Source organism: Mesocricetus auratus, unplaced genomic scaffold (genome assembly GCF_017639785.1).
Source record: "Mesocricetus auratus isolate SY011 unplaced genomic scaffold, BCM_Maur_2.0 Super-Scaffold_100676, whole genome shotgun sequence".
NCBI lineage: Eukaryota > Metazoa > Chordata > Mammalia > Rodentia > Cricetidae > Mesocricetus > Mesocricetus auratus.
The window spans coordinates 99,189,288-99,261,376 of NW_024429266.1; the positions used below are offsets into that span (position 1 = coordinate 99,189,288).

A 72,089-nucleotide genomic window follows, 5' to 3' on the forward strand; every position below is an offset into this window, starting at 1 on the left:
TGTATTAAATGACTAAATGCTTACATTTTAATGGGAGACAATGTTTTACTGATGTAATGTTTCCACTAATCCTATATGAACACATTTGTTTACATTCACAATACCTCTGACCATGAGTTTGAGGGATGAAGAGGGGCTCCATAGTGCTTGAATAGATTGTTGACACTTGTCACATTTTTCTCCACAATAATCTTGTATAATAATATATAAGTGTGTTGGCCAAAGATGTTAACAAATCCATTATGGTCATGGGTTCCCCTAACTATAACTTCTTTAATATCCTCATTCTCCATACAAATTCCTTACTGACTTGGAGGATAACAGTGACATGCATAGGTTTTTATCACATTGCTTACATTCACAGAGTTTACAGCATGAAGTCTTTTTAAAAATATAATTTCTTTATTGAATCCATGGGAATTGATCATCATGAACCCCCATTCCACTCACCTTCCTGTCCAAGACAGCCTGCGGCACCCACAAAAAGAAAATTATTTTAAAAATCAAGCCAAAACAAGCAAGCAAACAAAAACAAAAAAAAATAGCCTCTTCGCTCCTCCATCTTTCCCAGTTTCCCTCACCCTTTCACTGTTCCTGGTGGCACTGGGAGATGGTATTTCACAGTGCACGTTTTTTTCCAATCAGCTGTACTTGCAGGTGTTCATTCCACTGAGTCATTGCTTTTGTTCAAGGCTCTGGTTTCTGGTATGACATCATCACTGGATTCACTGAAACTCCTCTTGGTTATTGTGCATCTGCCCAAGTCATGGAGACACTGAAGGTATTTATTGCTCTACAGGACCAGTCCCTTCTCGAGCTCCAGCAGATCCTAAATTGTGCAAATGCTAGGATGTGCCAACTCTGGGTATACCAGTGGTCTGAGTGGGACTTGAGTTGGTCAATCTAGGCAACTGGGGATTCCTCCCTTAAGTACAGGGTGGGTGGAGCCCGCTCTTTGATGCCCAAGTCTTCCGAGTAAATCCACGCTCACCCATGCTGAGAAGTAGCTCTCCCATGAGGGCTGCAGCCAGATCTCAAAGTGTCAAGTGAGAGGCAGGAGCAGCTATCCTGTGGCCAGGGTGGGGAGGGCTCAGCATGGCCCTGATTTCATGACACATATGACTATGGTCTCCTGAGGTGACATGGAACACAGCCATCAATACAGAGCTCTGCTGTAGCACCACCACAGACCCAGAAGTGGCCAAAACAGGAGCGCGGGCCCAAATGTCACCTTGGCTCCAGGCAGAGGCACAGACCACTCAGAATAGTAGGATTCTGGTGGCGGCATGGCTCCCAGTCACTGACAAGTCTACAGATTGCAGCCCTGATACCTGGCTTCCATGTGACTTTGCTGGCAACACAGGCCTTGAACTTCAACACAGATCTCTTCTAGGGTAGGAGCACAGACATAGAATATGGTCCCCAGCAGGAGCCAGGTCTCAATGTCACTACTGCCCCAGGTGGCAGTGCAGGACACTCAGATTGACAGTCTGTACAGCAGTGTGGCCCTCTTCCCTAACATATGAAAAAATCTTGGGCATTCATATGGCCTTCCATTGTAACAGGAACCTGAGACATCAACACAGACTGTTGCTGCAGCAGGGCCAGGGACACAGACATGGCCCTCAGCTGTAACTTTGGCCCAGACATCACCATGACATGAAGCAGCAGCACAGGCAGCTCAGATCTGCACAGTTCCAGCCTCCACTTGGATTCAGGAGGCTGACCTGACCCTGCACATCAACCTCGTCATTGATGGCAAAATGGGCCACAGACTTCAACACAGGCCCAGGATTTGATAGGACCATGAAGCCAGACATGGTTCTCAGCAGCAATCTGGGTCCATTAGTTTACCATGTCCCACAGTGGAGCTACGTGGCACCAGAGGTAGATGCCAGGAATCCACATGGCCATCCCAGCTTCAGGGGACAGAGTTTTCAACATAAAGGTTTCAACAATATCAGAATGCAAAATATATTCAGTTCAACTTCAAAAGTTCCCATAGTTTATCACAGTCTCATCAATGTTGGAAGTCCAAAGTTCAACTTCTCTTTTGAGATCATGTAATCTATTAACTGTAATCCCCTGTAACATCAAGATCAAAAAGAAGACTGCATACTTCCAACATATAATGGCTTACAACATACTTTACGATTCCAAAGTTTAGGGAAGGGAAAATACAAGACCAAAAAACAATCAAATAACAGGTGGTCATACTCGAAATTCTGCATCAGAACACCATCTCCAACTCTGTTCAGCATTGTTGGTGGCAACACACTTCTTTCTGTTGGACTGGTTCCACTCCCAGTCAGAGGCCTCATTAGCGGGTATACCACGACTCTCGAATCTCTAATACACTGGATTCCCCAAGAAAACTTGCTTCACATCATGGCCTTTGCACTAGACATGCCTGAGCAGACTGGAATCCGATGGGCTCACAGATGTCTTCCTGCCATGCCAGGATCTGAGCACCCAGCTTGGAGAGGGCATGGCTTGAGCCTGCCTGAACAACGTAGGATTAGATGAGCCATGATGTCTTTGTGTCAGCTCATATCTTCAGGACACAGGTAGGTGGCTTGCATCTCGCTGGAGTGTATGACGTCAGAAGCACCGTGGACGTCTTCCCCTAGTATGAGTTCTTTTATGAATCTGAAGCTTACTCTGTTGTGAAAAAGTTTTTTCACATTGCTTACATTCATAGGCGATCCCTCTTTTATGAGTTCTCTTAGGCATTGGGACAGCACTATATATTGAAAATGCTTTTCCATTTTCATAGGGTTTCCCTCTAGTATGAATTCTTTCATGTAATTAAAGAGCACTGCAATTTGAAGCTTTCCCACATTGGTTGCTTTCATAGGGTTTCTAATTAGTATGAGTTCTTTTATGCATCCGGAGACCAGCATCGTGTGCAAACACTTTCCCACATTGATTACATTCATAGGGTTTCTCTCTAGTATGAATTCTTTCATGTATTTTAAGAGTACTGCAATTTGAAAAAGCATTACCACATTGCTTACATTCATAAGGTTTCTCTTGTGTGTGAGTTCTCTTATGCATTTGGAGACCATTGTGTTTTCGAAAGGCTTTCCCACATTCAGAACATTCATAGGGTTTCTCACCAGTATGAGTTCTTTTATGTTCCCGGAGACCAGCGTCGTGTGAAAACAGTCTTCCACATTGCTTACATTCATAGGGTTTCTCTCCAGTATGAATTCTTTCATGTATTTTAAGAGTACTGCAATTTGAAAAAGCTTTACCACATTGCTTACATTCATAGGGTTTTTCTCCAGTATGGCTTCTATTATGAATGGTGAGATGACTCTGTTGTGAAAAGGCCTTACCACATTGATTGCATTCATAGGGTTTCTCTCCAGTATGAATTCTTTTATGTATTTTCAGACAAGTATAATCTGCAAACGCTTTCTCACAATGATTACATTTATAGGGTTTCTCTCCTGTATGATTCCTTTTATGTATTTGGAGACTACAGGTTTTTGAAAAAGATTTACCACATTGGTTACATACATAGGGTTTCACTCCAGTATGAGTTCTTTCATGTTTTTTAAGATAACCTCGATGTGTAAAAGCTTTCTCACATTGATTACACTGAAATGGTTTCACTCCACTATGAGTTTTTTTATGAGTGTTGAGATGACTCCGTTGTGAAAAGGTTTTCCCACATTGATTGCATTCATAGGGTTTTTCTCCAGTATGGGTTCTGTTATGAATGAGGAGAAGTTGTCGATATGAAAAGGCTTTACCACATTGAGTACATTTGTAGGGTTTCTCTTCAGTATGACTTCTTTTAGGCCTATAAAGGTAATTGGCACATGTCAATGCTGTACCACATTCATTATGTTGACAAGAAATACGGCATTTGCAAAGTGAACCAAGATAAACAGAATTTCTGCTTTTTGTGTTCACATGACTTTCTGTGGTGGTATGAGTTGATATATTACAGATGAAATTAGATTAAAATGAATTGTAAACTCACATTACATACACAGTCTACTCCAACTGGGGACTATTAGAAATTTTCTAATTTTTCTAGGAGAGGGGAATGTGAGAGGGGAATGTTGATATTCTTTCCATATTCTTTAGTATACGTGCCTAATTTCAAGAGTGACATAATATACCAATAAAGGGGCTTCCATAATGCACACACAATTTAATCTTTGTTCTCCATAACAACCCTTTTTAAGTACAATGAACTGCCATTGGAACTATACTTTGGCAACTCATCACAAGGATTTGAGTCACGCTAACTTTACTATGGACTACTTGTTTATTAAAAGGCTGTAGACATGGACTTACCTCCTAATCACCAGGTTTGTCTTTGCCATATCACAGTGGTATGGAACTAATGGACTGACAGACCTACTGCAGACCTCATGGGGTTATCATTAAAATGGATATATCTGTTCATGCATTGTCTTCTGGAAATCTTGTTAACAGACATTAGCTACCTGACATTGAGGTACATGGTGTTGTGAGAATTTAATAATCAATACATTTAAAGCTGTACTTATTTGCACTGTTACTTCTTCTTAAAACTTCCAAGGCACATTAAAATTCTTCCATGGGACATCTGTATTAGTTTACACAAGGAAATTACCTTCTCTGTCTTCTAAATCGTTGACCATGGTCTTCACTGTCATGGGCTTCCCATTTGTAGCCTAAAATATGGTACCAGAAAACGCATGGTATATTACTGGAAATTATACAAACTTTAAGTTACTATATTCAGTGACCCTAAGAACCATGCCTGACATTTTTCACCATATTCTTTAGTTTTTTCAAAATTACAGAAGAGGACCAATGAGCAAGAACCAGTAGCCTTCTTATTTGAAATGTTGAAGGGAAATTCGGTCTTACCTATATCAGTAAGGTGACTATAAATCTCCAGCATCACATCTTTGTAGAGACTCTTCTGGGAAGGATCCAGCAAAGACCATTCCTTGGAAGTGAAGCTGATATGCACATCATCATAGGTTACTTCATTCTGTGATATTGATTACAATATGAATGTAGACATCTTTGACAATACAGTTACATAATTCTGTTATTTCACAACTTATTCCAGTACAGAGAAGTTCTCATCCATTCATTTTAGAAGGAAACTGAAAAGGAGGTTTGAAGGTAGGGTTTAAATGAGTTCACCAGACCAGAGATAAATAATAATAAATAGGTGTTTTAGGAAAGGACTCCCACAGATGAGAGTAAATGAGTCCTGTGTTCTTCATGCCCAGAACATGCAGTCTCAGTTCTTCCGATGCTCTCCACAACTAGACAGCCTGAGCCTGCCCCTCCTCTACCTTATAATGTGTTCCTTTTGCACCTGGTACCATACCCAAAAGTTGTGGCCCCCACTACCAGTTCACTGGCATGGCAAGATGTCACTACAGATGTTCACATGTGTCATTTCTTTGTTCTTTAAATGGAATTTGCCCTTTCAAGAGAAATGACTATTAACAGACATACAGAGAAGCAAACAAATCAATAATACTATGTACACATCGGAGAAATTGAATGAGCAATTACTAACCACAAAAGATATGGCAAACAGGATACATTGTCTCATGTGTTTAAGCCTATCACTCAGAAGGCAGCGAAGGTTGAGTCTCATTGAATGAATACGCCCGTCTGATCTATGAAATGAGTTCTAAGAAATATTTGGACCCTGTCTCACCCTGCCACATACCTAAACCAACCAACCAACCTATAAAGAAAAAGAGGAGGCCACTGAAGGCCCTATTAAGAGATAAGCATTCATTCCCTATCTGTAATCATTTTCCAGAAATCTGAAACATCATACTTTGAACTGTGAGATCAATATGATCTTACTAAAAGGGATGAATAGATAAAAATGTAAGCATTGGAAATGGAAAAAAATTAAAAGGAAAAAAAGCAGGGCAGGACAGATGGTTCAGTGGTGAACAGCACTTTCTTGTAGAGGAGATGGGTTTAATTTCCAATACTTATATGAGGGTTTACAACTACCCAGAGCTCCAAATTCAGGGTTTCTGGAATCATATTCTGACTACTGGCTTCAGCAGGCACACATAGGGTGCATATCCATGCAGACAGGCAAAATACTCACATTTGTTCAAAACATTTAAAACACACACAAGATACTAAGGATGTCACACTGTGTGCTAGTGACTCAAGAAACGGAGAGTATTAATGTCATAAATATGTGCCATCCCAGGAGAAAATAATTCAAGTCATTGGTGATCTCAGCACAACAGCACACATCTGAGAGAGGAGGATGGGATGACAACAACCAATTCTTCAGAGCCCACTAGAGGGCAGCATTTGTCAACACCCCTATTTCCCCATCAATAGTTACCAGATGCCTGACCTTAATCTACATGCAAGGCTTCATTAATTACACTTAGGAGCCAGAAGATATCACTTACCTCAAATCATGGCTCCCATCTGGAGTACTCTGCCCTGAGACTGAACTTAGGAGAATACCAGTCTCTCCCTGCTACTCAGGAAATAGTTTTACTGCAAGGAAACCTTATAAATTGATGACTGCAGGAGCTCTGTTGGTTGGCTCCTTACTTGCAGTTGGCACAGCATCTTCTGTTCCTTCTGACATTGATGCAGATATAGCAGGCATCAGAAATCTTAATTAAAACCACTGACCGATAATGCCTTGACTGATAGACTAGCTACTAAACACAAACTGATTACAGGCCATCATCTGTAACTAAATGTATTAAAGCTATCATTGGCAGATACTAAAAAATACCCAGCTGAAATTTCGTTTGAAGAGACTAGCTGAAACCAACCAGATCTCTAAAAATTCTCAGCCCTTTTCTCCAGGGTTTGGAACAAAAACTGCAATCTACAAGTCCCTGTTGTACCCAGGGCAAACCTCTTAGTCTGAGCATGGATTCTGCAAAATACATTTACTAAATGTATAATATAGTCTCAGCTTAAAAAAACACCCAAAAAAGGAAAAACAAAGCACCCCATTGCCTTGGAAACTTCAGGTGGAATTTGTTGTATCCATCGATTCTTTCTTATGGAATATTTAGATTAATACAGAGTCTATCTACTATCCAGGAGAACACACCGTCTCACCTGGGGGCAAAACCTTTGTGTCTACCCATCCTCTGCCCTGGGAGCTAAAAAATGTCAGAACTTACCCCTTATGTATTTACAAAGCAACTCACAGACAAGCCTGAATTTCATGCTCCATGAAGGCCTTCAACCTCACAGTCATTTCTACAACTCACTTTTTGTTTTATAGAACCTCGCTTTCTGGCTCTATATACTATGCTACTGGAGTTAAAGCTGATTTCAGGACAAGTAATCATGTCACTGACCTCCAGTCTAACCCTCAAACAGAGACAACTTTTTGACTTGGGTACCCTGTATAATAATGAACCGAACAATATCTGACCAGGAAAAGCTAGGAAGCCACTAGTGCCATTTCCACTGATCTTTATTTAACATGCCACAAGTACAGTCAATGGAGTATGAGATTACTAGGGATACTGAGACCCCGGGAGGACATAGAGATTATTAATATCAGCTGTGCTCAAAGCAGACACTCCTGCCTACACCCACAGTTAACAAGCTTAAAAAATGCTCTTTATTTGAGGCCAACAGGGGACTGATGTAGACTCCATGAATATATTGCCACAGAAATCACTGGGGCCTTGGGTAGTAGATCAGGGTTTACCATGGTGTATGAGTGATCTTTGGGAGCCCATTCCAAATATAAGGATGCTCTCTCAGCCTGGACATTTGGAGAAGGGCCTAGGTCCTGCCCTGGATGAAATGACAGACTTTAGAGATCCCCCCAAGGAGGGCCTCACCCTCCCTGGGGAATGATGTGGGGATTGGGTGGGGGTTTGGGGTGCTGGTGGAGGAACAAGGGAGGAGGGGTGGGAGAGGGAGCTGGGATTGACATGTGAAGCATTCATGTTTCTAATTTAAACAATAACATATATTGAGGAAAAGATGTTCTTTATTTGATGTAACTGGCAGGATATTCAGATTTGACTGTACTTTCGTCCCCACATGGAACTTATTCCATTGGATAAAGGATAGCTTTTTTTCTTTTTGATATCATGTAGTCCCTTTGGGCATATAAATTCCTTATGATTATTCTGGGATTGTTTAATAAACTTTATTTTAGAAGGAACTATGTCAACATGATCCAGAGACTCAATCACCTATTGCTGCTGAAAGAACAAATCAGGTCTGTATGAGTCCCGCAGATACATCTGTGCAAACCATTAAAGAAACCATTAACGAAAATTCTTTAGGAAATGTTACATCTCCATGATGATTCCTCAGTCTAAGAATATTGTATTTCCTTGCTCTCTCATTGAGACAGGAGAATAATACAGGAGAGCAAGACTCGAGATACCATAATAGAGGGAGTTATTATAGGTCTAAAGAGAAATCTGGAACTAGGGAAATGTCCAGAGATCTAGAAGGTTGACCTTAACTAACAATGTAAGCAATATTACAGAGGCCACTTTAAATGCCCTTTTCCGATAATGAGATTGACGACTGCCTGATATGCCATCTTAGAGCCTTCATCCAGTAGCTGATGGAAGCAGAAGCAGGCACCCACAGCTAAACAAAGAGCTGAACTCTGGAATCCAGTTGTAGAGAGGGAGGAGTGATGAGCAAGGTGATCAAGACCAGGCTGGAGAAACTCAAAGAAACAGCTGATCTAAACAAAACAGAGCTCACACTGATTGCTGGAAAATAGCACAGGATTGATCCAGACCCCCTGAAGGTGGATGTCAGTTTGGAGGTCTGGAGGGCCTCTATTATTGGATGAGTATTTATTCCTAGTACACAATGGACTTTGGAAGCCCACTCCACATAGAGGGATATACTCTCAGCCTAGTCACATGGCCCTGCTTCAAACGATGCGACAGACTTTGAAGATCCCCCAGTGAAGACCCCAACCTCCCTGGGGAGCAGAACCGGGATGAGTTAAGAGGTTATTGTGGGGGCAAGGAAGGAGGGGCTGGGATTGACATGTAAAGCAAGCTTGTTTCTAATTTAAATAAAAAACCGGGAAAAATTATATCTCATATATTTGGTTCCTCCCTACAGCATCATTGCTCTTTTTGCCAAAAGTGAGGGTGTATATACATTGGCTATGGAGAGATGGAAGCCTCTGGAAACTCACCAGACTTCTGATGCTTTGTACTCAGCATTTGCTTTTTCATATTAACATGCAAAACACTGAGAAACATTGGAAGCTAATTATGAAGTTCACTGGACTTAGTTGCTCTTCTCATTAATAAAAGAAGAAATACCTGTCCCGCAACCATGACCCCCATGCTCTTACTTGATTTGCTTAGCTCAGAGTCCTACAACTCCAACCCTGCTACTATAAGCCCCCTTTACAACATTTTTGCTTGAAAGTGATTGCATTTCCCTTTATTTTTGAATATGTTTTCAACTGGGTGCATACCACACCATGAGAAATATGAATTTTGGAAAATACATATATGCCAGAGAGATCCCAATAATATCCTGTGGTCTATATACATTTACCATCTTGCTTAATAGTTATATGTTTTGGTTCCTGAGATTTGTTTTCTTGCATTCATTTGTCTATTAATATTGAAATCTTTATTGTAAGCTTTCTCCTTTTCTTGTTGTGGCCTGATTTTACAAACTGCCTCAGAGTGTTGATGATTCGTGTATGTGGTCCCCATTGGCACTATGTATGCCTCAAGGACCAGGAGATAGATTGTAGTGAGCATACTTTAAAAACAAGCCCTTTAGATATGTAAAAGCAGCTTAGCCAGGAACCACCACACCACTACACCCTGATAACAATTATCCAGTGATAACACTCACGTCAGACAACCAGGCATAGTAATAGAATCCCCTGTGAGAAAACTGGACAGTATATAAGCAGAGAGCAAGAGCAATGCTCTGCTCTGCACATCTGGAGAGACGTCACCAAGGTAGACCTAGTGACTAGAGCATGTCCCCCAGGATCCTGTCACTTGAATCAGAGGTGTTTATTAGAGACTGTGTAAGTATTCAGGCATTATGTTGGCCTGCCCATCCCCTGGCAAAATGCACTCAGGCAGTACCCAGGTCAGCCCAGGGTTCCATGGTACATGGTGTGCATGCAGGTGCAAAGGAACCCTTTAAAACACAGACCCTGAGCAGGGCGTTGGTGGCGCAAGCCTTTAATCCCAGCACTTGGGAGGCAGAGACAGGCAGATCTCCGTTGAGTTCAAGGTCAGCCTGGTCTTCAGAGCAAGTTCCAGGACAGCCTCCAAAAGAATACAGAGAAACCTTCTCCTGAAAAACCAAAGAAAAAAAGAACAAAAACAAAAAACAAAAAAACAAAAACAAACACAGACCCTGGAGCCGGGTGTTGGTGGCCCATGTCTTTAATCCCAGCACTCTGGAGGCAGAGACAGGAGGATCTGTGAGTTTGAGGCCAGCTTGGTCTACACAGTGAGTTCTCCAGGACAGCCTCCAAAAGAATACAGAGAAACCCTCTCTTGAAAAACCTAAATACATAAATAAATAAAAAAGACCCCGGTTCCATGATAGTCTCCAAAGCCACAGAGACACCAACTCCAAAAAACCAACCAAACAAAAAATGAGCCCAGCCCACTTACACGGTCTTCCCTGAGGCTCCCCTGGGGCAGACAGGACTTTTCCTGCCACCCACTTCTCCCCTATCCTCTCTCTGTCTCTTTACCTCTTTTCTCTTTGCTTCACCCTTTGTAAGAAAACTTCTCACTTAAGCTCTGTCTGCCTGGAGTGTTTGTTCCCCCACCCTTGGTCCACCTCAAACTTTATCCCAACAGACTGGACCTGAACTTCAGCTAAGGTACATGACCCAGTTGAGCAGACTGGGGGAAATAGGCTGAGGACATAGTCAGGAATTCAGAGTGTGAAATTTGTGTGATGACCTCCAGCATAACAAAATATAACTTTTGTTATACTAACTCTGAGTAGCTACCTTCTTGCTTACAAAAGTTAGGAAGGAAAACTTTACCAAACCAAAGGCAAGGCCACAGATTTTTAAAGAAACATTGTATGACATGCATAAAATGCCTAAGCCAACTTGTATTGTTCTATTTCCCTTATAAGCCACAGCACCTTTGAAAACAAATCAGAAGATGGCTAATCACACATACTGCACTAGAGAAACACAGGGTATTTCATGAACACTAATTACTTGGGCATCTGTACTGGCCTGTCCTTGGGGTTCTGACAGGATGCGCCCTCAGCTGCAGCCTCTAAGAGCACCACTTGTGCTTGTTCACCCTGCTCCCATTAAAAAGAGCCCTGTCCACCTCCCATCCTTGTCTCTTCCTCTCTCTGCCTGACTCCCTCCCTCTTTCTTTTCTCTCTTCTCCCTTTCCTCTCTCCTGGAACTCCCATTCCTGGAGGCTGGTCTCCCCCATCCCTTCTGTATCTGGGAGTCTGGACTGTACTGCTGGAAAGGAATCCCAAAACTGCCACCTGATTCCCCAAAGTCAGCGGGAAGAAACAGATCAGTCATGGCTCCCATCCCATAACAACACTTAGAGTCACCTCTCCAGAGGGAGGTGGGATAAGGCCTGGAAGTAGAAACTGGCCAGACAGTTTAGGGGGAAACAAGGGAAGTTAACCAGCCGCTTTCTTGACTAAAAGCCAGAAGTGTCACTGAGATTCTTAGCACTTTCATCCATGCCACAGGCCAAAGATGCCAAAGAGGCCTGGAAGCTCTGATCTCTGATGCTAATTCTGGGGCCCTCAGGGAGGAGGAACTGTACAAGGAATAAAGATGGCCTGCTAAGAGAAAAAGTCCCTTGATCAAGAGACTAGTATCTCTGTCCAAGGTGCAGAGAACTTTTCAATGGGGACAGGTCAGTCTCGTTGCCTGGCCCATGGAGTCCAAGAAATGGCCATTCAGGATTTCTATAGTTCCTTCCTGCCCATCCATTTCTGTACAGTGTCCATAACAGCTTTAATGTGTGGTTAATGAATTCCCATTCCTACATAAGCATCTTAGTATCACTGCTCCCCAAGAAAGACCTGGACTGTATCGGGACACTCACTCTCCTGTCCCTTTTTCCTTTTCACTGGCCAGTTAAGGCCCAGCCTTACTGTCTTACAGCCCTGGGTGGCAGAGGTGGGATTGGTGTTCAAAGCAATTCTCAGTTATATACTGTGAGATTAGCATGAGTTATAGGAGACATTGCCCCAAAGAGAAATAAATAAATAACAACCACTGGAGAAAACTGGAATGAAGTTCTTAATGCCTGGAAATACTGGAGAACAGAAACTAATAATGACTGGAGCAACGATCCATGCACAGAAGTAAAATTGGAGAGTGACACCAATATTTGACTTTCTGAAAAGATAAAAATAAGTACTCTTAGCTTTGAAAAAAATAGTATGTGCTTCCCAGTAGAGGGGATGCTATTAACAAGATAATGTTTGACCTTGCCTCTAAAAGGGACAGTACAGGAGCACACAGGATATCAGTAGGTGGCATTCTACTTTTAAAATTATTCTGGAAATAAATTTGGGGTATAAATCTCCCCTCTATCTTAACTGTGAACTTGAAGTCTTTTTGTCCCTATTTAAATCGTGCAAAGTGTAACATGGGACCCAGACTGGAGATAGTTTTAAAGATGACAGGTGTGTGGAATGAATAGACACAAGGTGTACATAAAATCTATTCCAGTTCAACTCTTTAAGCATTTGCCAGACCTGAATTTGCACTATTAAAGAGATTTTTCTTTATTAATCTCTAATTTGGTAGTGTGTTTCTCCCTGATAAAGCATGTTTGTTCTAGAACACTTACATACTCAGGAGGACTGAAGAACAGATTTGAGTCAAGGTCTCTGATTTTGATTGAGGTGGACTTGAACCCTGTCTGTAGCCCCACAGGGCATTGTGTTTCCTATCCCCTGACTAACCACCCTAAGTTCTTACATAATAGGCCTGCAGCACCACAGGGCTCCGAAATTGTCATTTGAATCACATAGTGTTCTGTGTATCCAGTAACAGAAGGCTTTGTGTGTGGAGAATGGCTTCTCCCTTCAGAACAGATGAGGAGGAACAGTGTACTGTGTGACTGCTGAGGGGGCAGGGGGCGGGGAACGACAATGACAGACTAGGCAATAGCTAGATCACAGGCTGCAATTTAAGGCAGTGAGCTGCAGGGGTCTCCATCACATTCCCATGGAACCTAAAGGAATCCACTGAGGAAGAAGTACGCAGCACCCTACCCTGGCCCCTCATTACTGACTCTGTCCCTCCTGCTAGCCTCCTTTGCCACTCAAATGAAATTAAGGAGCTCCCAGCACTGAAGATGCAGCCTAGACATTCCCTGGCTCTCGGCCAAATTACCCATTAGAAAACTTTAACTCTGGGTCTGCTCTGTAGGATAGGCCCACTGATTCCCAGAAAACTCTTACCTCCTAAGCACGACTCCTGGAAGGCCTAGCTCAAGTCAGCCTCCTCAAATAAGGAACTTCACCCCCTGCCCAAACTCACTGTGTCTCCCCTGGAAGATTTGTGTCTGTTGTTTTACACTGAGACCAAAGACCAGCTTCCTTCTGCCCCACTCAGATCACTCTGGCTCCAATCTCTCTTCAAGTAGCCTGCTTCATCTTGCCAACATGTCTATGGGTGAACCATAAAGGCATTGAATGAATGACCCACAGGCTGCTGGATTCGCCACAACACTAGGGACATCACAGGAGACACCAGGGCTCTCCAGGATACAATAGAATGTGCAAGTAAGGGACAGCTGATGACACTTGGTAACCACCTGCTAACCACTGTACTTCAAGTTGACCTTCCCAGGAGCCACTCCTAGGTTACAGGAGGAGCTCTCCTTTCAAAACTAGAGATCTATCTCTGCCTCACTAGAAACGTTTGTTCTTTGTGGAGTGGGGTGTTGAGTGCTCACTTTCCAAACATTGCCTAGGAATGACTCTTCTCCACCTTAAGATTCATACTCAATGATGTAAACAGGCTGCTGGGAAATAAGGCAGAACAGTGGGGAAGAAAGATGAATCCCCTGAAGTGAACAACCTGGGGAAAATTCTCAGAAAGTTACATTGGGGATCTCAAAACAGAGGGAAATCACATATGTAGTGAGGAAAATTTCTGCCATAATGCCTGCAGAGGTCACTCAGGGCTTGAGGATGTTAGTGAAGGTGAATTCAAAGTCCCTCCCCTCACTGGAACAAAAGTTATGAACTCTGGTCTCCTATTTGTGCTTCCTGTCCCCCTCCCTGAATCTTAGACCCACAAGGGCTATTTGGAGTGTGCCTTTCAGATGTTGAAGTCTTAAGCCAGTAAAGAGGATTGTGAATCTGATTAGGCATTGAGGTCATACTGCTGTTTCTTATCTTCCCCATGGCCAGTGGAGTTAAGTCTTTGAGGATCAAAGGATATTGAGCCCAAGTATAGTACAAATAAACCCTAACTAGTGTTCTTTCTAAAGCCTGATGTGATGGGTGTTCCTCAACTTGACTACATCAGGAATTCACTAAAATGAAAAGGACCAGGCACATCTACAGGTTAGTTTTTCTCAATCACAAATTTTAAGTGAAACACTTCAAATTCTAATCTGGATCATTGAGCTGGGGAAATAATACTTTAATCCCTATCTTTAGAGGCAGGAAGAGTCACCATTAATCTGAGCCACACCTTCTGCTGGCTCCCTAAAGAAAGGCAGAGAAGAAGGGGGATGCCTCTCTTTACCTGCTTGCCCTCACCGTTTCTTCACTCTCATCAAAGCCAGCCTTTTCAGGATTTCACTATATGCTGAAGACCAGCTGAGACCTCTAACCTTTAGGAGTGATGAGCAGACAGATCCTGAACCTCTCCTCCATAGGCAGCTGTTGTAAGACCAGTTGAACACCAGACTGTAAGCTGTAAGTCATTCATAGAAATTCCCTAGTAAATACCATATTCACATACATACATACGTGCATGTACACAGACTCACACACACAAGACACAGACAAACACACACACAAACACACACACACACACACACACACACAAACACACACACAGGAACAATCGAAAGTTAGAGACAGAGACATTAATTCTATAAGGTCTGTTACTCCCAAGAAACCTGATTACTAAACAGGAAAACCTGAGGAGAATTCACAGTCAGCTAAAGCAAATATAAGTGCTATGAAGAAGGATACCTGGAGTTATGACTTACCCTCTTTGGTCATGTGAGAGAATCAAAAGTATTGTTCCTGTGACAAAGTATTTCCTTTGTCACAGAGAAAATGTAAACACCCCAGGGCGTTTCCTTCGTGTACTTGCTTTCACACACATTCACTAATCATACCTCATGCAGTTCTTTCTAAGAGACTAGCTTAGGGGAAGGACATGCTGATCATTCCCCATCCATGGCCCACAGCGTTCTCATACGGAATCCAATAGGAATTTAGAACCCAAAGCATTTAATACACCTGTGGACAGAGTTTAAAACTGTCCTCATGAACACACACACAGACACACACACAAACAGCAAGGAGGAGGATATGCATGCTGAAGTAAGGATTGTAGGAGGAAGTCTGTATTAAGTCACCATTAACCATGTGACATACTAGAGGCGCATACAGATGAGGTAATACAAGGGCGGTTTACCACACCGCTAACCACACCCACTTTAGGCATGACTAAAGATGTATACGGCTGGACGTAAAGACGTATACGTACGTAGGCGGTGAACTACGTCACTAGCCAGGCCCACTTTGGGCATGGCTAGGGGGCGTTACGGGGGGAAGGCATAAAAGACAGCACACAGGAAGTCTCTCTTTTTTCCCGGAGTTCGGCTTCCGGTTCGGCAGCGGAAAACTGCTTGGCTCATCTGGGTTACTTGTTTGGTATCTTGTGAGTAATTTCTACAATAAATACTTACTTTACTTTCAGGAAGTGTGTCTCTTATCGTTACAGCGTCCTTTGGAGCCTCATTTTGGTGTCAGAAGTGGGATTGGAATCCGGATCCAGGCGCCCAGAAAAGCAGCTGCTCTCGGCCCCACCAGGCACACGTGGACTCTCCTTTCGCTAAGTTCCTCCCCACTTCGCTCGGCAAGGCACGATTCCTGCCACCAGGAACCAGCACCTTCTACCTGCCGGTAAGGTTAGGTGGTATTCTGAAATTTCTCTCGCGGCCACGTGCTGTTTTACTGGCGGCCTGCTGACTTCGGCCACGTGCTTTTTCGCTGGCAGCCTGTTGATTTTGGCTTGAATCCAAATCTGGACTGTATTCTGGTTATTTTACCATCTAGAGAATACCCCTCAGGAATATTAATGCAGAGGGAAGACATCATTCTAGAATGGGTATTTCTGCCACATAAACAGAATAAAAAATTGAAAACATATATAGAAAAGATCTCCGATTTGATATTAAAAGGTAAATTAAGGCTTCGTCAACTCACTGGGAAAGACCCAGCTGAAATTATTGTACCTTTAACGAATGAGGAAATTTCCTCCTTATGGAAGGATAATGAGTATTGGCAAATAGCTTGCAGTGACTTTTTGGGAAGTATTAGTAATAACTATCCCAAAACAGAGAGAATCAAATTCATAAAGAAAACAAATTTGGATTCTTCCACATATCGTGAGGCAAACACCTATTTCTGAAGTTCTTACCTTCTACACGGATGCAAACAAATCAGGTAAGGCAGGGTATAAATCAGGAAATATAAGTAAAGTAGTTCAAAGCCCTTACAACTCCGTATAAAAGGCAGAGTTATATGCCATTCTCATGGTACTTAAAGACTTTACAGAGCCTCTCAATATAGTCACGGATTCTCAGTATGCAGAAAGAGTTGTCTTGCACATTGAGACTGCAGAATTTGTTCCTGATAATACAGAATTAACCTCATTGTTTTTACAATTGCAGGAAATCATCAGAAACAGGATTCATCCTATATATATAACACACATCAGATCCCATACAGGTCTGCCAGGTCCTCTGGCACAAGGAAATGATGAAATTGATCGTTTATTAGTAGGTAATGTGTTGGAAGCTTCAGAATTTCATAAGAAACACCATGTTAACAGCAAAGGTTTAAAGAAGGATTTTTCTATCACCGGGCAACAAGCCAAAGAAATAGTAAGAAACTGTCCCAGTTGCTCATTCTACAATCAAACTCCATTACCAGCAGGTTGTAATCCTAAAGGTATTCACAGAAATGAACTTTTGCAAATGGATGTATTTCACTTCCCAGAATTTGGCAGTTTGAAATATGTACACCATACCATAGACACGTTCTCAGGCTTCCAATGGGCTACTGCCCTCAGCTCTGAAAAAGCTGATTCTGTTATTACACACCTCTTAGAGGTGATGGCTGTTATGGGTATACCTAAAACGATAAAAACTGACAATGCTCCAGCATATGTCTCCAGTAAATTGGAACAATTCTTCAAATATTATAATATAAAACATGTAACTGGTATACCTTACAATCCCACAGGACAAGCAGTAATTGAACGATCTAACCGAACTTTAAAAGAGATGCTTCATAAACAACCAGGGAAAACAAAGGCACCTAAACATAGGTTACACAATGCTTTACTAACGTTGAATTTTCTTAATGCTGATGAAAAAGGACAAACTGCAGCAGAAAGACACTGGACTACAGAGAAGACTTCTGAACTGAACCAACCGGTGTATTTTAAGGATATTATGACCTCAGTCTGGAAACCAGGATATGTGTTACATTGGGGAAGGGGTTATGCTTTTGTTTCCACAGGAGAAGAAAAGGTTTGGGTTCCATCAAAATTAGTAAAAATTCGATCAGAACAGAAAACATCTCAGGAGGAGGAAGATAACAGCCCATCTACAAATTCATATTCCACCATGGGTAAAGTGACCTCCTAAAAGGAAAGAGAAGTGTTTTGTTTTTTGTCTTCACAGGTAAACTCAGCAAAGAATACTGGACATATGGATTCCTGTAGAAGAATGAATAGCTACCCTGAGGACCATCAAACAAACAGTAACTCACTGTGTGGTATCAAAGTCTAAATCTCTCTATATTGTTTTTTCATAGTACCCTTTTATCTTTATTTCTTCACATACCTCAGTCCCCATTCATTTAACTGAAGCTGGCTTTGGAGTTGGATTGGCTCTCCTACTCTAAACTCAAGCATATTATTTAAATACAATTTAGAATTTCTGTATTATATCAAAGAGCCATTGATATAAGACAGAAGAAAATAAAATTAGGGACTGTTATCTGTGGATTTCTTTTTTTGAAAAGTCTAATTTCCTTCAGGTTTACCATCTTCCCTATTGTCACCTCTTCCAGGATGCATACATATAAAAGTTAAAATATTTCTTTGTTAACATTAACGTTTGAGTTTTCCAGAGAACAAGGGATTTCCTGACAGCAATCTTCAACTGCTTCAGAAAGAGAATAAGGATCCACTTCCTTGACTTCACCTGATTCGACTGGAGGCATCTGAACTGCCCCACATCATTGACTCCACCTGACAAGCACTATCCTGAAACTGGCTTGAAACTACATCACTCTACACAACTCCGGACCAAGAAACTGAAACAGCACATCTTCTACAATCTGGCCAGAGCTTCAAGATGAGAGCTTCAATCAACACTAGAACCCCAGTCAGGAACTTCAATCAAGCATCTCCTGCCATACAGAGACTGTCTGATCTACTAGATTTTGTTATACTAACATTTTTCTTCTCACAGGTCCCCATGAGATTATCATCATCCCATCTCAGCAGGAAGTAGTTTTGAGAATTCCACGCCCCCTCTCCCTACTATTGATATTATAAGGTAGTTTACACCTGTTAGTGTTAGTTTTCAATTATTTTAGAGTTGGGATTGGAAAGAGGTGTTCAGATTTGGGTGTTTCTTTCAGATAAGTTTAGGTTTAGATAGAATAGATGTTTGATACATTTTGTTCATGGACACAAGTTAGTTGTCCTTTTTAGACTAAAAGGGGAATTGTAGGAGGAAGTCTGTATGCCGCCATTAACCATGTGACTTACTAGAGGCGCATACAGATGAGGTAATAAAAGGGTGGTTTACCACACCGCTAACCACACCCACTTTAGGCATGACTAAAGACGTATACGGCTGGATGTAAAGACGTATACGTACGTAGGCGGTGAACTACATCACTAGCCAGGCCCACTTTTGGGCATGGCTAGGGGGCGTTACGGGGGAAGGCATAAAAGACAGCACACAGGAAGTCTCGGTCTCTTTTCCCAGAGTTCGGCTTCCGGTTCGGCAGCGGAAAGCTACTTGGCTCATCTGGGTTACTTGTTTGGTACCTTGTGAGTAATTTCTACAATAAATACTTAGTTTACTTTCAGTGTGTCTCTTATCGTTACAGCGTCCGTTGGAGCCTCAAAGGATATTTGATCTAGAAGGCAAAGGGTAAACGATTCAGATCTCATAATTTATAGGAGTCTGTGTCCTGGTGCTTTTAGACAGCTGGGCCATGTGAACATGAGCTCAAGACAATGCTTCTTCACAGCCTAAGCTCCAGCCCAGGAAAATACAGAAAGAGGCCGTGCATGTGATTTCCCTTCACATTGGCCTTTCCTGGGGGAAGTTCAGGTGCCTTCAACAGACTCTCAGATGCAGCAGCTGATAGATAGTCCCTACCCTACAACCTGCTTTATCACAGTCCAGCATGAGAACACTGTGATATTCAGTGAGTGAAATGAAAGGTGAAACTTTGCCCTAGCTGGTTCTCAACTTGGGCAAGTGGATGTCAACTTGCTCATCGCTGTGTGGAGAAGCAGCTGCTGGTTGCTTTAGCCTCGCTTAACACACACTTCAGGGCACCTGGGGAGACTCCCCAGGCATCCTCACAGCTGCACAGCCTGTAACTTGGCTTTAGTACACTTAACCTGGGTGTTGAGAAGCCAGGAGGAAAATGGCTGAGTCCACAAACACTCACTTGCATGGAGATGACAAAATTCCCTCCTAGGTCCCTACAACACACTCCTGGAGATTCATGGAGAGCTAGGTCATGGTCACCAGACTCATGAAGCCACACACTACAGCCCAGGACACCGGAAGCTGGCAGGTAATAGCTAGTCTTTGTCCTTGACCAAAGGTTCTAACAGTTCTTCTGCTGTGCTGGGGAACTGCTGGCCACCCGCCTCTGCTGACTAAGAACATAAGGGGGCCACTGCCAGAGAGTGCTGGTCAGAGTAACTCTGCTGTGAAGCCTGAGAACATGAGTCTTCTCTGGAAGCACTTTTCTCTCCCTGTTCCCAGTGTCACCCCATGGCACCTAAAGTAGCCACTGGCAGTGAAGTGCAGTCATGCCCTGCCCTAAGCTTGGGACATCTCAACAGTCCCTCCCCGTTTCCTGATTGTTTCTAACTCTTACAAGGACACTAACTGCAGGAACTCCCAGAACAACAGCTACACCCCTGCCAGCTTCTGGCTTTTCATATAAACAAACTAATATTTGGAATCCCTGTCTTTCAAGAAATAGGACAAGCTGGGAATCACAGTTCCTTCCTAGAGGCTCCCAACTCCTGATCCTCTTGCCTGGAAAGCCCCCTCAAAGCCATCTCCTCCAGGGAGCCCATGATTCCGGCCCAGGACTCATTGGGCCTTCTGAAAGACCATCTCTTTCTTGCTGTTTGTCTGTGACCTCAGGTCAGCTTCCTTCTGCCTTTCTGTGGTCTTTCTTTGCTGTCCATTCTTTATCCAATAATATGTCCATGGAGAGCCCTATATGCACTGAAGGAGTGACCCAAGAGCAGTTGGTGGTACCATGACACTGGTGACATCAGAAGATTCTAGGGGTATCCAGGATACAATAGCATCTCCTGCAAAGGGTCTACTCATATTACTGGGAACTCCCCTTTGAAATAGCTCCCTTGAAATTGACCAGGATTCAAGCTGCCCTTTCCCAGAGACTCTTAGGTGACAGGGAAAGCCCTTCACCAGCATCTCCATCCAACCTAGAGATCTCTCTTTCTCTGTTTGATTGGAAATCCTTCCTATGTGGGGAATTGGGTGTTTACATTGCAAACACTTCTCAAGGATGCTCATTCCTTCTTCAACATACCCTGTTCATCACACAGAAATACAGCAGTGCTAAGAAATCACATAAGGAGCCTGGAAGTAGTGTCAGGGGAAGACCTCAGCTTCAGGCCCGGAGCAGCATCAAGGGAGCCATGAGCCCCAGACTGAGAAGCAGCATCATGGAAGAAAACTTTCCCAACTTAAATAAGACATGCCTATGAAAATACAAGAGGCTTACAGAACACCAAATAGATGGGACCCCAAAAGAGTTCCCTTATCACATAATAATCAAAACAATAAACATACAGAAGAAAGAAAGAATACTAAGAGTTGCAAAGCAGAAAGTCCAGGTAGCATATAAAGGCAGATCTATCAGATTATACCTGACTTCTCAATGGGAGCAATGAGAGCCAGAAGGTCCTGGTCAGAGGTGATGCAGACAATTAAAGGACCAACAGATGCTGGCCCAGACTACTTTACCCCGCAAAGTGTTCAATAACTGTAGATGGAGAAAACAAGATATTCTATGCTAAAACAATCCACAATCCCATCCCTACAAAAAGTACTGGAAGGAAAACTCCAACCCAAGAAATCACCTATGTCCACAAGAACACAGGAAATAGATGAGCTTACATCAGAAAACACCAAAGAAGGGAACTGAACACAAAATGCCATCACCAACAGCAAAAACAAAAATAAACACAACTAACAATCACTGGTCATTAATATCCATGAATATAAATGGTCTCGATTTACCTATAAGAAGACACAGGCTAACAGATTGGATCTGAAAACAGAATCCATTCTTCTGCCGCATACAGCAAACACACCTGAACCAACGAAACACTTGCATGACAAGAACTTAGTCTTTATAGAGTGAAATTAAAGAAGATATCAGAAATTGGAAAGAGCTCCATGCTCTTGGATAGGTAGGATCAACACAGTAAAAATGGCAATCCTACCAAAGTACTCTACAGATTCAATGCAATTTTCATCAAAATCCCAGCACAATTTATCACAGACCTTGAAAAAGCAATACAGAACTTCATATGGAATAAAAAAACAAAAGCCAGGAAAGCCAAAACAATTCTGTACAATAAAGGATCTTCTGGAGACATCATCATCCCTGACTTCAAGCTCTACTATAGAGCTATTGTAATGAAAACAGCTTGGCATTGGCATAAAAACAGACAGGCAGACCAGTGGAATTGAACCAAAGACCCCGATATCAACCCACAAACCTATGAACACCTAATTTAATAAAGAAGCTAAAAATATAAAATGGGAAAAAGAAAATACATTCAACAAATGGTGCTGGTATGTTGGCTGTCAATTTGTAATAGAATGCACATAGACCCATATCTATCACCATGCACAAAACCCATGTCCTTGGTCCTGCCTCAATGAGATGATGGGATAGACTTAGTAGACTTCCTAGGGGAAGCTTTACCCTCTCCATGGAGCAGATGGGAGGTCGGGGTAGTGGAGGGTTTGAGAGGAAAGGAGGGAGAACTGAGATTGGAATGTAAAAAGTTAATTTAAAAAATGAACATAAAAGAAATTATATAGAGAATAATGGGTAGGAAGAAGGATCATCTGCCTCATGTACAGGAGCTTAGAGGTATACACAGGAAGATTTTGCAGGGTTGGCTGCAATGTGGGATCAGCTTACAGGATGCACTCAGAAAATTATGTGCCTAGTAGTTGAAAACTGCCCCAAGATGCCTCAGCTGATTGATGCAATATAGTCATCCTGGTGCTGGGGACGTGTGATGAGTTGTTGGCAGAGGTTGCTAGAGTGGTGGAGCCACCAAGAAAAAACACCCTCAATCTGAGTGTGGTGCAGTCAACTCTGCACCAAAGAAACCAAAGGAAAATAGATTACCAAACTCTGTGAGTTTCACACAGATTGTATGCTAAGAGAGGGGGAAAGGGCAAGGAAAAAGACAACAGGTGTGGATAGTTCAGGCGGCATGCAGGAAGCCCAGGGTTCAATTGCAGGGGCTCTCCTCACTGGCCCTGGTGGCCCCACTTGTAATCTTTGCCTTCGGGAAGTAGAAGCAGGATGTTAAAGGTCAACCTTGGCTAAAAAGCCAGTTTGAGGACACAAGACTCACTTAACAGCTTGAATTCTATAGGACTTCAGTAAGAGGTCACTGAATTCTATGTCAAACGACAGAAACAGAGGGGAAAAGAGCCCAACTTTCCCCAGTGTGCAGTGAGAAATAATGTTAGGCTATAGTGCTCTTTGCATAGAGGCAGAAACAGCTGACCCAAGCTAGTGGGAACTCACTGCCTCTGGGCTGATGTTGGGAAACCTGCATAGTCCCTCTGAATGTGGGTGACAGTATTGTGGTTTGGAGAGTTTGTGGGGCAACTGGAAGCAGGACCAGTACTTATCCCTAGTAAATAAAGTGGCTTTTTGGAACCCATTCCCTATGGAGGGATACCTTGCTTAGTCTAGATACAGGAGGGAGGACCCCGGCCCTGCCTTAAGGTGACATGACAGACTTTTTGACTCCCCAAGGGAGGCCTCACCCTCTCAGAAGAGTAGACAGTGGTGGGGTGGGTGAATGGCGTGGGGGAGGGAGGCGTGGAGGAAGAAGGAACTGGGATTGGTATGCAAAATAAGAAAGACTGTCTCTCAGGACACACAGGGTCACACTGTCTCTCTGCCTTTACTCTGACTCACCCCAGTCTCAGAAGTCAGACGTATTTTAGGAACAGCTGGACAAGAAGGAAGAGATCTTCTGGAATAAACACTTCCCCAATATGTTCTGAGATCTGCCATGGCAAAGGAGGAGAGTGTTAGCCTCTGCACTCGCGCCCCCTCTCACATCCTGCACAGCCACACTCTCCACCCAAGCACATGACCTAGCCCACAGCAGTGTCTCTGCTGCACCCTGAACCCTGCTGAGAGGAAGTTCATATTCTTGTCAACAAAGCAGATTCCGTACCTTCGTCAAAAGGGTTTTGCCTTTTTTTTTTTTTTTTTAATTCTGCCTTAAAGGACTCTTTTAACTTGTATGATAATCCTTGCCTACTGTTCTGGAATAACTGGCGTGCTACAAGGAGAAAAAAAATCAGTACACAGGAAGAGACTGGAACTGTGTACCGTGCAACATTTTATTAAATATGAATGCCCTATCTCAGAGAAAGACAAAGAAAAGTATACATTACATACATAATGTAAAAGGAACAGCAAAGATATACTGAGTTCTAGAAGAAATAGTGAATTCAGGGGAGTCAGGTGGGTCTCTGTGGGTTTGGGACAGCCTGGTCTACAATATCAAGAACCCTTCCAAGCACTTCCAGGCTAAGAACCAAATTCTAAATTGAAAAAGAAGTTTATTTTATGGTATGTTCGATACTGTTGTAAAGAACTGTGGAAGAATAGAGTTTAGGCATCTGTTATATTTCAGGAGAGGTCGGATACATGCTGCAAGTGTACTACAAAGTGACGTATAATTTAGCAAATGACTAACTCTGAAAAATGAGTAACTGCTTGCAATTGAAAGTAAACAACAAAGACACATATGAAAAGGAAACAAAAGCCAACAAATACTTAGGAGTTAGTACATTTATGAAGACAAAAATAAAAACTAAGAAAGAACACACCAGTCACTGGTGGCGCACGCCTTTAATCCCAGCATTCAGGAGGTAGAGGCAGATTGGATCTCTGAGTTTGAGACAAGTCTGGTCTACAGAGTGAGTTCCAGGACAACCTCCAAAGCAATACAGAGAAACCCTGTCTCAAAAATCCAAAACAAACAAACAAAAAACAAAACAAAACAAAAAAACCCAAAACAAAATGTAAGTAAGTAAATCACTACTAGGCCCAAATGTCCAGTCAAAATTTCAAAGTTACAGTTCCTTTCTCAGGACAGCGAAACAGGTCCAAAACCTCCAGCCTTACCCTCAAGCAGAGACAAGTTTTTGACTCAGGTATCCTATATACTCACGACTAAAGATGATTTGCTGGGAATGGCTAGGAAGCCATTAATGACATTTCCACTGATCTTTCCTTTAATATGCCATAAGTACAGTCAATGGAGTATGAGATTACTAGGGATACTGAGACCTGGGAGGACAGATAGACAGGGTCCAACATTTAGCAGCTGTACTCAGACATTATTGCCTATACTCATAAAGTTACCAAGTTTTAAAATGCTCCTTATTTGATGTGACTGTGTTATATTCAGCTTTGACTACGCTTGCTTACCCACATAGTACTACTCCACTGGAAAAAGGAGGGCATTTGGTTTTTGTATATATCATGTTGGCCCTTTTGATATATAAATCCTTATGGTTAGTTTGAGCTTGCTTAATAAACTTCATTTTAGAAGGAACTATGACAATGAGCTCCAGAGACTACTATTAGACCAGAAAGAACAAACCAGATACACATGATTCTGGCAGACACATCTGTGTAAACTATGATTAAAGAAACCTCTTCAGGAAATATTTCATATCCATGATACCACCTCAGGCCAGTACTATTACATTATGGATTCTTGGTTCTGCCTCACAAGAACGTTTACATTTTTTTCCAGAAGAGAGAGTCTATATACATTGGTCATAGACCAGAGACATATACCTCTGGAGACTCACCAGACCTCCTCATGGTTTTTAAACATCAATTGCTTTTCCATAATATTAACATACAGAAATCTGAGAAACAATATTGGAAGATAATTATGAAGGTTACTGGACAATAATTTGCTTTTCTCTTTTTCTTTTTCTTAAAGATTTATTATAAACACAGTGTTCTGTGTTTATAATAAATCTGCCTGCAGGCCAGATCTTGACAGATGGTTGTGAGCCACTGTGTGGTTGCTGGGAATTGAACCCAGGACCTCGGGAAGAGAAGCGCTCTTAACCATCGAGCCATCTCTCCATTCCCTTATTTGCTCTTTTCATCAATAAAAGAAGAAATACTCCTCCCATGGCCATGACACTCACGATCTTGGCACTGATCAGGTTAGGATGGTGCTCCATGATTGGCTTAGGACAGAGTCCTATGGCTCCAACTCTACTGTGACTGTGTTTACTACATTTGTTTGAAAGTGATTGCACGGCCTTTTATTTCTGAATGTGTTTTTGGCTTGGCGCATTTCAAATGGGAGGAAAATATAAATTTGGGAAAATACTTATGTATGAGAGGGATCATAACTCATGCACCAGGGGGAGCACAATGATATCCTGCGATCCACATTGTTTCAACCCCTTTCTTAATAACTATATGTTTTAGTACCTGAGAATTATTTTCCTGCAGGTATTTGTCTATCAGTAATGCTCTCTCCTTTTCCTGTTGTGGCTCGAAGTTGCAAATTGTAGTAAAATTGTATATGCCTCAAGGAGCAGAAGATGGAATATAATGGACATAGAAAAAAAACTTTTCATTCTGTTTTTATTCTTTAACTTTTTTCATTTATTTTACATAAGGAGCACAGTTTCCCCTACCCCCTCTTCTCCTGTAGCCTCCCCCACCTCCCATATACCCGCCATCCACTTCTCCTGTCTCCATTTAGAGAGGGGCAGGCCTCCCATGGGTGTCAACAAAGCATGGCACATCAAGGTGAGGCGGGACCAAGCCTCTCCCCCTGCATCAAGCCTAGAGGAGGCAACCAGCATGGCAAATAGGTTCCCAAGCCAGCTCAAGTACAAGGGACATGTCCTGATTCCACTGCTAGGAGGCCCTCAAACACAGGAAGCTACACAACTGTCACATACATGCAGAGGCCCAAATGGGTACCATGAAGGCTTATGTTAGTCCAGAATCAGTTAGCTCCCATGAGTTCAGGTTAACTGTCTCTGTGGGTTCCCCTGTCATGAACTAACACCCCTGGCTCCTCCCCTTTCTCTTCAAAACAGATGGAGGACATTTCTTATTCATCAATGGGGAAATCCATCAAGATAAAGTATCATTTCTGAACATTTATGCCCTAAATGCAAGGTCATCCACATTTGTAAAACAAACATTACTAAAGCTGAAATCACATGTCAAACTCCACATACTAATAGTGGGAGGCTTCAACACCATACTCTCACTAATGGACAGGTCTGCCTTTACAGACAAATGTTACAAACAAGGGAACTAGGAGATATTGTGACCCACAAGGTCTTAGTAGACATCTACTGAACATTTTAACCAAACACAAATGAATATACCATCTCGGCACCTCAAGGAACAGTCTCTAAAATTGCCCACATACTCAGTCAAAAAAAATCTTAACAGTCTCTCGCTTGAACCCCATTGGAACCCATCCAGATCTTTGACTGGGACCTCAGCCCCACTCCTTGTGTTCCAGACCCCACCCAAAGAAAGTCCACCAAGCAGCAGCTCCTCCCCTGAAGCTGCTCAAATTATTTTTTAATGTTAGAATTTTTTAAACCTATGAGATTTACATATTTAAAAGTGCTCTCCTTTTTACTGAAAACAATTTCTCTCACACAATACATTTCCTCCACTTCTCCCAGGTCTCACCACCCTCTCACTTCCCTCTCCCCCAGATCCACTCCTTCTAGAATTTCCTAGTACAGTGTGGGCCTCCAAGCAACAACAGCTAAATCCAACACAACAAGATGCGACAATACAAGCACAAACCTTCATGTTGAGGCTGGAAGATAGAAGCCAGTAGGAAGAAAAGGGTCTCAAGAGCAAAAAGAGTCAGAGACATGCCACTCTCATTGATTAAATTCATAGGGTTTCTCTCTGTAATACGCTTTATCGCATTGATTAAACTTGTATATTTTCTCTCCAGCATGTGTCTTTTTCTGTAGTAAGCTATAACTGTGACATGCAAAGTCTTTACCACATGGATTACATTCAGATGGTATCTTTTCAGTATGAATTTTTCATGCCTTTAATGGTGACTGGGATGTAGAAAGGCTTTACCACATTAATTACATTCATGGGGTTTCTATCTAGTGTGTATTCTTTCATGATGGTGAAGGTGACTGTTAGATACAAAGGTTTTATCACACTGAGTACATTCATAGGGTTTCTCTCCAGTATGTGTTCTTTTATGGATTTGGAAACTACAGTTTTGTGAAAAGGCTTTACCACATTGCTTACATTCATAGGGTTTCTCCCCAGTATGAGTTTTCTGGTGCCTTTGAAGAGCAGAGTGACATACAAAGGCTTTATCACACTGCTTACATTCAAAGGGTTTCTCTGCAGTATGAGTACTTTCATGTCATTTCAGAGTACCAGAATATGCAAAGGCTTTGTCACATTGCTTCCATTCATAGGGTTTCTCCCCAGTGTGAATTCTTTCATGCACTTGAAGATGACTCTTCTGTGCAAAGACTGTACCACAGTGTTCACATTCATAGGGGTTCTCTGCAGTGTGACTTCTTTCATGCCTACAAAGAAACCTGGCAGGAGTAAATGTTTTACTAAATTGATTATATTGACGAATCTTTTTATTTCTATGAAATCTTTCATATAATCAGGAAGTTTGACATGCTTAAGACTTACCACATGGTTTATATTCATGAGGTGTTACTTCCATATAAGAGATTTGCTGTAACTGTAAAGAGGAACCAGATCTAAAGGCATTATCAAGTTCCTCTTCAATATTTTTTTTGAGTGCTTGATGATACTTGTTGTGGCTCAAGCATTAGGTACATGGCTCACATTTATAGTATCCTTTCCCCATGAGTTTCTTCCCATCTTTAAAGAAAACTGGAAGAACTCATAGCTTTAGCACACTGACTGCCTTTATAATATTTTCCTACAGTGTGAGAATACAATACATTTGCAAAGTGAACCAGGACAAACAGAAATGTTTCCACATTCCTTGTACTCATGTACACTGGCTTTCCTCCAGTGTGAGTCTATTGATGAATTCCTAAAGAAGTGGGGGAACTGATTAATTGTAAATTTGTGCCACATTCACCAAGCCTACTCAGACTACTATACATCTTCTAATTGTTCTGAAAGAGAGATAGGTACATTGATTTTTTCCATATTCCATAAACTCACACGTATAATACCTATATTGGTATGTGATATACGTATTAAAAAATAAATAAGAGGATTTCATATTGCATTCACACAGTTTAACTTTGTTCCTCAAAGAGATGTGGTGTATGAGATTAAGATTTCTCTATGACTACATGGGGGAGCAGGAAGGTTGAGTCGGGAAAAATAGAGGAGACCAGGATAAGAGATATCACAATAAAAGGAAGTCACTATAGGTTTGAGGAGAGATCTGGCACTAGCAAGATTTCCAGAGATCTACAAGGATGACACCAACTAGCAAACTAAGCAATAGTGGAGAGACTACCTTAAATGCCCCTCCTTCCCTCTCTGATAATGACTTTGATGATTACCTTATATGCCATCCTAGAACCTTCATCCAGTGACTGATGGAAGCAGAAGCAGAAACCCACAGCTAAACATTGAACTGACAGAGAGGGAGGGTGATGAGCAAAGGGGTCAAGACTGAGCTGGTGAAACCCACAGAAACAGCTGACCTGAACAAGGGGGAGCTCTTGGACCCCAGACTGATGGCTGAGAGGCCAGTATAGGACTGATCCAGATTCCCTGAAAGTGGGTGTCAGTGAGGAGGCCTAGACAATCTATGGGGCCTTGGGTAGTAGATCGGTATTTATCCCTGGATTTTGGGTGCCCATCCCACATTGAGGGATGTTCTCTTAGCCTAGACTCTTGGTACAGGGCCTAGGCTCTGCCTTGAATGAAATGACAGACTCTGGAGATCCCCCATGGAGGGCCTCACCCTCCCTGGGGAACAGAGGGGGGGATTGGATGGGGGGCTAGGGAGCTAGAGGAGGAGGAGGGGAGGAGGGGAGGGAGAAGGAGCTGGGATTGACATGTGAAGCAAGCTTTTTTCTAATTTAAATTTAAAAAACTTTAAAAAAAAGATTTCTCCATGACAACTTGCTTGACTCTCATAAACTGCCCCCCCTTTTGGTAGTCACAAGAATATGAGTAATAACACCTTAACTATGGACAATTTGCTTCTTAGAATTTCTTGGACTGATCCCCTAATTAATGTGTAAGCCTTTTGCAATATATGAATGGCATGAAACTAAGTATATTGAAAGATTTATAACATGGAATTCACAGGGCTATGACAAAATTTTTATATCTGTTAAGCTAGTGTTTCTTTTTCTTGTTTCTTAGAGAAATGCCTTGCAAACCTTGATCAGCTACCTGACATTGAGGTAAATAGTGTTGTGAGAATTTAATAATAATAATCAAGACACTTAAAGCTGTGCTTACTTAGTCTTTCCCTGTTTCTTAAAACTTCCAGAACACATTAAAATTTTTTTAGAGACACATTTGTATCAGAGTGCATGTGGAAATTACCTTCTATGTCTTCTAGAACTTCCATAATGTTCTTCAATATTCTGCTTTTCCCATTTGTAGCCTAAAATATAGTACCAGAAAATATATATTGTTGGAAATTATGGGAAAATGTAAGCTACTGTCTTTGGTGAACCTTAGAACAATGCCTGATTTATTCACCATTTTCTTCCTCTTTCACAAACAAAATCACAGAAGAGCATCAACAACTGAGAAACACTTGTCCCGTTAATTTACAAAGTGAGGGAAAGCTTAGTCTTACCTATAACAGTGAGATTCCTGTATGTTTCTATCATCACATCTTTTTAAATTTTTTTTTTCTGACAAGGATCCAGCAAAGCCCATTCTTCCCTAGTGATGTTCACATGCAAATCCTCATAAGTCAATGTATCCTAAAATATTCCATACGCATACATAATAGAAATGGTGGCACTGATAGCATTAAAAATGCATGCTCCATTGACAAATATTCATATAATTTAGTGTGCTTCTCACACTTATTCCATAAAACAGATGTTATAATGTAATCACCAAATCATTTTAGAAGTCATTGGACTGAGTAAATACAAGCTATGTCACTACAGACTTATGATCATCCTAGTATGAAAATGCACCAATCTATATTTCAATGTTCACATATTATTGAACAGTGCCAATACTATTCAAATATCCAAAAATCCTTTGTATATTCAAGGCACTTTCATGATTGTGACATCTTGTAAAAACAAGATATAACCTTCCTACACACAATGGCACAAAATATACCTCCTATTCCAAAAGAGAAGAATATGTGGTGATATATCATTTACAATCTAATAAAGTCACTGAAGATCAGAAAATCAAAGCACTCAGCTACTACCTCTTTCCTCTACCTCAGACCAAAATGGGTGATCCTGTCTCCACCAATCTCAGAGTGCAATGCAGACTGCACTGCTCTCCACCAAGCCTCAGACTGTAATCCCCTGAGTTCCTGCCTCCTCCTGCCTTATATTCCTCTCTGTGTCCAGTCATATCACTCCGGTGTCCACCTCCCGTGGGGTTAAAGGCATGTCACCTCAAGTGCTGAGATCACCTTTGTGTGAGCTGTTTCACTTTTAGAATGGATCGGTAATATGTAGCTCAGTGTGATGTTGACCAACGAGATCCATCTGTCTCTGTCTCCCGAGTTCTGGAATTAAAGGTGTGTACCACCACAGCCTGGCCTCTATGGCTCTGTAGTATGGCTGCTGGGATTAAAAGTGTATCGCCACTGCCTGGCTCTGTGGCTGTGGCTAGCTTTGCACTTTAATCTCCAGTGGCTTTATTAGATCATAAACAATATATCACCACAGACATAGTGAGGATTTTGGACTAAAGTAAGGCTGAATCCCCGTAGTGCAAGCACCAAATCTTGTATCTCTGTCTCAGACATTTGGGACTTTAACTTCTCACAAATCTCTCTTTGACTACTTCTACTTCAGCTCTCTATGGCAGATGTCTCAAACTTGGCTATCTCAACAGCATGTGATCTCAAAATGTAACTCAGGTTTCATCCTCACAGCTTCATGCAATGAATTCTCAATTCCCACACTAGGGTTCAGATTCGGTCAAACACAGGTAGCTGCAACAGTGCTGAAATGAAACCAGGGAGGAAGAATTCAGCATCATTCTTTTTTGTGGAACTATTACAACATACATGATTTTGCATGTTTGGCTTCTAGATTGGGGTCAAGCCTGCCTTGCTTGGACCACAGCTGCAGCATCTTCTATATAAGAGGCTTTCAGGGAAAAGAATCACTTTGCCTACTCCTTCCATACATTAAAGACTTACTGCATAGAGTCTTACCCTTTGGGGACCATCCTAGGCTTCCAATGCAGAACACAGGCACCTCCTCTCTTTAAGGAATCATCTTGTTTTAATTTATGTGTATATTTACTAAGGCTCAAGAAGGTACCAACAATCTCCACAGACACACTGCAAAGTTTTAAACTTGGCATACCACAATGTCTTACACTATAATGTTTCAACAATACACTTAATATTTAGATGCACCCATTCTCTCCCATGTACTCTTATTCAGAGAACAAAGGTCTCATGTAAATCTGTAGCTAAGCAGTCTCCTTTTTTATCTGCTTGGATCTGACCTATAGTTTCCTCAATTTGTATGCAACGGCCCTTTGTGTTCACAAGCATACATCCATATGCATACAGTCACACATTCTTCCTACTGGATTTGATTTTTATTTCATGCTGCAAAGTGATGGAATCTTTAGTGGTCTATCAGATGTTTGAAGTTTTCATTGTACAAGTGCACACACTGAAAAATTCTCTATTACAGGCAAGATTAAGTACATTCTAGATATGGTATAGCCACATACTCTTAATGCATGTTTTGTTTGTTTGACAATTTCAAGAAACGCTTGATATACTAAATTAAAAGCTTTTGCCTAGTGTTACACATTCCAGCCATTTTTTTGAAGGAATGCTGATTCTCTGACATAAATTGCTCAGCTTGGGAATTTCTTTCTCTAATATGCTTGCCTTTCAAATTGCCTGCCCCCCCCGGGCCCTTATCATTTTCCTTGAGTCTTCTATGGTAATCTGTGGGGAGTTTTCTATGGATGCTTCTTTGGAGACTTGGAACTGTAAAACACTGAACCTATTTAACATAGGACTGTGATAAGATCAATTTTACAACAAGACCAAGGATTACAATGCAGCCTATAGCAGTCCCCCTGTTCCTTGCATGCCTCATTGTAACCATCTTTCACGCAATTTCTGAGTTTTTTTTTTTTAATCACCCGTTGCTCCGATGGTGTCAACTCTATGATCCCCCACCTGGTGGCCTACTATGCAACCCCAAGCCCTAACCCTCAGCTCAAGTTCTTCACTATCTTAACAGCCTTTCGCTCTTTCCCTCATGCTCCCAGTCCTCCCATCTCACTCTTTCACGAGGGCTGTGTACGGAAAAATCATTTCTCCCTCAAAGCCGCCACCTTCTGAAAATAGTTTTTCTCACACAATACATATCAACAACAGTACCCCCTTCACCCACTCTTCCTAGACCCCTCCCCATCCCCTCGCCTCCAGATCCACTTCTCCTCCATTTCCCTTCAGAAAAGAGCAGGCTTCCTAAAGACACCTGCCAAACATAACAGCAGATACAAGAAGGCAAAGCACAAACCCTCATACTGAGGTTTGGAAGAGGGAACTGAGTAGGAAGAGAAGAGTGCTAAGGACAGGCAAAATGTCATAGACACTCCCAACCCCACTGTCATGGGTCCCACAAAATCACCAAGCTAACAGCTCTAACATATACACAATTTCCTAGTGCAAACCCATGCGGGCTCCACGTTTGCCATTCCAGTCTCTGTGAGCCCATTTGGATCCTGGTGAGTTGACTCAACAGACCTTCTACTCTTGGTTACCATAATCTCTCTGACTCCTACAATTTTTGCTCCCCGTCTTTTGCTGGGGTTCTCAAACTCCAAGGGGAAGGACCAAATGGAGACCTCCAATTTTAACATCTCTATCCATAATGTCTAGCTGTGGGTCTCTGCAAGTGTTCTCATCTGTTTCCAGAGGAAGGGTCACAGATGACTGGGTAAGGCACCAATCTATAAATATAACAGAATATCCTCAGGAATCATTTCACTGATTTTTTTTGGTCCAGTCATGTTTTGCTCTACCCTAGGTATCTGGTTCCTGGCAATCCAGGCAGTGTTGGGTATCCCTCATGCGAGCAAGCACAAGCAAGGGCCTCATGGTAAAGCAGAAATTAGTTAGTGTGGTAATTTGAATGTAACTGACCCCCATAAGTGTGGCACTATTAAGAGGGGTGGCCTTGAAGGAACTGTGTCACTGTGGAGGCAGGCTTTGAAGTAATTTTTGCTTAAGCTTCACTCAGTGACAGTCCACTTCCTGTTGCCTTCTGATAAAGATGTTTCCAGCAGTATGTCTGCCTGCACTCTGACATGCTCTCCACCATGATGATCATGAGCTGGACCTCTGAAATGTAAGCCTCCCTCTCAATGAAATGTCTTCTTTCACAAGAGTTGCCTTGATCATGGTGTCTCTTCACAGCAATGGAAACCCTAACTAAGACAACCACACTCATCACCACCATTGACCCAGCACATCTTGCAAGCAGGAAGACTGTAGACTGGAGATTTGTAGGTGGATTTGTGTCCCGGTCCCGACAATGGGTGCCTTGCCTGGTTAAAGTAGATGGCTAGTTCGGCTCCATACTTTACTAGAAATCTTCATACGCAGCACCCTTACAGATTCCAGGGAGTTTCCACCGCTCTACGTCTGCACATCACCCACCTGAGTGCCCCCAATCCCAGCTATCTTTCCCAGAGCTCGCTACTTTCATCCCCCTCCCACCGCTATACCTCCCACTCCTATCCCCAGCAGCCCCCGATCTACCTGCAAATTCAACTTCCCAGGGACATCCACGCATACCCCTAGAGTCCTTCTTGTTACCTAGCACCTCTGTCTGTGAATTGTAGCATGATTACCCTTTACTTACCAGCTAATGTCCACTTATGAGTGAATTCATACCATATTTGTCTTTCTGGGTTTGAGTTACCTCCCTAGGAATGATTTTTTCTACTTTCATGTATGTGTCTGCAAATTTCATGTTGTCACTTCTTTTTTTTTTTTAACTGCTGAATAAAACTCCACTGTGTGAATTTACCACATTTTCTATAACAATACTTTGGTTGAGAGACATCTAGATTGTTTCCATTTTCTGAGTATTATGAATAAAGCTGCTATGAACATAGCAAGTGTCCTGTGGTAGGATGGAACATACTTTGGGTATACGCTCTAGAGTGATATAGTTGGGTCTTGAGGTAGAATGATTCCTAATTTTCTGAGGAAACACCACATTGGTTTCTATAATGGTTACACCAGTTTGCACTACCACCAGTGAAGGAGAGTTCACTCTTGCCCCACATTCTTGCCATCATAAGCTGTCACATGTGGTCATCTTAGCCATTCTGACAGGTAATAAAATGTAATCTCAAATAGTCGGTCAGTGGTCAGGCTGACAGTCAGAAACCCAGCCACCAAATCCTGTAGGGAAACCCTGCTCAACAAGAGGCCATGCTGGCCATCAGATTTCCAACATGCAACTCAGGTGGAGACTCCCACACCTCAAAAAAACACAGGCTATACAGGCAAGAAGATCAGTGAGTAAACAAAAAGGACTAAAACATCATCCAACAAAGACAAATTCAGAAATCATGAGCACCTAGATGCAAAATCATCCTAAACCTAGATGCCAAGACACCAGCATAAGAACACAATCAACAATATTCAGGGCAATATGGCACCAAAATATTCTACTAGAGCATACCGGAAGCATAAGAAAAAGACCTTAAAATCAACTTTATGAAAATGGTAGAGGTCATTAGAGAAGAAGTGAATAAATCACTGAATACATTGATGAAGTGACAAGCAAAAAATTGGGAAAAAATGAATAAATACCTTAAAGAAAGCTAAGGAAAGACAGTTGTAGAAAATGAATAAAACTGTTCAAGACTAGAAAATGAAATAGGAGCAATAAGCAAACCACAAACTGAGGGAAGTTTGGAAACAGAAAAATTAAGGTGAGTGAAGAGAAACAACTGACTCAAAGCATTATCAACAAAATATGAGAAATGAAAGAAAGAATATCAAACACTGAAAATACTATACGAAATAGACTCATTGAGTAAAGAACATGTTAAGTCTAAAAAAATTCCTAACAGAAAACTCCAGGAAATCTGGAACACTGTGAAAAGACCAAACTGAATAAATAATAATAATAATGATAGGAGAAAAAAAAAAAACGCAAATCAAAGGTCCATAAAATCTTTTCAACAAAATCATAGAGGAAAATTCTAACCTAAATAGGGAAATACATTTAAACTTATAAAAGGCATATACAACACCAAATAGATTGGACCAGAGAACAAAATCCCCTTGATATACAATAATCAAAATACTTAGACTCAGTTCCGCCCCCAGGGGGCGAAGTTATTAAGAGGCGCAGGAAGTTGCGAGGACCACCCAGGACGACGCAGGACTAGGCAGGAGCGCGCCGCGCTCTGTGTCTCCCACCCAGCCGTGGGAGCCCACTCCACAGGCTCGCGAGGCTCGGCCGGCCGCTCCACCCCGCCTGGGGACGGCGGCCCCTCACTCACCATGGTGCGGCCGCAGAGCTGACCCGGACTCTCCCCACCACGGAGCCCGCAGTGTAGCACAGGTGACAACTTCCGACTTCCGGAGCAGAGGAGTTGAGCCAGAAACCGGGTTCCAGGAAAGCCCCTCCCATGGGGGTCCGCTGGAGCGCACGATTGGCTCGTGAGGCCTGAGTGACAGCACACTAGCCAATGGAGCCTGAGTGACGCACCGCGGTGAGCTGAAGAAACGGTGTGCAGGGGTTACCAGTCCTGGCTGCCCATGCAGGAGAGGGCATGAACTATGAATCCTGCGTGGCTGCTCTCAGACACAGTGAGATACCCCCTGCCCCATCGCAAAAACACCTAAAAAATGTAAAGGTGTATAAATAATTTTGATTTGTTTTCTTTTTTTGAGATGGGGTCTCTTTTGATACCCCAGGTGACCTTGGTTCACCAATTACACTATGATGCATAATACATGTGGAGTCTTTAATAAATACTCAGGTATATTTAATCCTGCACCTCTGGGCCATCATTCCTAGCAGCACAGTCTTCTACAGAAGAAAGAGTTTCCAAATAATTTGATATTGGTCTGGTTATATATTAAGGAGACTGTTCTTAGCAGGGTTGCTTCCTCATGGAAGTCTAGACTCGTCAATCTTGGGATCACTCTGACTCTCAAAGCCATGGTATTTATGCTACCTGCTAGTGCTAAAGTTAAAAAAAGCTCCTCCCTGGTTTCTATAGTTGGACGGCGAGATTCTTCTGTGTTCTGAAATCCACAGAACGCTTCTGTATAGTTACCTTTCTACTGCTGTGATGAAATACACTATGTCCAATGCGATTTATAAAAGACAGCATTAAATTGGGCTTACAGTTCCAGAGGATTAGAGTCCACCATGGCCCAGTAAACACATGGCAGAAGGAAAAAATGAGAGCTCACACTGAACTTCAAGCAGGAGATAGAGAGCACACTGGGCATGGTCAAAAGGTTTTGAAATCTCAAAACCCGCCTCCACGACACTTTAAAAAGGCCATACCTCTCCTCCTTCCCAAACAGTTCCACTAACTGAGTAAACTAGCATTTGAAACTGGGAAGATATGGATACCATTCTCAATTAACCACAACTAGTTTATTCAATTATTAGTTAATGGCAACTACTCTCCCTTATCCTTAAATGAGATTGTTACATTTTAAACATACAATGACAGAGAATGAACGTTCCTCTTTCAGAAGAAAAAAAAAATAGATTCACAGCACAACAGGGAATGAAATGAACAGACCAAAGCAAGACCAAAGCCCAGATGGGGAAACAGCAAATATTGTAGCCCCTTGTCAAGCATCTTGAGGTCATGATGAGATTGCCTGGATTCTAAAGTGCTTAGGAACACACACTCCTCCAGCTCTGTCAGTTGCAACACACAAAGCCTCTCTTTTAGGCCCGCTCACAAGATTCCTGCAGCTTTCTTATAGGATGCTGATGTGATCCCCAAATTTCTGATGTCCTGTGTGTGGAATTCTATTTCACTTTATTGAAAGTGGGTCAGAGGGGCTGGAGAGGGTACTCAGAGGTTCAGATCACTGGGCGCTCATCTGCAGTCCCAGCTTCCATTCCTAGCACCCAGATGTCTGTGAGGACAATTCCACAGGAACCAAAGATAATAAAATCTCATTAATGTATATATCACATTCAAGTTATGCACACATCTTCTGATGGGCGGTGAGGTGATGTATCTTTTGGATCATTAACACACAGAACTGCACCCTAGTATTAATTTCACGAATGCAGGAGAAAGTAGATATAATAATATAAAAGGATATGTATCATATGGAAAAATGAGTATGGATGACATTTCCAAGGACTCTGGGATACACATTTTTAATACCTCAGATTTAAATACCTACTTCCTGTGGTATTTCTTGTTTTATTTTAGGGAGTAGGGTTTGGGGATTACTTTGCTTCAGGTCTATTTTATTCTTCTAGAAATAATATAATGGTCATTTACAAAAAAACTATAACCATCCAACTGGTTGCAGTTTTTCTTACGAATCTTCATATTTCAATATTGGTTTTGGTATCTATAAACATGCTTTGTGTTGTGTGGTATGTGCCTAATGCCTTTGAAGGAGCATGTAACATAGTACCTATTGTCCCTGACATACTCTGGTTTCCATTGACAAGTGCATTTGCCTCTCAGTGAAGCACAGTGACTTCAAATGTTTTGTTTAATGTGTTATCAACTCAGTTACAATATGATTTAGCATCACATTCACTCTTTGGGCATTCTTTCCAAAATTATCATGCCTATGATGTATCACACAAGTGAGAAATTCCCGATAATTCAAAAATGGAACATAGCTGTTTAACTTTCATCTGTATTAAACATTATCAAAATTAAGAATATCTACCATGAATGCTTATGTTCTAACACTAATACTGAAATACATAAAATAACAGATTACATAGAAAAATATACTATTGTTTGTGAATTCTGAGTCCTTTGAATTTACACTATCTTTACATTAGTACATTTTCCTGTATAACAGTTCCAAGAGAAAGCTCTTAAGTTGAATATAACTAATTTAATCTAATATAATTATACATAGATGATATATAGACATATAGATAGATGATATGTAGTTAGATAGATAGATAGATGAAAGTTACATAGATTGATATCAACAATTAATGAAAACAGAGGCAACAAATCTTAAAAAAGAAAGAATGGCATGTGTTATGGTTTGGAGGTAGGAAAGAAAGAGGGGATTATGTTATTATACAATAATCTCAAACAATAAAAGTAATTACCAAATGACTGAATACATTTAACAGGTGTACTTAATTGCAAATAACATTTTGATCACATATTTTGGTTTCTTATTGTTTGAGTTACTCATCCTATTCACAGTGAAATGATAATGTTCATAACATGAGAGTAGAGAGAATGTACATTCTAAAACTGGAGTAGATATTTTCCATTTGGAAAGAAATAGACAGTTCCTGGAGTTATCTGCTGTTGTTTGCTTCAAAGCAATGAAGATATAATTGATGTCATTGAGGTGAGTCTCTGATGTGGTGAAAGTACTAGGTGTATAAAAATACGTTTTATCCTACTGAAATTGAATAATATCAAGTGAGACATTCATATATATATGTGTGTGCATATATATTATATAATGGTTAAATACACACACACATACACGCAGACACACACACACATATATATGTAAAATACAAGTCTCCATATAGAAAAATATTTTCTCCTTTCTTCTCTTCCCCTCCCATAAATTGCAGCCACTCCCTAGAGACCCGGAGAACATTGACCAATTTGGGTAATTAGCTCTGTTAGTGAGATTTTGTGGGCCATAGAGAGACAATAACCAGCTATGGTAGTCATTCCTCTCAGTAGCTCAATTAGCTGTGAATATCTATGTGTCTTCAACCACAGCCTTCACATTGAGAATCACCTCTTTGTAATCATATTCATCTTTAGGACAGAAACTGAGAATTCACTGGGCACAGAAAATGGAGGGCTCTTCAGATTTTCACTTCATTGTTATGGCTCAGCAAGGAAGGCGCATGACCCAGTAAGTACTGATGGAGACTGTTATATTGATAGAAATATGGCAATTATTTATTTGTCATCACGAACTTCACGGGTAGAAGAATGCCAATGTAAAACAACTTCTGTTAGGTCTTGTATGTTTCTGTTCTTGGTTATGGTGGGGTAAAAGAAATCTTACTCAGAGTTCCCACTGTGCCTACAATAATGTAATTCCTCTGTATGTTTCACCCAAAGCAAAAGAAAGTAAGGTTTTCTGAACCAATTGTTAAGCAGCAGAGGTGGTCCTGCAAGAACAGGGTCAATGTAGCATTTTCTTCTATCGGACCTAAAGTGAAGAGCTAAGCTATATGCTTGTTCTTCACTCTATAGATTTGATTTTCCAGTAGTGACAATTAGACTCATTACTATGAATTTACAGAACACAAAGGATTATAATATTTTAATGTAATAATGTAATTATAGTCCTCATAACTGAGGTTGTTTTATATTGGCATTCTCCTATCTGGAGTAGTTTTTTTTTTTAATAAAATGAATGAAAAAAATGTTTACACTGGGTCGGCCTCTTTTTGAAAACAGGACCATATACAAGAGGATATTTTCAGGTCCATTAGAGACTGAATAAGCTGGGCATTGGTGGCGTATACCTTTAATCCCAGCACTTGGAAGGTCTACAGAGCAAGTGCTAGGATAGGCTCCAAAGCTACACAGAGGAATCCGGCCTAGCCCCCACAGGATCTCTGAGTTGTTTGTCAGCTGATAGCCACAGTTGCATCCTATTTTCTAGTCCTGGCTTACTGTCCCCACATTGCCCCACTGACATCAACATCTAGCAGGAGGAAAACACACTCTCTTCCACCTGGGGTTTTTCTACTGTGTTGTAAGACTATATATAAGACTATTCCCTTCTACAAGAGAGAGACCTCTTAACACTTGCAAAATAGAGAGACCTCTAAGCACCTGGCAAAATAAAGACATTTCTTAGTACAAATAGCTGGACTTCTGATCTTTCTTTTCCTGATACCCTGGACTAGCTTGTGGCGCGGGCACCGCAATTGCAGGTTCCACCGAGATGTAAAAGCGAGGCTGCGAAAGGGCACTGCATAACCTCACAAAAAGAACAATAAGGTTACAATTACACACAATTGTTTTCACCACTGTAAGACCTCCATACAGCTTTCCACATCTTATAGATCATTGTATCAGCATATAACATCTCAAACTGAGACGTAATATCAATTCTGGACTAGACTAATATGTAAGACACTAAACAAGACTCACAGTATACATCTCATATATTCTGATGTCTAGTTAAGATATCTGGAAATCTGCTTAAACGTTTCAACCCATGGAGGATGTTTTAGAAATAGGCATGGCAATTTAGTTTTGAGTGTAATTAGACACACTTGAAATATTTTTGTATTATAAGGAAGAGCCTTTAACATGATTAGAAAAGAGGGAATACCATAATACAAAATAAACTGCTTTAAACATCAGAGAGATGACTCAGCCATTACAGGCTAAACTCACAATAAAAAATATAAACATCAAAATTATCCTTCACAGGTGCATAATCCCTGTGGCTTAACATAGCCATCCTTTTCTTTCTTTCCTTTCTTCTTTTTAGAAATATTTCATGGAACTTTAATAGTCCACGATTGTGTTTATATCCTGGGCATCTAGGATCTAATCACATCCACATTCATCTGTTACTGCAAAAGTAGAATTTTGAATAGCTCAAAAGGAGACAGGTAACAATGCAAGAAATCTGAAACTCATTTCTAAGCTACACTTTCTTTTTATTTTTCCATTGAAAGTTTTGTGCCTGCCTCTAATGTGTTTTGATCAATTTGATTCCCTCTCCCCAGTCTTCAATTCCTTCTCAAACACTCATCTTATTCCCATAACCACTTCATTAATTTTGAAAATCTTCTCAGTCTACTTAGTCCTGCCAGTGAATATGAGTGCAGGATCATCTGCTAGATAATTGACAACCTAAATACTTGCTGGAATAATATGATTACCTAAATATCCATGGATTAATTCAGTTACCAAAAATCATCAAAGAAGCTTCTTTTACAGTTGGTAGTGGTTAATACCGAAAATCACAACTGGTCAAATACAAAACTTTGAGGGTTCTCAGGCCTAAATAAACTACATTTCATTCCAGGTTTTAGCTCAGTTAAACTCTGGTCTCTATAAAGGTAGTACTTTTATAGTGATGGAATTTTTTATTTTTCAAATCTCCTGCAATGATCATTATTTATAAAATTCAATATTTCTCTTATTCACCACAATGCTATTAAAATGGCTTCTATTGTTACTGGTGAAAAAAACCAGAATTTAGACATACTCTAGTCAGTAGGAGATCTCTGGTACAGGACTGAGGCATTAATAATGTGTCTCTAATCCAAAGCAATATTCCTCTATTGGAGTTTATTGGAACTATTACTATTAAAATGCATTTCTTGTTTTGTTAACAAAACCCAACTGTTTAGATATCAGGTATGTTACGTTGTTGCATCTCATGAATGAAAGGACATGGGTAGGTACAATGACTACAATTAATCTAGAAAATAAATGTTGATTGCTACCAGTAACTTTCTGTTGTCACGTACTCTTAAACACAAGGCAACTTCTACTGATAACATGTCTTATTTAGAAATCCTCACTCGTATGTCACAGACAGACAAACCATTTTCAAATAATTTCTTGATAATACAAAACCCACTGCCTCAATGAGGTCCACCATAGGTAATGTCTGTTCCTTAAACTGTTTGACCTAGGCATAAGTATTTGACTGAAGGACTTAAAACATGTTTTAACATAATGACACTTTACAGAAAATGTGTTAAATTCTGGATATATGTACTAGTTGGCCAACATGGACTGTAAATCAAAAGTGTGTCTTGAAAAACCTTACTGGTTAAATGAGGTATAGGGGAAAAAAGCAAGGGCCAATGAGTTGTATCATTTCCTTATAACCAAAAACATAAATTATTTTTTTAAATTTCCCAATCAGCATATAATAGCGTTGTGATACACGCATCATGTTTAATGGGTCTTCTTCCCTCCATCTCCTCTGTCTCCTTTGCAGCTTTCCAGACCATACCCTGTTGCTGTCTACGCCACATGTCCTTTTGCCCACTCACCATCCTTTCGACTCAGATGTTATTTTCCAATTTTGGTTTCCTTTCTAGAATGACAGTTTTTAGCTACAATTATACTTTTTAAAATCTATACACATATACATTGTAGGCTGTAATGCACGTAAGTGGGAGAACATGTGATCTTGTTTTCTTTCTGAGATTGGCTTACCAGACAACATACAGTACCTATGCATTAATTCAATTGGTTTTCTGTTTCATCAAAGGGAAATGACAATACATAAGATCTGTATTTTGAAGGTCTGTACTTTACTATGATCACAGAAATTTTAACACTAAGGGTTTGCAGCTTTCTAATATCTGCCCAGTGTTTTATCTCTAAAGGTGTGTCTAGCGAAACAGCTGGATACAGATGAAAACATAGTCATAGTTTCAGAGACTCAGAAATATTACTGTATATTCTGAACATAGCATGAACCTTTAACATATAAATACTTGAACTGAAATTATCTATATATTCTTCAAAGCCTGATTTGTGTTTACTTCTCAACTATTTTAAAAGGCAACCAAGGATTATAAAAAGTCAGAACATAACGTGTGATTCAGAATTCCATCTCATGAGTCTCTCAGAAGATCCAGACCTGCAGCCCTTCCTCTTTGGACTCTTCCTGTCCATGTACCTGGTCACTGTCCTTGGGAACCTGCTTATCATCCTGGCTGTCACTAATGACTCCCACCTCCACACCCCCATGTACTTCTTCCTCTGCAACCTGTCCTTTGTTGACATCTGTTTTATCTCCACCACAGTCCCAAAGATGACTTTGAACATGCGGACACACAGTGAAGTCATCACTTGTGTAGGCTGCCTGACACAAATGTCTCTTTTTATACTGTTTCTAGTTATGGATGACATGCTTCTGACTGCCATGGCTTATGACCGGTATGTGGCTATCTGTCACCCCCTGCATTATCCAGTCATTATGAAACCTTGCTTCTGTGTTTTCTTAATTTTGGTATCTTACTTTATTAGCTTTGTTGGCTCCCAGATGCATAATTTGATTATCTTACAATGTACCTACTTCAATAGCATAGAAATTTCTAATTTCTTTTGTCATCCTTCTCAGGTTCTTAGTATTTCCTGTTCTGATGCTTTTACTAAAAACATAGTGACATATTTTGTTGGTGCTATATTTGGTTTTCTACCTGTCTCAGGAATCGTTTTTTCCTACTGCAAAATTTTTTCCTCCATTATGAAAATCTCTTCATCAGGTGGACAGTATAAAGTCTTCTCTACTTGTGGGTCTCACCTGACTGTTGTCTGCTTATTTTATGGAACAGGCATTTGGGAGTATCTTGGTTCAGCTGTGGCACACTCTTCCAGCAATGGCATCATGGCCACACTAATGTACACTGTCATCACACCTATGCTGAATCCCTTCATCTATAGCCTGAGGAACAGGGATTTTGTTAGTGCTCTGAAGAGAGTTTACAGGAAGACAGTTTAATCTCAGTCATTTTTCCCTCATTTGGAAAATATGTTAAGATATACTCAAAATTTTAATATTTAAAACTTCACTTATGTTCACCCTTATTTTTTCCCAAATGCAGAAGTCATGAAGTACATATTTACTCAAAATGCTAATAAATGTTGCAAATTGAATGTGGTTTTAAAATATACTTATAGTAACCCTAAAAAGTAAAATATAAATATTCCCCTAATAATCTTTACTCCTTTGAAACTTCCATGGGTTAGTAATTTCCTTTGAAACATATTTAGCTTCTTGTAGTTTTGCATAGTTGAGCTGTTGTAGCCTACCTACTTTAAGTAGAATAATTGGATTTTTGACAACTTCCACACATTCTAAATACCTGTCAATGTTTTTTCTCATTGTTATAAAAATACATCACTTTTTCCTAATGACATTAAATAAGGAATCATATTTTGGTACTTTCTCAGAAATATTCCCACTTTTGAGTTTTTCCTAACAATCTCATCATGTTTTCCAATATTTGTTGCTCATTTGTAAGGGCAATTGACCCAGTTAATTTCTAACCCTATTTGTCTGCTGGTGGGGTCTAATTATAATGTTATGTCATTTCTTCTTTGTATACATCTTTTAACATTGTACAGCACTTAGAAGTTTCAGTATCCTCTGTCTTGACCCTTAGTAGTAGAGGTTGTATTTCAGGCATACCCACAAGAACTCATCTCCCCATGATTATTTGATCTCTGTGTTTTGACAAGTTCTGATTTTCTACAACAGTCCCAATTTTTCAAGTCAGTTATTGGTTAAAATAGTCCAACAGTCTCCGCAAACAATATAGACTATTGCAATTGCCCTTAGTTACTTCCCAGCTTCACGAAACCTAGCAATCAGCACATATCTGTACTTTTTCAGAATGAAATTGAAGTGGCCCATAGTTTAATTCCCGAAAGAATGTCATATGAAATGCACAGTCTTAGTTTATTCATTCCTATTTTTCTTATTCCATTTTTTCAAAATATCCCATTATTGTCTTTCTACATTATGTTAAGTCTCCCTTGTCTCAGTTTTCTAAATTTCCTATATTCCTCCTTCCAACTCAATGTACACATTCTAAGTATTAGTTCCTACCTCATTACTATCATCATGTAATAGATGTCTTAAAGGATGTAGGATTTACTTAGCCTATGCTTTTAGAGAACATACTATATCAAGTAAAGGAATACATGGTAGAGTTGTTCAGTGTGGGGTGGAAGAAACGTGCAGTCACTGTTAATATGATGAATGATTAGGAATCAGAGATTTGGATCAGAAGTCAAACTGACATGCAAACCTCAAAGGTTTGTCTATACTTATCTACATATACTTATCTACATATACTTGCCACATCAGCACTAAATTCCAGCTAGGTACAAATATTTCCAGCACATGAGACTATATGTGAATCTTCTGACCCAAACCCTAAGAGATGCAGAACAATGTAAATGTCATCAATGTCAAGAAAGTGGTTGCTTAATGAGAAGTGCACAATGTTCTTACCGATATTTTGCCATAATAAAACTATCAAAATTAAATGAATCTGTAGAAACCCCTTTTTAAAAACCTATTTTGTTTTAGCTTGTAAAGCAGTTGGTTTCTGTCAGTCTCTTTTTTTACTCATCCTTGGTTTCGGTATGTACACCCACGGCCCCCTCTCTTCTCCCGTCTCCCTGCTCCCACCCTGCCTTGCAACTGCAGCTCCTGTCATCCCACCCCTCTTCTTTTACAGCGCATGTGCTGTCAGCTGTAAGTGAACTTAGACACATCTGAAAAGAGGAAATCATAATTGAGAAAATTCCCTAAAATTTGGCCTATAGGTAGATTTCTTGATTAATGATTGATGTCACAGGGACCAGATCACCTGGCGTGGTGCCATTTTTGAGCAGAAGGTCTTGAATTGTACATGAAACAGGCTTAGCAAACCACGAAGGACAAACCAGCAAGTGACTTCATGACTTCTGCGTTGGTTCTTACATACACATCTACGGTATGAGATCTTGCCTTTTCTTTCTTTTCATACTGGACTGTAACTGTAAACTAGATTAAACTCTCAAGCTACAAAGTGTTTTTTAGGCGTTGTGTTTCATCACAGCAATAACATGTAATTAATGCATATATGTTCTAGTATCCCTGCAGGACAGTATAATGACAAGTTCCTGGGAGTAGCATTGTAACCCCTTTAGAGGTCAAATGATCCTTTCACAGGGTCACTAAGATCATCAGAAAACACATTTCAGAAAAAAAGAAAACACATTTCAGATGGTGTCAGGAAATAAGACACCACTCCTCTCTGTCTCCAGACATTTCTGCCTGCATGCAGATATGCCCACATATGAGTACCTAGAATGGTGACATCATTGCATCAACTAAATCATGTATACCCTGAAAACATACAGGTTTGTGTGACAGGGTTTTACCATAATGTGCTTATGTAGACCAGTCATTCGTGTGTAAAGAGCAACTACTGTGTTGAAAGCAGAAGCATTGAGAGAAAAACAACACTTCATGAATTATAACTACTGGTTAAATGTAAAATCATGTGCTGTAAAATCAGAAACTACGGCAAAAAAAATCAGTACCTTGGGAACTTAATCTGGATGCTGATATGTCTTTTTTGGATTTAGCTAGGTGGATGTGACTAGTAAGACGAATGTTAAAAATAACATTAGAGAGAATGGTAAATAATAGGGAACTTAAATGAAAGACTGATGTATACCATGTTTCATCTTTGATAGCATTAAAGCTATTGTCATATATTATTTTCACTACAATACAATACCATGACAATGGCTCATACGGAGGATAAAATTAAGAAAAGAAAATATAGTGAAGATTTTTTACAGTGTGGATTTGCCTCAGTAGTTACAGCAGGAAGTGAGAAACTGCAATATTTTATTTATTATGAAGTTCTATCAGCTGAATCTATGATGCTGAGCAAACTAAAACACCATTGTGACAGCAAGCATCTGAGCTTTGCTGGCAAGGATATTAACTATCTTAAATGCAAAGTTGATGAACCCAAGAAAGCCAGAATTAATAGTGGTGGCTAATGCCATAGACAGAATGTAGACAGATGGCACTTAGAATCAGCACAGTTATGATTCCTCAAACAATTGCTGTGAATGCTCTTGTTGCCAATGGCCAAAGACATTGTGTGAGTTATGATCGGAGATGAATTTGAAACACAATTGGGTGCAATTTCTTTAACAAAACAGTGTGCAGAAGAATAAATGACAAGTTGTTGATATTCTTGATCAGGTAATAAAAGAAAATAAATCTATCCCACTTCCAATGTTTACTATCCAGCAGGATAAATCTACAGAAGTTGCAAACGTTCATAGTTACTGGTTTACACGAAGTATATTAATGACGACAGCTTTAAGATGAGTTTCCTTCCTGCAAACTTCTTGAAACAACAACTGTGGCACATAATGTATTTAACACAGTTTGCTTGTTTTGAAAGAGCATAAGATCTCTTGGGGGGAAAGGTTTGTTATGTTGTATAGATGATGCTCCAGCTATGCTAGAATGTCAATTTGGACTTCAATGTTTGGGATCAAAAGGCAACAGAAATCACTGTATGAGTCATTTGCAAATATTAGCAATGAAGATGCTGCCACAAGAGTTACAAGAAGTAATAAAACACTTTTCAGGTTTAAGATTCATAGAAAAAATATCTAGTGTCACCCAATGATATTTAAATTAGTTGTGCACTAACATGATTTTCTATATGTATACATAATTTGTGACAGTTTATTGATATGGAAGTTTTATCTGTCATATAATACAGATTTTACTTTAAATCATTAAACATGTATTTTTTATTAAAAAAACAAATGCAACTTACTTATATTATAAAAAGATACAAAATGTACATTTACTTAAGTAAAACTAATTGATTGCAGGCAATGAAAAAACAGCAATTACTTGGTTACCATTGGAGAGTCCTTTCTGACAACCCTGCAGATGCCTTCAAGTTATTAAATTATCTGGTATCTATGTTGAAATTAAATTTGACTCATCAATATTCTATAAATAAGTTACAACTTGATGAGGGTGTTCAAGTGTTTTTCTCTCTATAAAATCTTATTGTGCAAGCTATATTGTAAGCCTCACAAATACTTAATACACTGGCAATTTTGCCATTAATTACAAAATATGAACATAATTTATTGCAAATATAAGAACAATGTTTTCTTGATTGACTTCAGAATATTGCACAACAAATCTATTGATTGGCTTTCTCAAGATTTTCTAAGTGAAATCTATTTTTATATTACTGATTTTTTATTAGCCCTATTATTCATGGAAAAAAACTAACATGCATGATGCAAACCCTGTATAAAATGGAGCCTTTCTGTTACAAATCCACAAGAAATGAATGAAGACTTTAATACATTTATTGTGAATTGAGCCAAAGAAGGTACTAATTTGAGGTTAAAATAATCTTTAATAAACACTCTTCAAAATCTGAAGTATTGGCAATATAATCATGTTTATATAGAATAAAATCATGTCATAGAGAAGCCAGCATCTTGTTTCACAAAAATACACACAGTAGTAGCAGACCAATTTGGCTGCCTGTGGACCTTCTCCATACTCTCTGTTCCCTCAAATCCGATTCTTAGGGTCACCCACAGTGCTGTTACAGAACACCATCTGCAGTCACCCCTCCCCGTACCCATTCTTCCTGTGGATTCCACAGACCATAAGCCCTTGGCTTTTCCTAACTTGCTCTTTGGTGTATCCCAACTCCCAAATTGGGCAGACATTCCCTGCACCATTGCAGGGCATACTTACCAAAGGACCAGATAGGCTGCCTGAAGACCTTATCCATTATCTTTTCCCCCAGATCCAGTCCTCATGGTCACCCCTAGAACTACAACAGACCATCTCCCAGTGGCTTCCCTTCCCCAAGCCTCCAACACCAGCAAGCATTAGCCATGAACATACCAGGAGAGCAGGCCAGGAAAATAGATAGCATATAACCAACACAATCTCTGGAAATCCAGACAGGACACATAAACCAAGGAACAAGCTACTCATGCAATTAGGAAAATCACAGAAACCATCACAGAGAACTATAATCACCACAAATCGAGATGCCTAGACACAAGAGTAAGAACACAATCAGCAACAGCCAGGGCAACATGTCTCCAGTAGTCCAGCTATTCTATCACAGTCATCCCTGAACATTCTAACATAGCTGAAGCACAAGAAAAGACTATATGAAGATAAATGATGTTCTTAAAAAGGAACAAAAAATCTCTTAAGGAAAACATAAACAATTGAAATTGATAAATCCCTCCAAGAAAGCCAGGAAAACACACACACACACACACACACACACACACACACACACACACACACACACACCCCAAAAACCAAAACAAAAAAACCAACAAAATTTACTAATAATTTAAATAATATAATTAAAAGAATCAATGTATATAAAACTAAATAATCAAGTTAAAATTGATATAGATGTTAACAGAAAATTCTCAATAGAAGAATAATAAGAGGCTGAGAATCACTTTAAAATGTTCAGCACCCTTAGTCAAGTGGAGGAAGGGAAACACTCCTGCATTGCTGGTGGGAGTGCAAACAGACAGTATGCACAGACAGTATGACTGTCTCTCAATCAACCTCAAGATGCAGATGTATGACTGAGAGCTTGTTTGGAGGTTCTTGCATGGGAGCACAGCTACTCGCATACCCTTGACCGAAGACCGGTCCTCCTCTATGAGGGGAAGGTCATCCTCTTTGACCGAGCATGCAGCTTCGGGAGGGACACACATGGAGCTGTGAGGGAGGAAGGGGATACCCGCCTACCCAGCCAGATCATCCAAATCAACCCTGGTGATCAATGGGGTGACAGAAGTCAGTCAGATTGCCCTCACATCTGCAGATGTATGACTGAAAGATGATCTATTCTACCTCAAGGACACTTCTTCAACTATGTTTACTGTGGCCTTATTCATAATACTCAGAAAGTGGAAAGAATACAAATGTTCCTCAATGGAAGAATGAATAAACAAAATGTGGTGCATTTACACAATGGACTATTTACTCAGCTGCTAAAAATATTGGCATCATGAAATTTGCAGGCAAATGGATAGAACTAGAACAAAATCATTCTAGGTGAGGTTACCCAGATGCAGAAAGGCAAATATGGTTTGTATTCATGTATAAATGGCTATTAACTATTAGGTAATTAATTACCCAAGCTACGATCCATATACCCAAGAGGAGGTGTCTGTGGGGATGCAGGGATCTCCATGGGGGTGGTAACAGAGTAGATTTCTGGTTCAATGGGAGGGGAGATGGGTGAGAATGGGAAATGGAGATATCTGATGGGGAGGGTCTAGGTCCTGCTCCAAATGATGTGACAGACTTTGAAGATCCCCCATGGAAGGCCTCACCCTCCCTGGGAAGCAGAAAGGGGCTGGGATAGGGAGCCAGTGGGGGGCAGGGGAGGAGAGGAGAGAGAGGGAACTGGAATTGATATGTAAAACAAGCTTTTTCTAATTTAAATTAAAAAAGAAAAAAACCCAAAAAAACCCACTTCCATTATACTTACATGATATTTTTACATACATAGTCTAGACGTGTTTTAAAACATTTTGGAAAGTATTCACACCTTATATGCAAATACAAAATTTTATGTGATAATTTTACACCCAAACATTTTGAAGATTTATTTAAAAAAAGTAGTTCTATGTATTTTGTGTATGTGCCTGTAATTTTAGTATTGGTGGAAATCAGAAGAGGGTGTCAGATCCTGAGTTAAAAGCAGTTGTGAGTCAATCTATGTTGATGCTAGGCATCAAAGGTTGTTCTCTGCAAGGGCAGTACAAGAACTGTGGAACAATATTTCCAGCTCTTAACCAAAGCATTCTGAATACTGAAGAACTTTAAAATTCCCATGGATGAGGAAGGACAGATATGTTCTTAATATACAGAAAGTTTTCCTTCATTATACTCCATAACACTACTTTATGTCAAATCTGTTCACATCACAGACATAAAGAATAAGTCAGCTGTACCTATTATTTTCTCTTTCTAGTATTCAAAAATATATAAATTATATATGTGTGTCATGTTAATATATGAATTAATATGTATTTGTATGTTGTATATTCATATCATTTATATATATATTAAAACTATATATGTATGTAATTTGCCTTTATGTGTGCTTGTGTGTTTGCAGACCACATATTAATGTTGCAAGTATCTGGTGCAACCTAATACATAGATTTATCACATAGTAGCTTCTATTATGATTCTTCTAATAAGCACATTTGAGGATGATGATATAGAAATACACATTATTTTTAATTTATTGTTTTAAGTTCATTTATATAATTTTATGAATATGAATGTTTCACCTACAAGGTGACATAGAAGTTTGAAAATGGTTTCAAGTCCCTTTGGACTGGAGTTACAGATGGTTGTAATTTGCCATGTGGATGTGGGAACTGAACCTGGGTCTTGTAAGAACACAAATAACAAGTGCTCTTAACTTCTGAACATATTCACAACCCCATAGTGTTATTAATTAAATGCATATGGTTTCAATATACTATATTGAATCTACTTTTTAGAAACGTAAGGATACATGTGTATTTCAATTTGCCATTACAAAAATATAAATGCAATCATTTGTCCTACATACTATTTTTGTGTCAAACTTTTTAGTGTTTTAAAAAGTTCAGAGTGAAATTTTTGGATCATATGGTTAATGTATGTTTTATTTGAAGAGAATTCCATACACACATTTCAAATTTTGTTATTTATAAGGAATAAATGAAGGTTAAAGATTTTCTACTTCTTTAACAAAACTTCTAGGAAGTCTTGTAATTAGAGACTACAGATGAGTATTGGGTGAAAAGAGCAGAAGATTAACAGGAAAGAAAATTTGGGTATCTTTTTTTTTTTTTTTTGGTTTTTTACGAGACAGGGTTTCTCTGTATTGTTTTGGAGGCTGTCGGTTCAGCCCAGCCTCGAACCCACAGAGATCCGCCTGCCTCTGCCTCTCGAGTTCTGGGATTAAAGGCGTGCGCCACCACCGCCCGACCAAATCTGGGTATCTTAAGGTAAACGTTGAGAGGTGGGAAATGAAGCAGCTATAATTACTCTGGGTGTAGTTGCCTGAAGCAAGATGAAAGTAGAGAATAGACCACTGAAGTTCTTATTGGATTCTTTAAGGATTGCATAAGCTATTGAATACAAATGCTGTATGTGTGAAGTCAGCTATATGATAACAACATTTTAAAATAATATTTATTTTTCATAATTTCATGCAGATACACAGTGTGTTTTGTTCATTTACATTCTTCCAGACCACTGCAATATGTCCTTTTTACATCTTCGCATTCTCCTTTTATTTAAAGACCTTTGAAACTGGGGAGTCACGTGCGTCTGGAAATGGAGCATCCAGTGAAACTGTCAGCAAGCACATCCTAGAAGAAAATGGCTGCCTTTATTCCAACAGCCATCAAGCATCAATAGTTCCTCTTCTCTGGGAGGGGCCTAGTGTCTCCCTTCTTGTTTATCTTAGAATGCTGACTGGCTTAATTTTTTGTAGGTCTTATGCAGGTAGCCACAGCTTCTTTGAGTTAATAAATATAACAACTATGTCGTGTCCAGAAGATAGCTTTTCACAGATATCCATCCCATCCTGGCAATTCAATTTTGTCAACCTATATTCTTCAATGTTAGTACGAATATCAAAGTTGATGTCCCATTTGGGGCTGAATAAAAGTCATTATTCTCAACACTTCAAGCAATACGGCTCTAATTGAGCACATAAAAACTTCCCTGACCACGGATGAGAGAAGGACTAGTCTAGGTATATAAACATAAATATTTTGAATGAGGTTTGATGGAATGATCATTTAGCAAGACAAACAGTAGTTGCTTCCCTCATGGTCTGTGACTTCTCCAGCTATAGGCTTTTTGCTACATCTACAGTACTTAATTTCTCCATGTCTGCAACTTAGGGAAATGCAAATCTCTTTGACATCCCAGGGGACTCTGGAGTGTTGGGCACACTCCATGATTCAGACATAGATGTATAGGACAAAATAAGCTCACTTGAGAATCACATACGTAGAAAATCACAAATTTGATCGTGTTTGCTTACATGGATGTGGCAATGATAGAAAGGGAATAAAATAAATAAGGAAAGACCAAATGCCAGATAATCTTGAAATATGAAGTAAGGAACGAATAGAAAAATACAATGCTGCATCATTGTAATGTTAGTTTTTCAAATATTCTGGAATGTTATTCACTGAAATACAGTAGGAAAAACAGTAAAAATTAATTACTTCTCTAGAAGGAAAATGAAGCTCCTGTTTGAAGACTTTAGAGATAGAAAAGACAGATATTAACAGGCTGAATCCTATCATTAATCCTGTTTTAATTTATGTCCCATTTTGATATTGATTAATTCTTCTAGCATTCAATGAAATAATTATGTTCTTTGGCACTTACAGTTACAGAGCACAACATAGAGCACGATTTCAATTAAATTCCCATTTATGTAACCGTTTTGTTTGTGATTGCCTTTTAAAAGCATCCTCAATTTTAAACTCATCCATGGTAGGTTTTCAGGTAATGCATACAATCACTCTTCATGCCTTTGTTGTCTATATTCCAATATGTGCCTGTAATGTAATTAAATGTACTTCTGACATAAGTAAATTCACTGTAATGTTTATTCAAGAACAGACTCATCTATAGTTCCATTCTTCTATTTGGATGTTGCTCCAAAGTTTGAAAATACATCTCTGTACCTGATACTGTCATCTCAAAACCTGTCAGTGTCTCCCCACCCTAAGGCACATCAAATCTTTCTGCCTCCACTAAAATATTCTCCACTGACATCTTTTTTATGAGCTTAATCATACATAAAAATACTAAGGGCATTTCTGTTTTTAAATCTTCTTGCTTATTCAATACACAGATCACTAGTCATTGCATTCTTTAACTCTATATGAGGCATTTCATATGCATTTATTTTTATATAAACAGTGTTATTATAGAATTAGGTCTGGTCTCAGGAACAACAGCATGTTTTTGAAATAAAATTGTATTTATAAGAGTCACTCATTAGTAGAGTACTCTTAGCCCAGACAGACTTGGTGAAGAAAGTAAATGAATATTTGTTTAAACTCAAGGGAAATAATCTTGTTAGGTTGGATGGTGGAATATGGCAATTAAAGTAAAGTAATGAGAGCATACTTACTTGCTTTTCACTACAGTTAACCATTAACCCCAGGGGCTTGAATTCAGCAGAACTTATTTTTCTATATGAAGTGAATTTAAGTGTTTAAGGACTAGAGTGATGACATAATAGTTTATTCAGTGAAGTGCTCTGAACATTCCCTCCCAAATATCTTTTAAAATTTAAACAAGCTCTTAGTATTCCCAATGCAACCTGGTGGTGGTATGTTCCCATATTTTCTACAGGAAAAGTTACTATGAAACAAAAAGTCAACATAAACAATGTTTTCATATTGCCAGAGGCCTATAAATGCAATAATCAATCCGAGGAAGATGAAACATGAGCGGTATAACAGATATGTTTTTCAGATTCAAGCTCTAGGAACAGGAAAGAACAGTGCTTCTGAAAGTGCTACATCCAGTTAAGCAGGATCAGAAACCAGCAGGGGGTTCATCAAGTCTTATCCTGTGCCTCAATCACAGATCTAAGCCAGAAACTGCAAGACTCTGGCTCTGGCACATTTGTCTAAGGTTTGCCAAGAAATCTGACTTTAGACAGATGAAAGAACACTTGCCCTCACCGCTGTTAAAGAGGACACTGGACACACAGAGGGCTGCATATTCCCTGACTTCAGAGCTCTTCAACTCTTAGAGGCACAACTTAGAGTTTGTGCCTCTAAGAAATAATGATGTATGCACTGCAAAATGTTTGCTGTTTCTGGCTTCTTTCCTTTTTTTCTCCTAGTTCCTGCACCTACTTAAAGGGTTCTTGCCAAAGTGTTTCATCCTCATTAATTCTCATATCTTAATGGTTGCTTGTTTAATTGAATGTCGTCTCCTATTTAAAAATCTAAACAATTTGTAATTTTAAACACTTATCTACAATTTTCTGGCTTAAACTCTACACATTGGCTTTTCCACCAATATTTGAATCTGCCTTTAAAACACATAGTAGATTTTATTTCTTCTGGACTGGACTGAGTTGAACACATCAATTGATTCATTGATGTAAACAGATATGGATAATTGTACCCTGTTAAGCTCTCGGAAAAAAACCGTTTCTGATAATGAAGTGCATTTTACTGCATATTTGGTCCAACAGGAACTAATTGAGTCCTCTGATTGACCGAGCATTAGTTAGGACAATTCTCCTGCATCTCGTTGTTGTTTGATTGGGTGATAACTCCAGAGACATCAGCATTAATTTTCTTTCCATCAAATTCCTGACAATTTGACTTCATAGAATGCTCATTTAAAATTTTTTTCAGATCTTTACACTTTAAATAAGACATCTCCATGTTTTTCCTTGACTAGTGCTACATGAACTTACATGATATGTCTAGTATTTGTTGTGTGAATGAGTCATTAAGTATAGGCAAACAATATTTTAAATAAAAATAAATTAATAACAACACACAACTATCCTTATGGTTTATGTTCTGAAATTATTCAAGCTAAATAAAAATAGGATATGTAGTAATTCTTTTGGTTTTTCGAGACAGGGTGTAGTACATATTTTTATTATTCCTTTGAAAGTATCACTAATACACATAATGTTATGATAATAACCATTCCCCAACACTCCCAAGTCATAATAGGGATGTGCACTAGTCTGCCAAGTCAGTGTTTTCCTTGTTTGCTTGTTTTGTTGCTCTTGTTGTTGTTATGGATGTTTGTTTGAAGACAGGATTTTATTATGTATCCCTAGCTTCCTTGGAAATAGTTACGTAGAGCAGACTAGCCTTGCACTCACAAGAAGCAGCCAGCCCCCCTCTTCTACAAGTACATGTAATTACATCTGGCTATGTTCTAATTTTTTCTAATCTTCCAAGTGCTGTCTTTATATACATTGGTGCTAGGGTCATCCACTGAAGCATAGGCAATTTATGGTGGAATACATGCTTGAGGAAAATGGATTTCCTGTAAGACAGCAAAAAAGCTGTCAGTCAAGTTATAGGCCTTAATGAGGGCCCATTACTATTATTTTGCTAAATGGAAACAGTTTTAAACACCCTTTAAACATTTATGTTTACAGCCAGGCGTTGGTGGTGCACGCCTTTAATCCCAGCACTCGGGAGGCAGAGGCAGGCAGATCTCTGTGAGTTTGAGGCCATCCTGGTCTACAGAGCAAGTTCCAGGACAGCCTCCGAAACAATACAGAGAAACCCTGTCTCGAAAAGCCAAAACCAAACCAAACCAAACCAAACCATTTATGTTTACACCCATAGATTACTGAACCTCCAAACTCAACAGTAAATCCCCCCTTCCCTCCCCACCCCGTGGAGAGTAGTAAATACAGAGAATCCCAAGTGGTAAAAATGCAGAGAATAAGTAACCATAGAATGCTAGATTCTAGGTGAGGTATAAATATCACAATTAATTTTATTCTGATAATGTTTGTCAGATCATAGATTGTGACGCTTTGGAATTTGAAACCAAACTATGTAAAGACAGTTCTATTTTTAGTTGCATTTTCTGATAAGGTATTGATAAAGCACTTTAAAATACTAATTTAATGATCTCCTTAAACCTTGTAAGTTGGAGTTTTTACAAAGCAATTACTGATTATATTCCTTTTATGCATTTCTATGTTCAAGGTTTTATGCATTTTAGAGAAGTTAATGCATGTACCCAAAATGTATCTTGATCATATCCATCCCTCTAGCCCTCTATGTCATCTTAGACCCTCTATTCTCAAGACCAGTACATTCCTGACCAAACTATATGTCATCGTTTTACAACCCACTGAGAATAGTCACTGCTGTCTATATGTTCGATGATGTGGGGCCATCTCTTGAGCACATGGGTACCATACTTAATGCATGTGATGGGACCACTGCTTGATCAAACCTTATTAGTCTGGAAGGAATCCACAGCTTTTCATCTTCCGTGTAAACAAAAGCAGAACCTTTTTTTCCAAAATAACATGTTCTTAGACTTAAATTTTGAAGTCAAGGCGGTTTCAAAATATAGAGGTTGGATTAATCTGGCAGCATTTACAATCGAATGTCTTTTAGAATCTGTTGCTCCTTCCTCAGCAATCAAACGATTCGAAGATGGCACAGTAACATACACTATTGTGGCAAAGGTAATTCACTGGGCAAGAAAGTTCCTTGTCTCAACTGCTTACAGTATGTGGTTCAAGTTGGACAAACTAAACATCAAAAAGAGTGACTGCAAACCGTGCCAAGACAAGGTGGTCCAGTACTTCAGAATATACTGGTTCATAGAAATGTTTGTCAGATATGCGAGGCCTCTATGCTTAGCTAGTGGCAAGATCCATTCTCTGTCATCCAGACAGGCTCTATTTGTAAAAGCAAGATATCATCACACAGGTGTTTTACTTTCTTTTTTATTTTATTGTTTTAATTTTAAATAGCTTGCTTCACATGTCAATCCCAGTTCCCGTGTTTCACTTTCTTGGTTAAGGTTACTCAAAGGTATTTTACATTTTGTGTGGCTATTGTGAAGGTTGTTGTTTGCTTGATTTGTTTCTCAGTCCATTTGTCAGTCATATATACAAGGGTTACTTATTTTTTTTCTTTTGTAGCAACCCGCTTACCTGAAGGTGTTTATCATTTTCATGGTAGAATTTTTTTGGTCACTAATGTATACTATTATATAATCTTTAAATAGTGATACTTTGAAGCCTTCCTTTTCAATTTATATTCCCCTAATATTCTTCTTCTGTCTTATTGCTATAGCTATAGCTCCAAGTAGTATATAGGGTATACTACTTGAGTTTTTCCTGACATTAGTGTAATTGCTTTGAGTTTCCGTCCATTTAATTTGATGTTGGATATAGGCTTGCTGTAAATTGCTTTTACTATGTTCAAGTATTTTCCTTGTATCCCTCATCTTTCCAAGACTTTTATTATGTTGGATTTATTTTGTTCAAGGCTTTTTTGAGCATGTAACAAAAATCGTGTTTTGTTTTTTCAGTTTGTTTATATTGTAGATTGCATTGACTGATTTTCATACATTGAACATCCCTTCATCTCTTGGTAGAAGCTGACTTAATCATAGTGGATGATCTGTTAGATGTATTCTTGAATTCAGTTTGCATGTATTTTATTGAGCCCTTTTCCATCTATGTTCATAAGGGAAATTGGTCTTTAATTCTCTTTCTTTGTTAAGCCTTTTGTGCTTTGCACATCAGGGTAACTGTGGCCTCATAAAATGAATGTAACAATGTTACTTCTTTCTATTTTGTGTGATTTTATTTTGACATGAATTTGCATTAACTACTCTTTGCAAGTCTGGTATAACTGTGCTAAAATCATCTGGACTGGCCATTTTTGTTGTTGTTGTGAGACGTTTTATAACGGTTTCCTATTTCCTTAGGGGTTATGGATTTACTTGTTTGTCTATTCTTAATTTGACTTGGGCAAATGGCAGAACCTCTTTTTCAAAGTAACATGTTCTTAGACTTAAATTTGAAGTCAAGGCATTTTCAAAATATATATAGGTTGGATTAATCCAGCAGCATTTATAATCCAATGTCTCTTAGCAGCTGCTGCTCCTTCCTCAGCAATCAAGCAATTCAAAGACAACACAATAACATACAGTATCCAGACACACTGTTTATTTTCCATCTTTACGTGGCTTTTTTATTATTCTGTTTCTTTGCCTTTATTTATTAGTTTGTTGAGACAGGGCTTCTCTGTAACTTTGGCTGCCCTGGAATTCACTCTGAAACCAGACTGACCTTGAAATCACAGAGATCCTCCTGCCTCTGCCTCCCAAGTACTGGGATTAAAGGTGTGTGCCACCATGTTTTTCTTTTCTCTCCCAAGCCTGTGTATATTTTTAAACACACTGTAAACCATGTAGAGCTTTTTTCCCTCTGAATCTGTCTTTATCAAGTCTTATGTGGCAATTCTCACCCCACGTTGGCTGTCATTTTATAGTCAGAAGTTCTTGCTCTACCTGGTCTTGCATCTGTTTAGCCCCACATAGACATACAGAGACTTATGTTAATTAGAAACTGCTTGGCCAATGCCTCAGGCTTCTTACTGGGTAGCTCTCTCTTAATAATTATCCCATAACTACTAGTCTGCATATTTCTACATGGTCTTATCTTCAGAGGTAACTCTTTAGAAAGTAGCAAGTACCAAGGTATATTGAATTCAGTCATGGTACTGCTGAAGAAAATAGGATTCATAAATATACATAAAATCCAATGGGGACATATTAAAGAAGCAAAATTCAGTTATGCAACCTAGAGAAAATGAAATCCTTCAAGGCAGACAATGTGAGAAACAAAGCAAGAACTAGAGGTATACATAATGGATTTCTCAGACATCCAATGCGAGAATATGGAATAGAAAATAAATTAACGTGTTCTCAGGTGCAGCCTTCTCCTCAAGAACTAGAGGTATACATAATGGATTTCTCAGACATCCAATGCGAGAATATGGAATAGAAAATAAATTAACGTGTTCTCAGGTGCAGCCTCCTCCTCAAGAACTAGAGGTATACATAATGGATTTCTCAAACATCCAATATGAAAATATGGAATAGAAAATAAATTAACGTGTTCTCAGGTGCAGCCTCCTCCTCAAGGCACCTTTAATATCCCTGTTTCTAAGGCTGTAGATGAACGGGTTAAGCGTGGGTGTAACCACAGTGTACATCACTTCTGCCATCCAATTCTTTCTGTGAGAGGGTGACGCAGCTGAACTAAGATAGACTCCCAGTGCTGTTCCATAAAATAGGCGAACTACTGACAGATGAGACACACAGGTGGAGAAAGCTTTAAACTTTCCCCCAGAAGATGAAATTCTAAGAATGGCTGACACAATTTTATAGTAAGAAAAAAGAATCCCCAGGATGGGAAAAATCCAAATATGGCACCAGTAAGACACATAGCTATGTCATTAATGAAAGAATCTAAACAGGTCATATTAAGGAGTTTAGAAGGATCACAAAAGAAGTTAGCAATTTCCACATCCTTGAAGTATGGGAGTTGCATGATAATCAAATTGTGCAGCTGGGAGTCCAGCAGGCTAACAAAAAATGAGCTCAAAACCATCAAGACACAGAGTCTGGGGTTCATCAGGATTTGGTAATGGAGAGGATGGCAGATGGCTATAAACCTGTCATAAGCCATCACAGTCAGAAGCATGTCATCTACACAACCAAAAATGGCAAAGACAGACATCTGTGTCAGGCAGGACATGTAGGATATGCTTCTTCTGTGAGTCTGAATGTTCACAATCATCTTTGGGACTGTGCTGGAAATAAAGCCTACGTCAGCCAGGGACAGGTTGCAGAGAAAGAAGTATATGGGTGTGTGTAGATGAGGGTCACTGCTGACAGCCAGGACAATGACCAAGTTCCCAAGCACCGCCACCAGATACATGAACAAAAACAGTCCAAAGAGAACAGGTTCCAGATCAGGATCGTCTGTGAGTCCCATGAGCTAGAATTCTGAGATGCACGTTAAATTTGGTGCATCTACATTCCTTGGACACCTTGTCAAAAGGAAATATTTATATATCAGAAAAATGAAGCAAATTTTTCTTTGAACTCAGTAATCACCATCAATAATCACATTGCCTGTGTTTATTTTTCTCCTGTTCTGTTTGGGGTTTAGAAAGAATACTCGAATGCTTGTAAGTTAATGAGGTTAACCTTGAAGTACAAAAAAAATCCTTATCAGACTCCCTAGTGCTGAGTTTTGAGAAGTGTTGATGGACCCACACTGGTGTTTTGGTAGGAACCACAAATTAGATTTTGAGGGCTATTTTTAAAAAGAGGGCATGAAGTTTGGGGAGAGATGTGTTGTTTGAGTACTAATAGAAATTCCAGGGGGTGGTTAGGAGTTGATATGATCAGAAAAATCATGTAAGTATATGAAATTTTAGAAGAATAAACAAAAGTAAATTAATAATGTTCCAGCATACTTGTCTTTAAGTATTCAGAAATTAAGCATTCTGAAGTCCACAAATCATCATTTAAATGATAGTGTTATAATAAAAGCTATCTTCTTGGATCCTTTTTATTGTCTGTTACTATATTGCTCATGAAAAAAAGAAGAAAGAAAAAGAGGAATAAAAAGGAGTTAAACATGCATTTGTTCAACTTAATAAAATGTTGCAAATTTTCCTGACGTCAGTTCAAGAATTAAATACTGTATTAGAGTGGATGTTCCTGTATGAAAACACATCGACACACATCAGATATTATCTAGGTGTTTCATCTTTCATTTTCTGATGTGCAGTCTTTACAGATATGAGTAAACTGTATTAATAGTTACCTCTAAAATAAATTAATAATGGTATGTGATTTATAAGATAGGAGTAATATTATATAATCAGTGTGAAAGCAGGTATAATGCAAACCATAAATCTCTCCCTCTTAATCCATTATTATATATTGGGTGCTTAATGGGTGATTTCGTGTGTGTGTGTGTGTGTGTGTGTGTGTGTGTGTATAAGATAAATATCATAGCAAAGATCTTACATGACTGACATATTATTTTGTCAAATAGACATATTCATGGAATATCGCTGACAGAAAAAATACTATGCTTTTCAATTATTAAACAATTAATGTATATGAAATTGAGATCTTTAGCAGTAAGCTTTTCTAGTGTGAAGGACCAGGGATTTATTGCTAGGTCAGAAAGAAAACTAGATACATTGTAAAAGGAAGGTCAGATTATGACAAGAGACAGGGAGGAAAGAAGAAAGAAAATTGATGTGAAATATTTGCAAATTCTAATTTTACGATGCAGTATCATTTATTAAATTACAAAATCATAGTTAAGCATCTGATGTATATAGCATTTGATCTTTTATTATTTTCTCTGTAGGACTCTACTGTTTTTTATTTGGTATTCTACATACAAACATTTTCACCTGTGGTTGATGACTTCTGCATAAAATCTAGGTTTCAATCCTAATTGCACTCATATGAATAAATAATGAATATTACACTCATTCTTCCTGGTCCATGGTGTGAAATTTTTCTAATTTGACTAGTTGACTTGAGTTTTAATATTTTGCCCTCTCACACTGTTATTATTCGGACAAAACACATATGGAGACAATATCAATATGAAAGAATTTAATTTTTAATCTTTGAAATGGGAAAACAAATACCAATCTCAAATTTATTAAAAGAAAACTTTCAAAATTCTTGTAATTTGTGGAGACTAGTCGCTACAATTCTAACATGGAAATATATGCAGGTGTGCATCTCAAATTACCCATGTACTCTGAATTCAGACCCAAAGAGTGTCTGTGTGGGAAGTATATGTAGGTTTATATTCAAACATAGGTTTCAAAATCAGTATCTCAGAAGGCTTTCTGAATTTAAAAATCTGAACTTTATCAAAAACTAGTAAGAAAAAACATATCTGCTGAATATGAAGACTGATTTACATATTTATATGTATTTGTGTTAGTGTCTATGAGATTTTGGTTTGAGATTTTACCACTTTATTTCATTTTTCTCAACAAATGTCTTCCAAATGCAAGTTCTGTCTAAATCAGTAGAATATATTTCTTGATAATTTCCCATGTTAGTATTTATTTAGCTTTCTATGAGAATTTTTGGGAGAAATAGAACTAAAAATATTAAATTTATTGAAATAGTATGCAGTCAAACACCTACATCACAAGAAATTACATTAAAATGATTTTAGTCATCTCTGCCAGCTAATAATTAACTCATTATCTGAGGAAAGATTATCATTTAATTTGTTAGTTTGCTACTTTGAAAATTCTTGAAACTATCCCCATAGGATATAAATGAGACTTGTCAAACTTATATGTGATCAAAGAGTTTGAAATTGAACAATTGATTTTTTTTGCATGATAGTTACATGGAGTAGGGGGGTCTCAATTTTTATAATTTCCTGTTCAGTACTTAGTTTTAAATTACTGCAAACTGAATTCTACAGAAAAAGCAACATCTTTGTTAGAATTTCTATTGTGTTATTTGACTTGTTAAGAATTCTGGAATTATGGACAGCTAGGACATTTGAGATTGGGGCCAAAATATCATGGACTATCTTTAGCTTCCAAAATAGCCACCTCTGTGATCTTGCATTGTTGCAATTGTTAGGTAAATCTTTTGGAATACAAACATCCCCTTATCTACCATAAATCCAAATGGTAAGAGAAATGAGAAATGCACAATTCTTTATAACACAGCTCCTATGGCATTGCTGCAACTTGAACACCAGACGCTTCTCCAAATGCAATACTTTAAAAATGTCTTGATTTATGAATGTCTATATTCTGCTACTATAAGTGGTGGAGGAAATGGGTACTGTATTAAGACTCATTTTGGGTAACCTAGATCTATGTTTCCAGGCTATAGGATAAATTATTTCTTTCTTACTTTGTGCTGAGAGCTTGGCTTTTAGGTGACAATGTCCTATTAAAATATATTTTCTGTCTAGTTATAATGCTTCCAAAATAACACAGGATTTTTTTTTCTGACCAAATTAAGATGGAATTTGAAATAAGTAGTTTTAATTTGCATTTCCTTGATTACTAAGGATGGTGAACAATTAAAATTTTTTGTTAGTCATTTCTTCATCTGAGAAAATTCTGTTTAGTTCCATGTGCCAGGTTTTCTTTAATTTGTTGCATATTCTTTCTTTAGTTCTTCGTACAGTATAGACAAAAATTCTGAGTCAGGGTCAGATATATTGCTGTTAATATTTTCCCCATTCTGTTGGGTCTCTCTTCAATATATAAGGAGGGTTTTCATTTTTGCAGCACAGAAACTTTTGAGTTGACAAGTCAACATGCCAGCATGATGTAGGGAGGGGCTCAGGAGTTCCCAATCTTAACCAAGAAACTATGATGATGGCTTCTGAGGGAGGAAGCATCAGTTTTCTTACAAGGTGTTCCTGATGGAAAGTAGACTATGCTCGGTGCATGGTCCCACACAAAGAAGTTTGTGGACAGAAGAAATTGGAATCAGTGAGATAATGAAAATGGATACAGATTGGGAATGGGTGGGGTTGAGTGATAGACATGGAAAGAGTTATGCAGAGGAGTTGAGGTGAATATGATAAAAATATTATGCATGGATGTATAAAATTATTATATTAAAAATAAATAGTACTCTTAAGGGATATTTTGTCCTTTATCCTTTCCCAAAAATAAAAGCAAATGAGGAATTACACTTAAATACATAGTATTTGTGGACACACAGAAAAATAATATTCCACCAGGCAGTGGTAGTACTAACCTTTAATCAATCAGGAGGCAGAAGCAGACAGATCTCTGTGAATTTGATGCCTTCCTGGTTTACAGAGAGAGTTCCAGGTCTCGCTCCACAGATACTGGGAAACTCTGTCTTGAAAAACAAACAAACAAAAAGCAACAACAACAAAAAGAATATTGCAACAGGAAATGAAACAGTAAAAGTGCATTTCCACAACACTGTACTAGTTTAGAGTGAAAATTTACTTTATCAGCAATGCTAATTAGGATATGTACTTTGGAATACATTCTTTTTTATTGTTGTTGCCTTTTGTTGCTATTGTGTTTTTCTATGGGAAGCATGTGGAGATCAGAAAAGTTGTGTGTTAGTTTTTTTTTTTCCTTACGTCTGTACGCGGATTCTGGGGTTTGAACTCAGAACTGTTCCAGCAGTCCAACCTGCATGCTTTACTTTACTAATTTTATGAATGAACTGCATCTTCATTGTCAATAGAGTGCTGTTTACTTCATTCAATATGCCCTAGTCAAGTATATGACAGCAACACCACTCTCAGAAATAACAGCTTCCCAGTTCCATAAAATTAATAATTATACCCCGTGCAATTTAGACTAAATTGTTAAACTCGGCAAACATTTTCTAAACAATTGTTTTTGAAGTAACAGGAAGCTTTAAGCAGAATTCCTGCATTTTAAAACATAGATTTATCTTGAAATTTTTAGTACTTTTAGGATTTCTGCTAAGAGAGGAAAAGCAGATCTGTCTTTTTCTCTTTTAGAAACTTAGTAAGATTCCTTAAAAGATGAAAAAGAACATGGAAAGGTGAAGATCTGTGTTGCGATTATGACAAGAGTGCTTTCTGCTGGGTTGTGAGCCTGTGATGCTTGACTATACTTACTACAAGAGATACAGCCAGTATTACACATCAACTATTCTGAATTCTGCCAGGAACCCAGGAAAGAAGGGAACAGTGAGTAAGAGATCTCTTACTCAAGTAACAGGGAACAGAAATGTCAAGTTGAATGGCCAAGAAGCCAACCTGTCAGTAATCCCTTGGTTTAGTGAGCTGTATTTATTAAGAGATAGAACATTGCAGTGTGACCTCAATTGTTTCTAAAACAATCTACTACAACTTACTTCATAATAACATGCTCATTCATTTTCCGTGGCATAAAAATTCTGTGTGCATTTATAACTATAGGAAAGAAAAGACAGAAATACACAACATAATTTGCCCAGTACCTCAAGAATTCTCAAAACTTTCATGATGCTTTGAACAGTAGCATTGTTGTCATCCTACTCTCTTAAACAACAATGATCTTTCTGGAATATTTAAGAAATTGTTAGTGAGATGCTACTATACAACTATGCAAGAGACACCAATACAAAGTCCACCCAGAGTGAGTGAAAAGAAGCATTTTTTTTGCCGGTTTTCGAGACAGAGTTTCTCTGTATTGTTTTGGAGGCTGTCCTGCTGTCCTGGTACTCATTCTGTAGACCAGGCTGGCCTTGAACTCACAGAGATCTGCCTACCTCTGCCTCCCAAGAGCTGGGATTAAAGGCATACGCCAACAACGCCTGGCAAGAAGCATATTTTTGAGTATAATAGCAGAAATAAAAATCCATAAAATTCACAGTCCTCATGACTAGTATTTTTCATATTTGTAATTTTTATTCGTCATTTTCCTAATACTGAAAGATAATGAGGATCAAAAGGCGTAATACAAAAGTAATTTGTGCATAAATCTTGGATTCACAAACACAGACATTAGGCTTTCTATGACTAGTTACAATGAGTGTTATGGATGCTGACTAGACCACTTTCAGAGAAGTCTCATCAAAGTGCTTTCAACAGTCCTATTCCTTAGACTGTAGATTGACAGACTCAACATAACCATGAGCTCCATGGCCATGACAGAAGTCACTAGGCTCTTTCAGAAATAATGCGATAGAGCTGAACCCAGGCATATTCACAGAACCTTTGTTGTTTCATGAGATCTTTCTTGTGAATTTGATGTGCTACCACATCCTATTCAGAAAATTAGTGCTCTTAGAAGTTAAGTGTATGTCTAATCTTCCATCTAGGGGGTTAACAGATCTAAGGGGGAGGTTCTTGATCAATTGGCAGGAGAAGTATGCACAGGATGATAGACAATATTGAAGTTTTGTTAATCTGCCTACTAAAACCCAGGTTTCTTATACCATATGTTTAAGATATTGTCTTTTCCCTAACATATGTTGTTGGTATTTTGTTAAAAATCAGGTTGTTGTATTTACATGCACTGTATCTGGTACTCCCCTTTCTTTATCTCATTGCCCCCCCTCAACAAATTGATTTACTACAATTAGATCAGATAAGGGCAGAGGTTATAGCCTTTGGCTCTTTATTTTTGGAAAAAGTTTGGCTATTTTGGAAAAAGGCTATTTGACCCCTCCTGGATGCTCACATATGCCTTAATTGGAAGGTGGTATTGTTAATTCTTATTCTCTTCAAATGTCTCCTGCATCATATTCAACCATAGTGGCTAGCAGCTGAGGTGACTCTTCCGGTGTTAATGGCTCTTAGGCATCCTTCTCAAAGTCTTCTGCGGGAGGTTATGCATGCCTGGTTATCTGAAATTCAAAAGGCTACTGCCTAGTCCCCCTATTCTGGTGGCTCTCCAGGAATGGATGCTCTTTGAGGGCTGGTAGTCAATGACAGGTAAGACCTTGTTCGGCAGGCCAACCTAAGACAGGCACAGTCCAGTTGCTGAGCCTTCCTGAACTGGGTCAACAAGGACTGACCTAAGAACTCTGGCTCCCGATGAGCACCCATGTAATAAATTAAAAAGGGTGGATATGCAGGAAGTTAAGGCCTACAGGGCCAAGAGATGAGCCGACCTGGAGTCTGCCTGGCACTGGCAGAGGTCCTGATCATGTCTAGCCAATGGGGAGTGACCCCACCATGCTGACTCTAAGGGCTTGGCAGCAGGTGCTGTCAGAGGTCCTGATTGTGCCTAGTGAATTAGGGGCCACCACACAATGTCAACAGATTGGAAGGTATATACGGCTCTCCCCATTGCTGAATAAGCGAGTCTGCTGTTTTTCCTTTCACCTGACTCCCAGTGTCTCTGCCATTGATGCTGTGTCTTCTCACCCTATCCCCGAGGGAGCCTTTAGGAATCAGCAACACAAAGGGGCCTCATAGAAACCACCAAATAATACAGGTCATTGCCTAGGCTGTTTTTCACTTTCCACAAACCAAGAGCAAGGTCATATTGCTGAAGGCAAGTCCTAGATACACACTGAACACAGAGAAAATGATAGGTTGCCTAAGTAGAGCCTTCAGCCCTAATGACTAATTCATGGTACTGGAAGTTACTCTGAAATCTACCAAAGGACAAAGCTTTCAATCTAAAAGAGCCTTGTTTCAAATGGTTTCAAAATTTAAATCTAACCACTTTCAAAGAACAATTAAAGCCAATACTCTAGTAATTATTCCAAAAAAATAGAAATAGAAGGAAAAACTAAAACCATGCTAATAAAATCAGGAGAAATTCAGGACAGTTCATTATGTATACTCTTAAGTACAGTGACTCTAGTTGTAGCTAGAAAAATTAAGAGATAAAAAACATAAGGGGAAGTACATATAAAATAATTCAAGTTATCCTTATTTTCATATGTTATAGTACAAATAAGAGGGTCATTAAATACCACCAGAAAACTTACTGCAAATAATGGATACATCATTTCTCAGAATTATCAGATACAAAGCCAGCCTACAAAAATCAGTAGATTTCTAGAGACATGTACATTATATATACTCAAAGAAAGAAGTGTTGGGCATGCTTTCATTCACACTCAAGTTTCACAAGATAAGAGGTTAGAACTAAATGTCCCTTATCCATCACATACAATCACTACTCCAATCCATGTATTAGACAACTTGCATCAGGCTCTAACCAGATAAGTTGATCTCATCCTTTCCTCTACATGATTTTCCCAACCCCCAGATCTAGATAAAACCCCACATCTAGTGTCCTGGACTATTCTAGACAACCCATCTGCTTCACTCCAACATTCATGGTCTGGATCCAACTCATGTCTCCCTCCCACAACCTATATATCCCTTGAATACTATGCCAAACCTCTCTGCCCAGACAGATCTTACACATCTTGTTTCCATTTCTAGGCAGATGAGTCTGCCTGATCCTCCCATTCACACATGGAATTCAACTACCTGGGCCAAATCCATTGTCCTGGCCTAGACTGCACAACCCTGCTTGCTCTATCCCCAGACTCTAGACAATTACCTGTACACAGATCCTGAATGCCAGCCAACATTACTGTGTACATCTGGTTTCATTCACATAAAGCCATCTCCAGCCTTTATATCCAACCCAAACTGCACACCCTGTGATCTATTGTGTTGGGAGCCATGCAACCTAGTCTCAGACCAGCCACCATTGTAGCCTTGTCCCTGCCCCCACTGTGAGAGAAATACTGGGGCCACAGGCCTCACCTATACCAATTGGAGGAAAAGAGGCCCCCTGATCTATTGAGCCTTGGGCAGCAGATCAGTACCCATCCCAATTATACACACGGACTTTGGACTCCCATAGAACAATGTGAGGTGTACTCTCACCCTGAACTCTTGGGTAAGGGTCTAGGCCCTGCCCTATATGAAATGACAGACTATGCACACCCCCATGGAGGGCCTCACCCTCCCTGGGGAAATGAGGGGATAACGGGGGGGTTGTGGGGGGAGGGCACGGGAGGAAGGGAGGGAATGGGAGAGGGACCTGGAACTGACTTGTGAAGCAACCTTGTTTCTTATCTAAATTTAAACTGGAAAATAAAATTAAAAAAAAAAGAGTCCCCCTGAATCAGAGACCCCACCTGCAGCCATTGGAGGAAGAGATGGTATATGGAAGTATAAGGACACATTCAACAACATAAAGAGTAATATGACACCACCAGAGACTAAGGGGCTCTACACCAGCAAGACCTGGATGTAGGAGTGAACCCCACAAAGTTATCCGTCCATGAGGGCAGGGACAAGTAAATTAACACAGGTAGAGAAAAAGGAAGTGAAAGGAAAAAGGACCTCTCTTTTGGAAGCTGGCCACGCTTCTGACTCCCAGCTTGTGTGATTCTCTCTCTCTCTGATAAATAAATATATTGTATTCCCTACAGCATTGACTATCTTCATTACCTGGACATCTCAGCTCAGATGAAAATGACCTTAAAAATCCTTTATGAAGATGATAGAGACACTTTAAGAGGAAATGAGAGGCTCCCTTAAAGAAATGGAGGAAAAGACAAACAAAAATGCAAGAAAAAAAATCTCTTATAGAAAGCAAGGAAAGTCAAGAAAATTAAATAAAAAAGGTTAAGGAAACAATTCAAACAGTGTAAGACTTGAAAATTAAAACAGAGGCAATAAAGCAAACACAAACTGAGGGAATGCTGGAAATGGAAAATCTGGGTAAACAATCAGGAACTACAAATGCAAACATAACCAACATAATACAAGAGATGGAAGAGAGGCATTGAAGATACAATAGAGGAAATAGATTCATTGATTACAGAAAATGTTAAATCCAACAAGTTCTCAACACAAATTATCCAGGAAATCTGGAACACCATGAAAAGAACAAACTTAAGAATAATATATAGAAGAAGGCCCAGAAAACATATTCAACAAAATCATAGAAGAAAACTCCCCCCCAAAGAAGCACATGCCTGTGAAAGTACAAGAAGCTTACAGAACACCAAATAGACTGGACAAAAAAGTATTCCCTTCACAACATAATTATCAAAACACCAAACATACTGAATAAAAACAGTTAAGTAATATATAAAAGCAGACCTAGCCAAATTACACCTGACTTATCATTGGAAACTCTGAAAGCCAGAAGACACTAGATAGATGTTCTACAGAGTAGAAGGAAAACTCCAACCCAAGGAAGTTAGCTACACTCACAAAAACATAGGTAATAGAGCATTCTACATTACCAAAACCTCCCAAAAGGGAAACACACACACAATACCACCACCACCACCAAATCCAAAAATAATGAGAATCAACAATCAATGGTCATTAATAGCTCTTAATATCAACCATCTGGCTTTGCCTATAAAAAGACACAGGCTAACAGAATGGGTAGTAAGACAGATTTCATCTTTCTGCTACATACAAGAAACATACCTCAACTTCAAAGAGAGATATTACCTCAGAGTAAAGGGTTGGGAAAAGATTTCCCAATCAAATGGACCTAAGAAACAAGTGGTGTGGCTATCCTAATATCTAACAAATTAGACTTTAAATTAAAAATTAAACAAAAGAGATGAATATGGTCATTTCATATTTATCACAGGAAAAATCCATCAAGACGAAGTCTCAATTCTGAACATCTATGCCCCAAATACAAAGGTACCCACATTCATAAAAGAAACACTACTTAAACTCAAATCACACACTTATAGTGGGAGACTTTAGCACCCCACTCTCACAACTGGACAGGACCACCAGACAGAAACTTAACAGAGAAATACAGGAACTAATAGAAGTTATGACTCAATTGGGTTTAACAGGCATCTATAGAACATTCCATCCAAACACAAAAGAATATACCTTCTTCTCAGCACCACATGGTGCTGACCACATACTGGGCAACAACGCAAACCTCAAAAAATTGGAATAACCTGCTGTATCTTATCAGATAACCATGAATATTAGAATTCAACAACAACACAAACTACAGAAAGCCAACAAACTTCTGGAAATTGATCAATACTCAATTTGCATCGCCACTGAGTCAAGGAAGAAATAAAGAAAGAGATGAGACTTCCAGAATTCAATGAAATGAATGTACAGCATACCCAAACTTTGAAAGCATTGCTAAGAGGAAAGTTCATAACACTAAGTGCCCACATACAGAAACTGGAGAATAGTCACACCTGTTAAGCACACTTGAAAGCTTTAGAACCA

General features: G+C 39.3%; 3 protein-coding genes and 1 pseudogene across 3 annotated transcripts; 1 reads left to right on the top strand and 3 right to left on the bottom strand.

Annotated features, from left to right (window-relative positions):
* Positions 1-380: 380 nt before the first annotated feature.
* LOC121136574 (zinc finger protein 709-like) lies at positions 381-24,637 on the bottom strand. The gene is made up of 4 exons (XM_040737171.1): positions 23,707-24,637; positions 4,876-5,002; positions 4,616-4,676; positions 381-3,811 (listed from the first exon to the last, which is right to left on the bottom strand). Exons 1-4 carry the CDS (start codon positions 23,803-23,805, stop codon positions 2,863-2,865), a joined length of 1,236 nt encoding a protein of 411 aa, XP_040593105.1. The 5' UTR covers positions 23,806-24,637; the 3' UTR covers positions 381-2,862.
* A 2,832-nt stretch (positions 24,638-27,469) lies between these two features.
* On the bottom strand, positions 27,470-36,525 carry LOC121136509 (annotated as a pseudogene).
* A 7,249-nt stretch (positions 36,526-43,774) lies between these two features.
* LOC121136583 (olfactory receptor 7E24-like) lies at positions 43,775-44,677 on the top strand. Its single transcript, XM_040737178.1, has one exon. The coding sequence runs from the start codon at positions 43,790-43,792 to the stop codon at positions 44,675-44,677; it is 888 nt and encodes a 295-aa protein (XP_040593112.1). The 5' UTR covers positions 43,775-43,789.
* Positions 44,678-60,459: 15,782 nt separating this feature from the next.
* Positions 60,460-61,400, bottom strand: LOC106022056 (olfactory receptor 7E24-like). Its single transcript, XM_013121444.1, is given in 2 exon segments — positions 60,460-60,758; positions 60,761-61,400. Coding segments are annotated over 2 exon segments (888 nt in total). The 5' UTR covers positions 61,350-61,400.
* Between the last annotated feature and the right edge of the window lie 10,689 nt (positions 61,401-72,089).

What these genes read in the sequence shown, in the direction of transcription:
- LOC121136574 (XM_040737171.1), bottom strand. Translation starts at nt 23,805, where the DNA reads ATGGCAGATCTCAGAACATATTGGGGAAGTGTTTATTCCAGAAGATCT. An exon ending in GTCTGACTTCTGAGACTGGG is followed by an intron (nt 5,003 to 23,706) that starts GTGAGTCAGAGT and finishes TCAATATCACAG; the next exon opens with AATGAAGTAACCTATGATGA. An exon ending in CGATTTAGAAGACAGAGAAG is followed by an intron (nt 3,812 to 4,615) that starts GTAATTTCCTTG and finishes TTACCTTTATAG; the next exon opens with GCCTAAAAGAAGTCATACTG.
- LOC121136583 (XM_040737178.1), top strand. Translation starts at nt 43,790, where the DNA reads ATGAGTCTCTCAGAAGATCCAGACCTGCAGCCCTTCCTCTTTGGACTC.